This window comes from Silene latifolia, chromosome Y (genome assembly GCF_048544455.1).
Source record: "Silene latifolia isolate original U9 population chromosome Y, ASM4854445v1, whole genome shotgun sequence".
Lineage (NCBI taxonomy): Eukaryota > Viridiplantae > Streptophyta > Magnoliopsida > Caryophyllales > Caryophyllaceae > Silene > Silene latifolia.
This window is the reverse complement of record NC_133538.1, coordinates 256,655,147-256,727,235: the sequence shown is the minus strand read 5'-3', so window position 1 is coordinate 256,727,235 and position 72,089 is coordinate 256,655,147. Positions and strand designations below refer to the sequence as shown.

Genomic DNA, 72,089 nt, shown 5'->3' with positions numbered 1-72,089 from the left:
ATGATAAAGATAAAGGTTGATCTTTAATTTCCTCAGAGATAAAAAAAACTCAATTTTTATTTTCTTATAATATACTAATATAAGGTCATAATGTAAAACAGGAAATTACACCACAATCTACTATTTTAATATGTCGATGATCAACACTCAAAATAGCACATTTGTTATTTAAATAGTGTAAAAACTCTCAAAATGCTAAAAAAAATGTTCAATCTGTCGTTATCAAAGAAAACCTAAGTTTCTGCATTTTTTTGTCATGTTCAACTTGATCTTTACGGGATGTAAAATGATGAAGTTCAGAAAGTAGCGGTTAGTTTTCTGTTAGTTAGATGGACTTTTCAAGAGATAGATGAAAGTTTTGCATTTTAGACCATTTTATGTGTGAACTGAAGGGAGTAAGTAGTGGGCTAAAGGTTGTTTCAAGTGGGAATGAGGTTGATTGCGACGAGTTGGTTGACTAAAGTTTTTCCTTACTAAAATTTGAAGAAAAAAGAATAATAAAAATAAGATGGAGGTAGTAAGATTTATTTATGCAAAATGAAATAATAAACCGTGGAGACGAGGATACATATCATTTGGAGTAAAGATTGGTGTTTCATGGAGGTGAATGTGATTTATGACTTCTTAGATGTAAAACGTGGCAGAAAGGTAGTGATAGTGGCAGTGGATTGGAGGTTATTTCAAGTAGTAAGAACTAATCACAGTGGCCGATATTTTATTTTACGGGTAAATTAGTGGGGTGGAGGGAGGGTACATTTGTGGAGGGTGATGAGTTTAACGAGGATAGTGATAATAAATAAGGTTATTTATCCGCAAAATATCGCTTGCATTAAACATATAAGTATCATGAATAATAACAAGAAATCTCAAAAGATCATACTGATAAACTTAATCTTGACCCCATCAATCCAAATTAAAGTAAAATTTTAATTTTAATTCTAACAACATTGTCGAGAGCAAGGGTTAGTTTCCATTGGATTGTGGATTTTTCTAGAAGTAGGGTTTTAGTTTTTCACTTGCTTGGATAAATTTGAGAGAAGTTTCGAAGACAAGGATCGATCTTTGAAGGGTTGAGATTGTTTTAGATCATGTGTGTGAATAGGGGTCTGGGTTACAGATTTTGTTTCAAATGAGAAGATGGGGGAGGGGGGGGGTTAAGACTATTGTTATAAGGGGGTGTCATAAGCAGCCCCGTCCATTTGTATTGCGTTGGAATTTGGTTCACATTCAAAGGTACGTCTATAGTTTGACCGGGAGATATAACATTTAACTACCTGTAAATGTTTAACTACCATTTGACCCAACAATGATTAAATTATGATTGTTATTCTAAAGAAGAAGATTTTTTGCATCATTGAGTTGATTATGCAAAGTAGATAATATTATTTTCCTTGACCAATTGAAAAACAAATAGGTATTAATAAACAAAATCTAAAAACTCTCAGTCCCAAGTTGTTGGAGCTTGTGTCCTCCAGTTAGTGCGGATAACGTCATTGCACATACACTTGTACGGACAAGTGGGAGCTTGTTGGGGTTGGTGTCCTTAACAGTTAGTGCAAGGACTTATAAACCTCTAAAAGGATCAAAGGGCATACTTTGGTATTATTATCAGTTGATCCACGTTTATCAATAACGGTTGGCTTGCTAGATAAGTTTGACGTTATTGTCATACAGATGGCGGTGATCAACTGGTCCCTAAAAGTCACACCTATAGGATACGTTTGAGAGACGTGACAGTATGGAAATACAGTCATGTAGATGCCAAAATTGACTAACCAGTTAGTCCGAGTTATTTGACTAGTAATTAGTCAAATATGTGATGTTGAGATATTATATTTAATACGGATTAAATATCATGGGCTATGGCGAATTAACCAGTTAATTCGTAAAATTAAATATAAACGATTTATATTTAATTAAATGTATATTGAATATAATTATACAATCGTTTGCTTTGTCGGACACGAATTAATAATTCACTAACCCGTATTATTAGGCGATGCCTTAATTTCCGATAACCGATAACAATTTATAATATAAACCCGTCATATACATTTTAGCATTTGGCGAACTGGACCTCGAGCTAAAATTAAGAGGAAGTGGAAGCCCACTTCCCCATGCATGCACTCGGTCCTATTGGCCGAACCAAACAAAAGGAGAGACTCCTCTCCTTTTGACCTAGACAATTTCATTTGCGAAAAAACTAGGGTTTTGAAGAGCATTCTCCTCTGAAAAACCTGAGATCTCTCATCTCGACAAAACTCACATCAGTTCTCCCTATATTGCAAGGCAATCGGAGAACACTGTACTAGCACAAGGGCATATCTCGGACAAAGTCTTGGGTGTAACGATTAGGAGGAAATCTGTTTTGATTTCTGTTCTTTACGCCACAATTTAAAGGACCCGAGGTTATTTCTTGTTCCTTATCGTTTCTATTGTTTTTATGTTTTATGACAATATTCGCATGTCTAAATTTATGTTATAGTCCTGCAATTTAAGGGGTAGTATACGGATATTAACCCACAAGTGGTATCAGAGCGAGGCCACGTGAATTTTTCATGTGTTTTTCATAAAACGTTTTTGAAACGATGATTTTCTGCTTTGAAAACCGTGCCTAGTATACACGGCAGATTTTTTTTTAAACCGTGTCATGTATTACACGGTAATTTCATGATTTTTCGATTTGGTTTTTGCATATTGTTGTTTTATACAGAGATTATAACAATATGTCATGTTTTGTCAATTGTCAAATTTGTTTTAATGCTTTTTTGATCGAATTTGCAATTGATTTTGTCTTGAAATATGTTTTCACGAGGGTTTTGAATTTTCCAGAGACTTTTGCACTCGATCGACCAAGTTTTCAATCGATCGAGTGGCTTTTCTCAGATATTTTTGCTCGATCGAGTCCCCCGATGTACTCGATCGACCCTGTTCAAAACCTTTTTGCTCGATCGAGTCCTTGCTTTGTACTCGATCGACACCTTCAAAACCCTTACGCTCGATCGAGTTGTCCTCGTACTCGATCGAGCGATTTGTTGATATAGGTACTCGATCGACCTACGGGTTAGTCGATCGAGTACTCCTGATTAGCATACCCCTCGATCGACTTGCGATTCGATCGATCGAGCCCTTTGTTCCTCGATCGAGCACTTGTGTCCCTGGATCGAGGATTTCATCTTTAACGACTTTGAAAATTTGTTTCTTTTGATTTAAATTTTCTTTTGGCTTCTATATGTACTTTATACGGATATAGTACACTCGCTTAATAGTGAATCGGTTCACTCACGTACCATATAGTTGTTTTAAAGCGTCTTTAAAATGACGGATTGTAATGGATTAAAATTAAATGATAGAAGCGGTTTTATCACATGAATTTTAATCATTAAAAGGTGGTTTGGATAAATTTAACATAATTACGGAATTATGTCACGAATGAATTTGTTTTTAGTTGATGCATTTTATTTATCGTTAATTATGAATGCCGTGAATGCCTTTTTATTACGTATTTAATTTTTACAATTGATTGTAACTTAGTGTGGCCTTAGTAGAACGTGTTACCGTAATGATGGAACACGGTCTTGGTTGTATTTTGAGATCTCGCATCTCCGTTTTGGATTTTTCACTTGTAATTACAGTTTTAATTAGAATGTAAATAGGTTTATATTTGTAATTTTAAATTGTAATTTTTTGAGAAGACCAAAGATGGAGACCAGATGCTCACTCCCGCTACTTGGATCAAGATGGAACATCAAGACAAGCTTTTCGGGTCCAACGGTGGATTCCAAAGTTGTATTTTGTTCTTATACTAGGATAGGCCACACTAGGAAATTTTTATTTACGTATTGCATTCCTTTATTTATTTTTCGCAACGATTATTTGCATCATATTCCGCCTAAAAACCAAACCACCTATAATTTATTGCATGAAAACTGACACATATAGAGGTCACGAGTTAGTTTTCATTGACATTCTCATGTCACACGTTTTAAGCCATCATCCAAATAAATTCATTCACGACAGACGCTAGTTATTCGTTCACTTAAAATGAATTATAATTTAGTTGATGGGATCTTCCTCGTATAAACTAAAATTGAGAACGGTCTTTATAGGTCAAACTCCAATGAGTCCCTTCTTCGTCGGTAGGCATACTATGACCCCTTCTACGTCGGGTAAGTTGGAACCAATTGACCTATTTTATCTCAACACTATGGTCACTCGTACGATCCTGTGATCATGGTGGACTATAGATAGGATTTACAGAAATCTATCGACCAAGAGTTCTTCCTAAGAATTAGCTAAACATTGGCTTATCAATTTCTTCAAATTGAGTCTTGGGATCACTTGTATCATTCTTGAGGGAGATCAATTATGCAAGTGCAAGAGTCTACATGTTTAAAATGAATTTTAAAATAGACTTAAATCACCTCGATGAGTTGCTTATTTCGTTTTGTTTTTCCTTCTTTTCGGTGTAGATCACGTATTAAACTCGCTAAAACAACAAATGGTCGGTTCAAGTGATAACCCAATGCCAAGTGCCACATTGGACCGTGAGTCCTGGCTTAGGATCTTCATGAGTCGGATGAATCGGTCTACTCGATCAAGAATGACGGATCCAACTTCGCGGACCGGGAGGCGGCATTACGGAATGCTTGCGCCGCTGACGACGAAAGCTCGGATATCTGCTGAGCCCATGCCGTTAAACCCGGGCCCACGGCTGGAATAAACGAGATCGACAAGTATAACGATTTCGCTTTAGAAGCGGGTGCGGTAAAGAACGTACTTATTTTTGCAATGGAACCCAATTTGCCGAAACGCTTCATAGCCCATGGTGCAAACAAGATTTTCACCACGCTCACTAAGGAATTCTCGAAAGCACCGAGAATCGTGACCTATGAGCATACCACTCGCTTCTTTGATGCGAGACTCCGGAAGGGCCAACCGGTTAGCCCACACATTCTCGGCATGATTGAGAATGTCGAGAAACTGAGACCTTTAATCGTAACATCGGCGAGAATATTGTTATCGACCGTATTCTTCACTCACTCCACGATGGTTATTCGCAATTCAGAGCGAATTACTATATGAATGATTTGAAGAAAACTCCCCATGAATTGCACTCCTCCTCGTACAGACCGAGAAGGACATGAAGTTCAGTGGGAGTTCGAAACAGATGTTCTCGTTGTGTCAAACAAAGGAAAGGTAAGGGCAAAGCTCCGGCAAACCTAACGAGAGGTAAGGCGAAGTTCAAGAAGTCGGGTTCGGGAAGAGTGGTCCTGGTGAGGCGAGCAACTCATCGGGCATGACAAAGAGCAAGAGTGAAAACATGGAATGCCATCATTGCCACAAGACCGGGCATTGGAGACGCACATGTCCTGTTTATCATGAGGACTTAAAGGCAGGTCGTGTTAAACCCGTTGGTATGTCTTCTCTCTCTTCTACTTTTATTCATATGATTGAGATTAACCACGCAAGTTACGGAACTTGGGTACTTGATACCGGTTGTGGTTCTCATCTGTGTAATCATGTGCGGGGGCTCAAAACATCGAACCCCTCGTAAAGGGTGAGGTGGAACTGCGTGTTGGGAATGGAGCAAGAGTAGCTGCCATCTCAAAGGGGACATATGTGATCCAGCTTCCAAGCGGATTTGAGTTATCATTATATGATTGCTATTATGTTCCTAGTCTTTCCAAAAACATTATTTCGGTTTAAGCGCTTGATAAACTTGGTTTTTCATTTGTAATAGAAAACAATGCTTGCATTTTCTCATTACACGATATGATTTACTGCAAGGCGCTTTCCATGAACGGAATTTATGTTTTAGATCAGACCTCGGAAATATTACACGTAATGAATAAAAAGTTAAAGGTTGGTGACAAAGATCAAACGTATCTATGGCACTGCCGTATGGGACACATTAATGAGAAACGCGTAAAACACTCATCAAACATGGAGCTATCTCGGCCTTTGATTTTCAATCATTTGGCACGTGTGAATCATGTCTCATCGGTAAGATGACTCGGATTTCCTTCAAAGGTGTTGGAATGCGCGGCTGGCCGACCTATTAGGGCTCATACACACGGATGTATGTGGTCCTATGTCAATCACCGCACGAGAAGGCTATAGGTATTTCATCACTTTCACGGACGATTTGAGTAGATATGGCTATGTCTACTTAATGAAGCACAAAAGTGAATCCTTTGAGAAATTCAAGGAATACCAAAATAGGGTACAGAACCTATTAGGTAGAAAGATTAAAACACTGCGTTCGGATCGTGGTGGCGAGTATCTTTCTCACGAGTTTGATCAACACCTAAAGGACTGTGGGATTGCCCTACGATTAACTCCACCGGAACACCTCGGTTGAATGGTGTGTCCGAACGGAGAAATCGAACACTACTTGATATGGTTCGATCCATGATGAGTCACACGGTTTTACCCGATTCATTATGGGGTTATGCTCTATTGTCGGCCGCTCTAATACTTAAATCAAGTCCGTCTAAAGTCATTGACAAGACTCCATATGAACTATGGAAGGGAACGGTCCCTAACTTGTCCTTTATACGGGTTTGGGGCTGCGAGGCTTATGTCAAGTGGAGAACTGAAGATAAGCTCGGCCCGCGATCGGTCAAGACATACTTTATAGGTTATCCTAAAGGAACACGTGGTCATTACTTCTATTCGCCAACCGAACAACGTGTTTTTGTTGCGGCTAGTGCGACATTCTTAGAGAAGGAATTTCTCGAGAATGCAAAGAGTGATAGAACCTTCGACCTGTCGGAGATTCCATAACCAAACACCGAGCAACCATTGGAGGAACCTATTCCTTCAATCCCTACTGCGGTGAACATTCCTGAGGAACCTAGGAGGTCGGGAAGAGTCTCTTTTCCTCCGGACAGATACATCGGTATGGTCGAGGAACATGACATAGATGACGTTCTACTCTTAACGAGTAGTGAACCCGCAACCTATAAAGGTGCCATGACCGATTCGACTCAAAGTTATGGCTTGAGGCCATGCAATCCGAGATGGACTCCATGTATGAGAACAACGTGTGGGATCTTGTTGACTTACCTGCTAAGGTTCGTCCCCTTCAATGCAAATGGCTTTACAAGATAAAGCATTCTGTGGAAGGTCAGCAAGATATCTACAAAGCACGACTAGTTGCAAAAGGTTTCACCCAAGTGCCAGGTTTGCACTACGATGAGATTTTTGCACCCGTAGTTATGCTGCGTTCCATTCGGATTATCTTAGCGATTGCCGCTTTTCATGACTATGAAATTTGGCAAATGGACGTGAAAACCGCCTTCTTAAACGGCTTTTTGGAGGAAGAGTTGTACATGGTACAACCCGAAGGGTTCATCGATCCAGCACATCCTAAGAAAGTGTGCAAGCTTAAGCGTTCCATTTATGGACTTAAGCAAGCATCAAGGAGTTGGAATCATCGCTTCGACCAAGTGATAAAAGAAAATGGATTCACTCGATCAGTCGAGGAACCATGTCTATATATCAAGTCGAGTGGGAGCAAGATTGTCTTCCTAATATTGTATGTTGACGACATACTCCCGATTGGGAATGACATACCTCTCTTAACCTCGGTGAAAGTATGGTTGAAAAACCATTTCCGGATGAAAGATCCGGGAGAGGCACGAGAATTCTAGGCATCCGTATCTATCGAGATGGATCACGACGGATGTTATCTCTCGATCGGAGTCTTACATAGACAAAGTCCTAGAGAGATTCAAAGATGACTAACTCCAAGAAGGGGTTTCTTCCTATGGCTCCAGGGGTGCATTTGAGCAAGTCTCGGGCACCGGAGACACGGAAGAGAAAGAGCGCATGACACGGATTCCTTATGCTTCGGCTATAGGATCAATCATGTATGCCATGATATGCACACGTCCGGACGTGGCATATGCATTGAGTATGAAAAGTCGATTCCAACAAAGAACCAGGTGAACCACATTGGTGGTCATCAAGAACATTCTTAAGTACCTCCGGAGGACTAAAGATTGGGCATTGACTTATGGAGGCTCCCAAACGCTATGCGCAACCGGTTCTGTGCAGATGCTAGCTTCCAAACGGATCGTGATGACTCGAAATCTCGGTCGATTCGTTTTTACTCTTAATGGCGCTGCATCACCGAAGAGTTCGAAACAAATCTGTTACAGATTCTACGACGAGTCCGAGTACTATGCCGCGTCTGAAGCTACAAAGGAAGCGATATGGATGCGTCAATTCTTACATGGACTATCCGTAGTGCCTAGTTCGAATGACCCGATCACCATCTATTGCGACAATAGTGGTGCCATCTTCCAAGCTAAGGAGCCTAAGTCTAGCAACAAGTCTAGACATGTACAACGGAAAGCTCATCTAATCCGGGATTACGTGGAGCAAAAGACATGAGTGATAGAAAAGATTGCTACAGATGACAACATAGCAGATCCTCTCACTAAAGCATTACGACAAGATAAGCATGAAGGGCACGTTAATTCCATGGGAATCAAACGTGTTCCCAAGTTGTAGTACTCTTTTATGGATCAGATTCATTCTCCTTTGTACTCTATACGACATCATCGTTTTGATATTTTATATATATATTTTGTTTTTCATGTGGAATTGTACGACGATTTTGAACACCACAAAGTGAATCGAACAAACATCATATCTTGTTAGTCCTTAATTGCCCACATGAGCCGATAACTCTGGCAATTATTTTGTGACGTTGGTTGATGGTGGGTTCAACGAGCCATAAGTCAACCGGTTGACCGACCAATCACAGAGGCGATTTATACGGATATTTCGTAGGACACCATTGTGACATCGACGTGGAGTCCTAAATGTTTTATAACATTCGTTGCCTGGTCGTGGATAGGACTTCCATGGTGATCCTTAGAGTCGAATCTCTTGACTATCGACTGTCTCTTGAGACTACGGCAGATTTTGGGTGACTTTGGTTTCTTTCTCACGGTCATCCGTAACGGGGGGCCAAGTAGATTTTTTCTGGGTCATTTCATGTTGTGCTTAGATCGGAAGGAGTCGAGTTGAAGGAAATATTCACCTTTATCGGTACTCGATATTTCTCGGGGCCACTCGAGGAGTCAGAATCGAAATGCATGGCCATGCTCGGATACGGATTCGTTTTATCGGTTAAGTTACTCTCTAGTCGGGGAAACCACTCTAGATACAGATCGATTGTAAAATACGACCTTTGCGGATCCAGATCTTCAAATTGTTTTACATTGAGTGGGAGAAATTTTTAAATGAATATGAGAATCGGTTATCGCACATACACTTGTACGGACAAGTGGGAGTTTGTTGGAGCTTGTGTCCTCCGGTTAGTGCGGATAACGTCATTGCACATACACTTGTACGGACAAGTGGGAGCTTGTTGGGGTTGGTGTCCTTAACAGTTAGTGCAAGGACTTATAAACCTCTAAAAGGATCAAAGGGCATACTTTTGGTATTATTATCGGTTGATCCACGTTTATCAATAACGGTTGGCTTGCTAGATAAGTTTGACGTTATTGTCATACGGATGGCGGTGATCAACTGGTCCCTAAAAGTCACACCTATAGGATACGTTTGAGAGACGTGACGATGGAAATACAAATCATGTAGATGCCAAAATTGACTAACCAGTTAGTCCGAGTTATTTGACTAGTAATTAGTCAAATATGTGATGTTGAGATATTATATTTAATACGGATTAAATATCATGGGCTAAGGCGAATTAACCAATTAATTCGTAAAATTAAATATAAACGATTTATATTTAATTAAATGTATATTGAATATAATTATACAATCTTTTGCTTTGTCGGACACGAATTAATAATTCACTAACCCGTATTATTAGGCGATGCCTTAATTTCCGATAACCGATAATGATTTATAATATAAACCCGTCATATACATTTTAGCATTTGGCGAACTGGACCTCGAGCTAAAATTAAGAGGAAGTGGAAGCCCACTTCCCCATGCATGCACTCGGTCCGGCCGAACCAAACAAAAGGAGAGACTCCCTCTCCTTTTGACCTAGACAATTTCATTTGCAGAAAAACTAGGGTTTTGAAGAGCATTCTCCTCTGAAAAACCTGAGATCTCTCATCTCGACAAAACTCACATCAGTTCTCCCTATATTGCAAGGCAATCGGAGAACACTGTACTAGCACAAGGGCATATCTCGGACAAAGTCTTGGGTGTAACGATTAGGAGGAAATCTGTTTTGATTTACTTCTTTACGCCACAATTTAAAGGACCCGAGGTTATTTCTTGTTCCTTATCGTTTCTATTGTTTTTATGTTTTATGACAATATTCGCATGTCTAAATTTATGTTATAGTCCTGCAATTTAAGGGGTAGTATACGGATATTAACCCACACAAGTATCATTTATATATATATAGAATCAGGTTCTCGTGCGAACTATCTTACGGTACGAACCGTGCGAACCAATATTAAAACACTCATTTAATTACCTCCCAATTCTTACAACAGTACCACCAACACCCCCGACACATTTATTCACTCAATACCACCTGAGTTTCGTCCCTTTCCACCGCCACCGCCATTGCCACCGACCATCGGACCTTCCAGACGACCGTCGCATGTCGTGCTCTGACCAAGAGTATCATTTCATCTCCAACTTTCGTCTACTTACTCTTCGTCTCTTCCGCAATTCATCAACTTCCATAGTTACGGCTCCATTATAATTAAAGGTAAGCTTCAATTCACACTTTTATTTCTTATTTAGTTACCAATTTGTATTCGAAACACTACGGTTTACTAAACAATTCCAATTCTGAAAGTTAGGGTTTCGTACATTTTGATTTGAACTCGTTTTCCTGATTTTGATTTGATGATAGCTTAGTTTGTGCGTCCCGTGGTAGCTTTATTTGTCCTTTTCATGCTAGATACATTTATCTATGCTTATACATACTCAAATTTCGTTGCATTTGTGGATCCTCTAATTTCGTTACATACACAAATTCATTTGCATTTATGTATGCTTGTACTCAGATTTTGATTTCTGCTAGCTTAGTTTACGTCTTACAAGTTGTTTGCTAGAGTTTCCTCTAAATTGGTTTTCCCTGGTTCAACAGAAATGAAGAAAAAGGCGATAGGTGATCCTACTCCAAGTCCAAGCAAGACGAAGGGCTCTCCCCGCTAGGAAAAGAAAAAGAGATCATGCTTCCATTATGGTTCTACTGAAGGTCGGTTTCTTAGCATTCCCATTTTCTCGCTAGTCGGTCTTTACCATAACATGAAATCATTGTTGTGACATGTTCCTTTATATATGAACACTTGAAGCAATTACAAATAGAAGCGGTTCGAAAGCCCGTGCAAGTACAAGTAAGTCTACTCTAGTTCCAATATCATCCAAACGATCTCCTGCTCGGATTCTTTATTGCCATTGGGGAGGGAGACATAAATGATGTTCCCGATGTATTTTTGAGGACCGAAATGTCACCAAAATTGCTTTTACAATTTATCAAGCAACATATGAGTGATAAACAAAAGTCGGATATCCGATCAATGGGTTTTGGTGGCCTATTACTGCTTAACACTAACATGGTACCCGGGTATTTATCTTATTGGTTGGTTTCCAACTTCAACACGTGTTCAACATCTCTTATGGATGAAAAACTTGTGATTACCGAAGAAGATATTCACCTAGCTACTGGTATTCCCATGGGTCCTACTTGAAAGTAGAAATAGCCACCTTAAATGACCCGAATGAGGAGTTTTTGAAACTAAAACGTGCTTGGTTGAAGCAGTTTAGTGATAGACACGCAAAAGTAACGACATCAGAATTATTTGATTTGATGATTACCCAAAAAGAAGGTGGAGATGACTTTAAAAGGAACTTCATAGTTTTTATAGTCTCAACATTTTTAATGGGTGTTAAAGGCATTCATGCAAGCCTTCGAATTTTGAAGTGTCTTAAGGATCTTTCTTGTGTTCAATCTTTGAACTGGTGTGGGTTTACACTCAAGCACCTAATTAACAGTGTAGATTCTTGGAACCGCACCAATTGTGACACATCTAATTTTGGAGGTCCAGTCATGGTTCTGGTTTTTATCTATCTGGATAGAGTTAAATTCAAGTATGACACGATTCCACGAGTCTTCCCGACATTGTCTTCATGGTCCAAAAATGCTATTTCAAAACGGATGAAAGATGAGCAACAGGCAAGGTTTGGGAGGGGAGTTGTTCAACCTCGTATTGTCAAGCCTAATGTTGATGGAGAGAGCAATCCCAACCTATCACACACCACAGTTAGGCCTTCTGTCCAAGAGCCCATGGACCCACCCGCTTGGACCTTCCGATCAAGCACCCGAGACGATAGATAAGTTGAAGAAGGGAAGCTATATTGTTAAGAAGTTAGCGGAAGCGCAAACGGGTTTCTTTGTTGCTTATAATACATTCTTGGATGTCCTCTCTGAAGCTAAAATAGAGCGGCCCGATTGTGATCTTGTGCGTCGAGATGGCGTCCACGGCGAAGCATTGGGTCAAGGCTATCAATCGTCTTAGCCAAGCAAAGATGAAGTCAATCATGGAGCTAAACCGGCTTCTGTAAATGGAAAGGGGATTGAAAATGACAGTGATGAATGCAAAATGGCTGGAGGGATTGAAGATCTAGCTTCTGATCCACTTAGTGAATTTGCTAAACGCAAATTCTCCTCCAAAGACGAGTTATTGGCAGCGCTTGTGAAACTTGAAATTGCTTTGGGTAAACGCCCCGTTAATGAAACCAAGGAGCTTGTAAGTGAGGTAACAAAGGAGACTCTAAGTGAGGTACCAAAAGAGACTGTAAGTGAGGTAAGAAAGGAGCCTTTAAGTGTACCTGCCACCTCAAAGATGTCTCCTATCATTTTAGTGGACTCGGAGTCTCAGGAACTTGAGCCACTGAACTTTGAGAAGCAAGCATCTACATCCCGACGGTTTACACCACCTCCAAGGTTTACACCCCCTTCTTTTCCGTCACCTCCTATTATTACGCCACCTTCTTTTAAACTACTCAGTTCAGAGTCGCAACACGGTGACTCTCCACAATCACCTCCATGTGAAAGATCACCACAAGTGCCCCCTCTTGGATCACCTCTTTGTGTATCACCTGTCTCTTCGTTATCACCAGAGCGAGAGCCAGTTATTCCTTCGTTTCCTGCATCTCTACCAGCTGAAATTCTGCCACATAAGAGGAGTAGAGTGCCTGCTGAGGTGTTTAGATCACCTTTTCTACAGAGGAATGTTAGTGTCGTGGGGGACTTGAATCAGTCTGAAAAAGAAGTATTGGAGTATGTTTTTGGGGAGTCGTTTGATGACAGGTATGCGGCTTGTAACTAGTCAGGTTAGATACTTTATTTTGATCTTGTACATACACTTCTACTAAATTTTCTATTTACCCTTGCAGTGAAATTCTTTTCGAAAACGCCATCCATTCACTTACTCGGGCAGATTTGAAGACTATACTCTCCGGTGAGAGACTGCAGAGACGGTTTACATGTATGTGGTGTCACATGTTGAATCAGAGTGAAAAATCAAAATCACGTGAATCATTGTCAAGGTTTTATATGCCTCTCGACTGTGTACCGTAAGTGTCATTTCGAGTTTTACTTCTTATTCTTATTTCTTATGTTATTAAAATTATTCGTCTTGCATATAATTAGAGACTTCTCTAAATGTTTTCAGACTAGAAGAGATTTTGATGATTTTGCAGGAGCGGCTCTTGTGAGTCTTTATTAATGACTATGTTAATTATTGACAAGTGATATTTGTTGTAGCTAAATGTTATGCCTTTTTTCCTATCTTCAGATTTTTGTTCCATACAACTACACGCAGCAATTTGTGTTTTGTTTTAATTTCCCCAAACAAAAGTTAGAAGTCTTACACCATATGAAGAAGCATTCCCTGGACTATGCGGATCATATTGAATATGCAGTATGTGTTTCAATGTTATCAAATGCGTATGCAGTAATTAGTAATGTTAAGTGGCAATCAACACTGTTTTTCTAAATCTTGTTTGGCAGAGGAAGTACGTGACTAAGTACTTGAGAGAGAAAATGCCTACTATCGAGAATGTATATGGGCATACACTTGAGGAAGTTCCTAAATCAGTTATTGGTGTTGCTGATGAAGCTGATAGTGGGATTTACCTGCTCCGCTTATTAGAGACCTACAAAGGTGATAAAAAAGATAATTCCGAGTGATCTACATCTTTGTAAGTTCATTGCTAAAAGTGTTATATTAACTTTACTAGTAGATAAAGTGTTTACTACCAAATCCCAAGCTTGAATGCCAAATTATTGGATGTTCTGTTGTATTTTGTAGAAGAAGCAGCTCAAAATTTTCGGTGCAAGGGTTTGCTACCAAATAGTAACTTTCACTGAAAATCGCTTCAAAGACAAAATTCTATTTGATGCCCATGCTCTCTGTTCACGTCTCGGGTAATAATACATATTACCTATATACTTGTATTACCTATACTAATTTTATACTTGACAGGTTGTAATGTTTTTTTTTAATCTATGCTCATTTTATTCATTTGCATTTCGGTAAGAAAAAAAATTGAATAGAACACAACCTCCATTTCCATACACTGACGATGAGCTTCTCAATCTAGTTTTCAACAACCGCAGAAGTATACCGTAAGCTCTCAATTTACTATCATATTTTTATTTTTTTACTACTAATTTTATTAACATCAATAATTTTATACATACACCGACATTGAACTTGAACCCTGTCGGATACTTGTTTGAGATTCTAGTTAACACAGAGTGGATTAATGTCACTCGAAAAGAATTAAGAACTTTCGGTGCGGACAAATGGTTAATAGACACTGTAAGGACTCCTCATATTTATTCATAGTTTACTTTTGTTCAAGTCTTAAGGGACCTAGGTTCATTTATCTCGACATTTTGTGTAACCTAGACATTTTCAAACTATATATATTTGTAGGTTATTGATGCAGTTGGAGTGATGTGGACATTGAATAAGCCAAATATTCTTTACTTGCCCGCAATCAAGGTGATAAATCAGCGTGTCTTACAATGGTCTGGTGTTAAAGTTGATAGTAGTTAGTAGTATCTAACATAGCTTTTTCCCGCAAAAAATGGCGGGGTGTTAAGGTTGATTCGAAACAAAGAATTGTATTCACGCCCCTATCTTAAGATGCACTATATGCCTTCTAATGGAAGCACTATTGATAAGGTAATCGGGTTTGGACAATGGTTATGAATAGTATATATTCAGTGTCACATGTTATGTGACATCCATTAATTTATGTTGCAGGTGTTTTGGACAATTGGTAATAAAGATGGTGATCATTGGTATGCTTTACTCTCTGATATAAAGAAAAGGAAAAATTATATATTAGATTCACTTAAGCCAAGAGCAACTACAGAGCTTCGAGAGCGAAATGAATATGTGGAAGAGATTGTAAGTTTTTTCTTACTTAGCAGCTTTTTAAATTATTAGATTAACTTGCAGCGCTCTTGAGACCATTATCATGTCAGGTCTACAATGTTGCAAATGTTCTCACCAACCAACCTGGGTATGGACACCTTAGTCAGATGGTCTTGTTTACAACTACCAATTTCACTGTCCCTCAGCAAGACAATTTGTTAGTTTCCGACTACATTATTTTTTTTTCCATAGCAAAATTTATTCACATCACTATACGATCTAATTTTATATTTTTGCGCAGGCATGACTGTGGATTGTTTGTTATTAAGTTCTTAGAAGCTGTAACAACTGATGAGACTTTATTGAAAAACAAAAACCACTACAAGGTTTGAATTAAATTAATTCAATGTTACATCTTTTGTAACATTCTATATGAAATTGAAGCTAATCTATTTTTTTTCCCTAGGATATGGCTGCTTATCGACGGTATATTATGCTTGAACTTTTAAAATGGGACAAGAATACAGTAACGGTAACATTTTGATGAGTGTACATATTTAATAGTCCTCATTTTAATTGACCTAGCCTCATAACACTATGGCACCCATTTAGACACTTTTCTTATGATTTGATTTTTATGCAGGTCTTCAAGTTAGGTTGAATTTCAATGTTACGGTTGATGAATGTTAAAATAACAAATTCATGTCTTCATATGAGATGGCCATAAGAAATTTGTCAAAGCTTTGTTATAGTTTCTTTAATTTTTGATGTCTTTAATGTTGCCAAGTTTTCCTCCTCATTTATGACTCGTTCATATGTTTGATGTCAACGTTTTAAAACTATGACTTGGTTGAAATATGACTTGGTTTTGGCCTTCTAGATGTGTCATATATGACTTCATTCCCAAACTAGTATTATGATTCCTTTGTATGTCCAATTAGAATGGCGCGCTTTCGGCCTGTACGCTTTGTAAAAACTTGTCAAAGTTACGGTGACGGAATTCCTTGTTTGGTTATTCCTTGTTTGGTTGCGGTCTCATTTTTTTCTTTCTTCATGAACTTTGAGCTTCTCCGAAAAAAACCATAGATGAAATTTTATTTTACCCGTAGCGAGCGGCCTAAACAAAACCCTAAACCCTTTCTCGTTCCACTTTAAGGAGAATTTTATGCACTAGATACGTCTTTAGCTACTAGGTACGTTCCGAAATAGTCTTAGGTTCATTTTAAATATATTGTAGGTACGTCTTGTCTAAAAAACCATTTCCGATAACAAGGGAAAGGGATTAGGGATGGATTAGGCGGACCCGCGTTAGCGGTCTGCCTAATCTAACACTAAACCCTTTCCCGTCCCGTTTTAGGATACCCGCCCCCGTTTAATCCCTTTTACGTACTAGGTACGTTTCAAAATAGTCTTAGGTTCGTTTTACATATATTGTGGGTACGTTTCGTCTAAATAACCCATTCCCGATAACAAGGGAAAGGGTTTAGGGTTGGATTAGGCGGATAGCGGTCCGCCTAATCCAACCCTAAACCCTTTCCCGTCCCGTTTTAGGATACCCGCCTCCCGTTTAAACCCTTTTACGTACTAGGTACGTTTCGAAATAGTCTTGGGTTCGTTTTACATATATTGTGGGTACGTTTCGTCTAAATAACCCATTCCCGCTAACAAGGGAAAGGGTTTAGGGTTGGATTAGGTGGACCCGCGTTAGCGGTCCGCCTAATCCAACCCTAAACCCTTTCCCGTCCCGTTTTAGGATACCCGGTCCCCTCGGAAAGGGGTTCACCCTTCCCCTTTTAGGGTTCAGTTTACGGTTCCCGTTTCGATAACAAGGGAAAGGGTTTAGGGTTTGATTAGGCGGACCGCTAACCCGCGTTAGCGGTCCGCCTAATCCAACCCTAAACCCTTTCCCGTCCCGTTTTAGGATACCCGCCTCCCGTTTAAACCCTTTTACGTACTAGCTACATTTCGAAATAGTCTTGGGTTCGTTTTACATATATTGTGGGTACGTTTCGTCTAAATAACTCATTCCCGATAACAAGGGAAAGGGTTTAGGGTTGGATTAGGCGGACCCGCGTTAGCGGTCCGCCTAATCTAACCCTAAACCCTTTTCCGTCCCGTTTTAGGATACCCGGTCCCCTCGGAATGGGGTTCACCCTTCCCCTTTTAGGGTTCAGTTTACGGTTCCCGTTTCGATAACAAGGGAAAGGGTTTAGGGTTGGATTAGGCGGACCCGCGTTAGCGGTCCGTCTAATCCAACCCTAAACCCTTTCCCGTCCCGTTTTAGGATACCCGCCTCCCGTTTAAACCCTTTTACGTACTAGGTACGTTTCGAAATAGTCTTGGGTTCGTTTTACATATATTGTGGGTACGTTTCATCTAAATAACCCATTCTCGATAACAAGGGAAAGGGTTTAGGGATGGATTAGGCGGACCCGCGTTAGCGGTCCGCCTAATCCAACCCTAAGCCCTTTCCCGTCCCGTTTTAGGATACCCGGTCCCCTCGGAAAGGGTTCACCCTTCCCCTTTTAGGGTTCGATTCACGGTTCCGTTTCGATAACAAAGGAAAGGGTTTAGGGTTGGATTAGGCGGACCCGCGTTAGCGGTCCGCCTAATCCAACCCTAAACCCTTTCCCGTCCCGTTTTAGGATACCCGCCTCCCATTTAAACCCTTTTACGTACTAGGTACGTTTCGAAATAGTCTTGGGTTCGTTTTACATATATTGTGGGTACGTTTCGTCTAAATAACCCATTCCCGATAACAAGGGAAAGGGTTTAGGGTTGGATTAGGCGGACCCGCGTTAGCGGTCCGCCTAATCCAACCCTAAACCCTTTCCCGTCCCGTTTTAGGGTACCCGCCTCCCGTTTAAACCCTTTTCCGTACTAGGTACGTTTCGAAATAGTCTTGAATTCGTTTTACATATATTGTGGGTACGTTTCGTCTAAATAACCCATTCCCGATAACAAGGGAAAGGGTTTAGGGTTAGATTAGGCGGACCCGCGTTAGCGGTTCGCCTAATCCAACCCTAAACCCTTTCCCGTCCCGTTTTAGGATACCCGGTTCCCTCGGAAAGGGGTTCACCCTTACCCTTTTAGGGTTCAGTTACGGTTCCCATTTCGATAACAAGGGAAAGGGTTTAGGGTTGGATTAGGCAGACCCGCGTTAGCGGTCCGCCTAATCCAACCCTAAACCCTTTCCCGTCCCGTTTTAGGGTACCGCCTCTCGTTTAAACCCTTTTACGTACTAGGTACGTTTCGAAATAGTCCTGGGTTCGTTTTACATATATTGTGGGTACGTTTCGTCTAAATAACCCATTCCCGATAACAAGGGAAAGGGTTTAGGGTTGGATTGGGCGGACCCGCGTTAGCGGTTCGCCTAATCTAACCTTAAACCCTTTCCCGTCCCGTTTTAGGATACCCGCCTGCCGTTTAAACCCTTTTACGTACTAGGTACGTTTCGAAATAGTCTTGGGTTCGTTTTATATATATTGTGGGTACGTTTCGTCTAAATAACCCATTCCCGATAACAAGGGAAAGGGTTTAGGGTTGGATTAGGCGGACCCGCGTTAGCGGTCCGCCTAATCCAACCCTAAACCCTTTCCCGTCCCGTTTTAGGGTACCCGGTCCCCTCGGAAAAGGGTTCACCCTTCCCCTTTTAGGGTTCAGTTACGGTTCCCATTTCGATAACAAGGGAAAGGGTTTAGGGTTGGATTAGGAGGACCCGCGTTAGCGGTCCGCCTAATCAACCCCTAAACCCTTTCCCGTCCCGTTTTAGGGTACCCGCCTCTCGTTTAAACCCTTTTACGTACTAGGTACGTTTCAAAATAGTCTTGGGTTCGTTTTACATATATTGTGGGTACGTTTCGTCTAAATAACCCATTCCCTATAACAAGGGAAAAGGTTTAGGGTTGGATTAGGCGGACCCGCGTTAGCGGTTCGCCTAATCCAACCCTAAACCCTTTCCCGTCCCGTTTTAGGATACCCGGTCCCCTCGGAAAGGGGTTCACCCTTCCCCTTTTAGGGTTCAGTTACGGTTCCCGTTTCGATAACAAGGGAAAGGGTTTAGGGTTGGATTAGGCGGACCCGCGTTAGCGGGTCCGCCTAATCCAACCCTAAACCCTTTCCCGTCCCGTTTAGGTACCCGCGTCTCGTTTAAACCCTTTTACGTACTAGGTACGTTTCGAAATAGTCTTGGGTTCGTTTTACATATATTGTGGGTACGTTTCGTCTAAATAACCCATTCCCGATAACAAGGGAAAGGGTTTAGGGTTGGATTAGGCGGACCCGCGTTAGCGGTTCGCCTAATCCAACCCTAAACCCTTTCCCGTCCCGTTTTAGGATACCCGTCCCCTCGGAAAGGGGTTCACCCTTCGCCTTTTAGGGTTCGATTCACGGTTCCCGTTTCGATAACAAAGGAAAGGGTTTAGGGTTGGATTAGGCGGACCCGCGTTAGCGGTCCGCCTAATCCAACCCTAAACCCTTTCCCGTCCCGTTTAGGATACCCGGTCCCCTCGGAAAGGGGTTCACCCTTCCCCTTTTAGGGTTCGATTACGGTTCCGTTTGATAACAAGGAAAGGGTGTAGGGTTGGATTAGGCGGACCCGCGTTAGCGGTCCTCCTAATCCAACCCTAAACCCTTTCCCGTCCCGTTTTAGGGTACCCGCCTCTCGTTTAAACCCTTTTACGTACTAGGTACGTTTCAAAATAGTCTTGGGTTCGATTTACATATATTGTGGGTACGTTTCGTCTAAATAACCCATTTCCGATAACAAGGGAAAGGGTTTAGGGTTGGATTAGGCGGACCCGCGTTAGCGGTCCGCCTAATCCAACCCTAAACCCTTTCCCGTCCCGTTTTAGGATACCCGCCTCCCGTTTAAACCCTTTTACGTACTAGGTACGTTTCGAAATAGTCTTGGGTTCGTTTTACATATATTGTGGGTACGTTTCGTCTAAATAACCCATTCCCGATAACAAGGGAAAGGGTTTAGGGTTGGATTAGGCGGACCCGCGTTAACGGTCCGCCTAATCCAACCCTAAACCCTTTCCCGTCCCGTTTTAGGATACCCGCCTCCCGTTTAAACCCTTTTACGTACTAGGTACGTTTCGAAATAGTCTTGGGTTCGTTTTACATATATGGTGGGTACGTTTCGTCTAAATAACCCATTCCCGATAACAAGGGAAAGGGTTTAGGGTTGGATTAGGCGGACCCGCGTTAGCGGTCCGCCTAATCCAACCCTAAACCCTTTCCCGTCCCGTTTTAGGATACCCGATCCCCTCGGAAAGGGGTTCACCCTTCCCCTTTTAGGTTTCAGTTACGGTTCCCATTTCGATAACAAGGGAAAGGGTTTAGGGTTGGATAAGGCGGACCCGCGTTAGCGGTCCGCCTAATCCCACCCTAAACCCTTTCCCGTCCCGTTTTAGGGTACCCGCCTCTCGTTTAAACCCTTTTACGTACTAGGTACGTTTCGAAATAGTCTTGGGTTCGTTTTAAATATATTGTGGGTACGTTTCGTCTAAATAGCCCATTCCCGATAACAAGGGAAAGGGTTTAGGGTTGGATTAGGCGGACCCGCGTTAGCGGTCCGCCTAATCCAACCCTAAACCCTTTCCCGTCCCGTTTTAGGATATCCGCCTCCCGTTTAAACCCTTTTACGTACTAGGTACGTTTCGAAATAGTCTTGGGTTCATTTTACATATATTGTGGGTACGTTTCGTCTAAATAACCCATTCCCGATAACAAGGGTAAGGGTTTAGGGTTGGATTAGGCGGACCCGCGTTAGCGGTCCGCCTAATCCAACCCTAAACCCTTTCCCGTCCCGTTTTAGGGTGCCCGCCTCTCGTTTAAACCCTTTTACGTACTAGGTACGTTTCGAAATAGTCTTGGGTTCGTTTTACATATATTGTGGGTACGTTTCGTCTAAATAACCCATTCCCGATAACAAGGGAAAGGGTTTAGGGTTGGATTAGGCGGACCCGCGTTAGCGGTCCGCCTAATCCAACCCTAAACCCTTTCCCGTCCCGTTTTAGGATACCCGGTCCCCTCGGAAAGGGGTTCACCCTTCCCCTTTTAGGGTTCAGTTACGGTTCCCATTTCGATAACAAGGGAAAGGGTTTAGGGTTGGATTAGGCGGACCCGCGTTCCCGTTTAAACCTTTTTACGTACTAGGTACGTTTCGAAATATTCTTGGGTTCGTTTTAATATATTGTGGGTACGTTTCGTCTAAATAACCCATTCCCGATAACAAGGGAAAGGGTTTAGGGTTGGATTAGGCGGACCCGCGCGGACCCGCGTTAGCAGTTCGCCTAATCCAACCCTAAACCCTTTCCCGTCCCGTTTTAGGATACCCGGTCCCCTCGGAAAGGGGTTCACCCTTCCCCTTTTAGGGTTCAGTTACGATTCCCATTTCAATAACAAGGGAAAGGGTTTAGGGTTGGATTAGGCGGACCCGCGTTAGCGGTCCGCCTAATCCAACCCTAAACCCTTTCCCGTCCCGTTTTAGGGTACCCGCCTCTCGTTTAAACCCTTTTACGTACTAGGTACGTTTCGAAATAGTCTTGGGTTCGTTTTACATATATTGTGGGTACGTTTCGTCTAAATAACCCATTCCCGATAACAAGGGAAAGGGTTTAGGGTTGGATTAGGCGGACCCGCGTTAGCGGTCCGCCTAATACAACCCTAAACCCTTTCCCGTCCCGGTTTAGGATACCCGGTCCCCTCGGAAAGGGGTTCACCCTTCCCCTTTTAGGTTTCAGTTACGGTTCCCGTTTCGATAACAAGGGAAAGGGTTTAGGGTTGGATTAGGCGGACCCGCGTTAGCGGTCCGCCTAATCCAACCCTAAACCCTTTCCCGTCCCGTTTTAGGATACCCGGTCCCCTCGGAAAGGGGTTCACCCTTCCCCTTTTAGGGTTCAGTTACGGTTCCCATTTCGATAACAAGGGAAAGGGTTTAGGGTTGGATTAGGCGGACCCGCGTTAGCGGTCCGCCTAATCCAACCCAAAACCCTTTCCCGTCCCGTTTTAGGATACCCGGTCCCCTCGGAAAGGGGTTCACCCTTCCCCTTTTAGGGTTCAATTACGGTTCCCGTTTCGATAACAAGGGAAAGGGTTTAGGGTTGGATTAGGCGGACCCGCGTTAGCGTTCCGCCTAATCCAACCCTAAACCCTTTCCCGTCCCGTTTTAGGGTACCCGCCTCTCGTTTAAACCCTTTTACGTACTAGGTACGTTTCGAAATAGTCTTGGGTTCGTTTTACATATATTGTGGGTACGTTTCGTCTAAATAACCCTTTCCCGTCCCGTTTTAGGGTACCCGCCTCCCGTTTAAACCCTTTTACGTACTTGGTACGTTTCGAAATAGTCTTGGGTTCGTTTTACATATATTGTGGGTACGTTTCGTCTAAATAACCCATTCCCGATAACAAGGGAAAGGGTTTAAGGTTGGATTAGGCGGACCCACGTTAGCGGTCCGCGTTGTAGGAGTGTGAAAATATCATTACCTAAAAATGAAATGAACGAAGCAAAGATTGAAATACTATACTAACTAATATTAACTGTTCAAAAGCACAAATCAGAATTATACGATGTTTGGTACGCTATTCACTGTTACGGTCTTTCGATTTCACCAATAATTCAGTCCGGACAAAACCCTATAATAGGACGCTTAAACAATCGAAAACAATGTCGAGGAAAACGGTAGTTCTAAATTAATCCCCAAATGACATCCCGTCACAAAAACTGGGCATCAACTAATACGACTTAAAAAGAAGAAAATAAATTACCTAAGCAGATACTTCCAAAACACACTTCCAAACGGCAGTTTGTCGTCCAGGTGAATACATCAATTTCAACTTCCAAAACACACTTCTAACATAAGCAGATACTTCTAAACTAAAGCCAAAAAGAGGCAATATCTCCAAAACCCTTTTACATATTAGTTACGCTTCGAAATAGTCTTGGGTTCGTTTTACATATATTGTGGGTACGTTTCGTCTAAATAACCCAGGTACGTTAAGTAACGACTTTAAATTAACAACTCAAAAGCTGGCATCTTAGGCAATGGAACAATTTATCCACCGAAAATGAGAATAATGATTCAAATTGAAACGTAACTAATAGACGTGACAACACACGCCAACAGCTAACATTTACAAAATACAATATCCATTCAAATTAAAGCTTCCTCCTACATTTGGACAGTAACAAAATATAATATCAAGGTCCCTAAACAAGACAAACTAACTCAGAAGCTGGCATCGTAGGCAATGGAACAATTTATCCACCGAAAATGAGAATACTAATTCAAATTCAAACATAACTAATAGAGGTCAAAACATACGCCAACAGCTAACATCAACAAAATACAATATCCATTGTAGTCGTCGGCTGTTACACCCTTCTAGCTACAATTGCTGCGCATCCCAATCCACAACTGTTTCATTGACAATACCTACATCATCAAATCATGTAAAATATCATTAATACTTTGTATATATGCCCTCTTCCACTAATATGTAAATTTAAAAAAAAACAAGCAAATAAAGTACATGATTATGATTATGAGATTACTTGTTTGGAAGTTGACTCGGGCAATTTCTACTATCATGGCGTGCCATTTCTCCACAAGCACGACATTTTCTAAGAGGCTTAGCGTGCTCCTCCATTGCCTTTTCTTTTTCAGAAGTCATCCTTCTACCAGATCCCTTATTTTTTGCTTGATTTGGAGGAAGAATATGAGCTTTAGTAGGGATTTTAGACCCAAGAAGCGTCTCGATTTGAGTTTTCTTGCTTTTTGACTTCCCACCACTACTTGAAATCAACAACTTCTCATTGAAACTCTGAAGCAATTCGAGTAACTCTTTCTCCTTCTCCTCATAATCCTCCACAAGTGACACTGCAGTGAACACCCCTGACCATAATTCACTGATAGTGTTTTGTCTTGTGTCAATTGACGCACAATCAGCTTCTAAGGACGTCCCTACAACATTAAAGATAGGACGAAATGTTGCATAATTGCTCCACCTCGGCAATAGATATTCAGAAGGTATTTCATCAAACCCCTTATTATGCAACACCCATACACAATGTCTACAAAGTATCCCAAATCTCTGAAACCTCTTGCATGAACACACTAAAGTTTTCCCATCGACATCGACTTCATAGACTTTCTTGCTCTCACGATCCATAACAAATAAACGCTCCACGTCCCTTTCTTTCGTGCTTTTGTTGGCCTCATTACAAGAGTAGCATGCACCTTTCAACTCTTCTTGAAAATCATAAAACACCGGTGGTGTGTAAAATTCAGCACATTTCTTTTCTATAGAAAGGGGAGTTGATAATATAGGAGAGGAGTTTTTAGAATCAGCAGTTAATTTAGAATGCTTCCAGCGTTGAGCATCCATTGCTGACTGAAAGCGCATCCAAAACTGAACAAGTGATAGGTTGGGGTTGGTGAAGTTGCCGAAGAAACTATTCTCTGATTCTGACCTTGAAGTTGTCCTTAGAAGCCCACCCATATAAGTGTCCCGAAAATATGCAGGAATCCATAATTTGCGGTCCTCAAACATGGATTTCAGCCACTCATTTCCAGACAAATCATGTTTTTCCATAATTGAACACCAGCTCGACTCAAATTCAGTTGGCTCAATATCTTCATTCCAAACAATAGAACTTATTTCTTTTAGAAAGTCTGTGTCTTTGTAAATGGTTGAACCAACTTTGTCAGGCAATTTTTTCATGATATGCCACATACAGAATCTGTGTGTTGTGTTGCCTGAAAACACATTTTTAACCCCCGCTTTAATACCCAGACATTGGTCAGTAATCAGAGTAGTAGGATAACACCCACCCATTGCCTTCATAAAATTGTCAAAAGGCCAGGTAAAAGACTCTTCATTCTCCCGCATTATCAAACCAGCCGCAAAAGTGACACATTTTATATGGTTGTCAACCCCCGTAAAAGAACAAAACACCATACGGTATTCATTAAAATCGAATGTGGTGTCAAAAGACACAGAATCACCAAAGAGTGCGTAGTTCTTAATTGCAACTGGATCAGCCCAGAAAACCTTAGTGAGTCTTTTGTTGTCATCAACATCAAAATCAAAGTAAAATGAGGGACACCTAGCTCTTTTTTGCATGAAGCCCTCTATCAGCATTTCCGCATCATATTCTTTGATGTATTTCTTTACATCCCTTGAAAAATTCTTAAAATATTCTAAGGAAGCCCCTACGTTTTTATATCCCCTAACGTACTCTTTAAACATTCGAAATGTCTTCACAGGCCCCTGGTTAACACGTGAGTTATCCATTATCATTTTCTTATGCACAAGGTTGAGCTTCCTAAATGACTTTAAGTGAATCATTGTGGCTGGAGTTACCATTGCATGTGAGTGCACCTCGATAAATTCATACACCTCATACTCACCAGCAGGAAGTCTCTTAAACTTAATCTTGGCAGGACACCCAACTCTTGTTATTGCCCTCCTCCTTTTTTGCCCACCATGCTGCCTATTACATTCTTTGTTACACACACAGCTCTTATGTGTAGTAACTCCTTGAATGATTTTACTTGAATCCAATCTCGGACTAAAGCCACAAGCTTTGGCATATGCTTTGTAGAAATCCAACCCTTGCTCCAAATTCTCAAATTTCATTCCAACAAATGGTTTAAGCTCTTCTGAACAATGAGGCACTCCGTGAATCTCACTAGTAGAAACAACTTCCGGGCTATCTGGAAGACTCAAATTAACAACAATTACTTATAAACTGCCGTCTTGCTTCACACTAACAAAATGCAATAAATAAAACTAAATGATTTACCTGGCACATCATTCACTAATGGCACATCAATCACTAATAATTGATCTGGACAATTAGTAAGCAATAATATATCTTCTTCTGGATTTGTTGAAATATCCATGTCATTAGTATCACCAACTATAGCTGCAGAAACAACGATTGGCCAAATGAGCACTTATTCGCTAATAATTTTGAAAAATGATGATTGTCCTAGCTCGAACTAATGTAATTCAACAGCTAAAATTGTCACAAGGGAAAGGGTATTAGGAAAAGTAACGAGGGAAAGTGTACGAAACAACAAAATTGCCAACATTGTCATACAAACAGTAAACACCTAACTTTAACAATCAATCAAATAATCAATTGTTCAATTAACACAAAAAAAAAATTAAAATTGTTCAATTATCCCTCCCCCCCCCCTTAAACCCTTTTACGTACTAGGTACGTTTCGAAATAGTCTTAGGTTCATTTTACATATATTGTGGGTACGTTTCGTCTAAATAACCCATAACTCATTCCCGCTCAAAATAGCTCAAAATATTTCATACACCGGCCCAATACAAAGCACAGGTTAAACAAGACCAAAGTAAACAAACAAGGCCCAACAAGCATTAATCCAGAGAATGTAAATCGTTGCAAAGAAAATGGGAAGATAACAGCCAACGGCCACAGAATTCAGGGGTATTCAATCATACTGAACTGAAATCGGATACCAAACGAAATCGAATGGATACTAATGCAATGGAAAACAGTAGGATACACATGCCATTTAAGAAGATCTCTTTTTCAGATTTATCATGAGGATTATTTTACGCTCACGTATTAATTGTCATTAATCTTTCGGACATAAGAGCCGCACTGAGTTGTAATCAGCTTAAAGAGGCTACTAATGGTACGCTTCTGTCTGTAATTCAGACGCTCTTGGCTGCACTGAGTTGTAATCAGCTTAAAGAGGCTTGGTCCATCTGGGGCTACAAGTCCCATCTTGATGAACTCAGCAGTGTTGTTGCTACCGTTAAGAAAGTGCTCCTTGACGCGGAGGCCAAGTATGATGAGTTGTCCCACAAAACACGGCTCTATGTCCAGGAGCTCGGGGATGCTCTATATGATGCTGATGATTTGCTTGACAAGTTTATCACTCTTGCTAAGCAAAAACAGCTCATGGAGGATGATAAGTTTACTAAGAAGGTGCGACTTTTCTTTTCCCATTATAATCAGATTGGTGTTGCATATAATATGTCTCAAGGGGTTAAAAAAATCATGCATAAGCTAGATGGTATAACGAGTAAGCATAGCAAGTTTGGCTTGAATCTTGACCATAAGCCTATTAGGAAGAAGTGGATGGAGGAGACCTGTTCATATCCGGATACTGAAATTATTGGGAGGGCCGAGGATGTTGAGAACATTCTAGGAATATTGTTGGACTCCGAGATTCGGAGAGATGTGTCGTTTCTTACTATTGTGGGGATGGGTGGGTTAGGGAAGACGGCTCTTGCCCAACTTGTATACAATCATGAAAAGATCACCCAAGCATTTCCCCTGAGGTTATGGGTTTCTGTCTCTCGACCATGATCATCCAAAATTAGATGTGAAAACAATCCTTACACACAACCAAACAAAAAAGAAGATCTCTTTTTCGATTTTATGAACCAAATTTGCAGCCATCTCTTTTTAATATAAAATGCAGAATCAATGCAAAAAGAGTGAAAGAATTCGTACCATCTACCATTTGGGAATCATCTTCATCATTTACGGTTTCAGTTATTGAGGCATGTTCTTGAGTACAAACATCTGCAATTAAAATCACAATAGTATCTTAGTAAGTGCATCTAAAAATCTGCAATTAAAATGTTAATCGCACAACAAAATGAAGAATTTGTACATGAAGTTGAAGAACAATTGGTTGAGACTGTTACCATCTTTAAAGAATTTAACCCAATTGAAACCCTAAAAAAACGATTTGAATTTTTCGGTTATTACAAACCCTAATTTATCAAACAATTTGAAATTTCTTCATAAAATTAACCTCATAAACTACTCTACAATCCATATATGTGCATTGATCTAAAATACCAAATCAATTAAATGTAAAATTTTCGATTAAATTATTTTATGAAAAAATAACACTAATTGAAGCTAACCTTGTTTGATGAATTAATGATGAGCTGAATGTTGTAAATCTAGAAGCTTGTTTCGTAGAGGATAGTGATGGTAGAAACTAGTTTACCAAGAAGAGAATCGCGAGAGGTTGAAGAAGAGAACCATGGAAGCTGTTTCTTGTTTTGTGGAAGAAGATAGAAGCGCGTAAGAAAAGATAACATGTATAATGGGTTGGTTCGTACGGTTCGTACCGTAAAGTTAGTTCGCACGGGATCACCCCCTATATATATATATATATATATATATATATATATATATATATATATATATATATATATACATATATATAAACTTCAAATTTGTTTTATTTTCCTAAAAAACAACATTGTCGAGTGTAAGAGTTAGTTTCCATTGGATGATGGATTTTTCTAGAAGTAGGAGTTTAGTTTTTCACTTGGTTGGATAAATTTGAGATAAGTTTTGGAGACAAGGATCGATCTTTCAATGGATGAGATTGTTTTAGATCATGTGTGTGTAATAGGGAAGAAAAATAGGGGTATGCGTGAAAGATTTTGTTACAAATGTGAAGATGGGGGCCAAGACTATTGCTATAGAGGGAGGGGGGGGCATAAGCAGCCCTAACCATTATGGTTGTTATTCGAAAGAAGGAGATTTGTTGCATCATTGAGTTGACTATGCACAGTAGATATTATTGTTTTCATTGACCAATTGAAAACAAACAGGTATTAATGAACAAATTCTAAAAATTATCAGTCCAAGTATCATGTTAACGGGAATTATTTGTTATGTCAATATTATGTTAACGGGAATTATTTGTTGGTCATGCGGCATACATAAAATCTTAGACATGAACGATGTACTATATGTCTATATTCCATTTTATTGTGAAATTTATCACAAATTATTTTAATATGCAAGAAAACTAGTAAATCAAGAATATCTTCCGAAATATTATCGATCAGTAAAGTATAATTATGATGTGCATCCTCTCAAATTTCTGCTAACAGGTATTAGGTAGAATGGCTGTTCTAGACGTCTAGATGCATCTTAGGAACTCTAGAAAGCAACAGCTTTATTTATGGGCATTATGTGTAATATGTTTTGGTTACACTGGTAATTGCAGAACTTGCAGTGTGTTTATCAGAGCTCATGAAAGATATCTAATGTCTGCTGCCTTTTTCCTTATAGACACACAATCAAGCAGAAAGAAACATAATGGAGAGAAAGAGGGATGCTCTTTTGAGGGTGGCTTCTGAAAACAATTGGAAAGACTCCACTTTACAAGAAAAGTTGGCCGAACTCGAATCAATGAAACCAAAGCCATATGGAACGTTTCAAGCGGTCGGTGTCATCTTTCTTCCAATTGGTTATATTAAGGCCTTCGTCGTGTCATATGGCTTAGTGATGGATGGCAAACAAATGCTCTGCTCATATTATTTTTTCAGTCGCCGAGACCTCTGTAGTGTAAAAATATGAAAATAGACTTGTTAGAGTTTCTGTTGACGGCTATGGTGCGAAATTCAATAATGTCTAGAACATGACATTGGGGGTGATGACAGTTCGCTTGAATTTTACCCCCTTTTACTTTGATTCATTTCATTTGCTTTGGGCCAAAAATTTTTAGGAGTTGAAACATATGTGAAAGAAGTTGTGTCCATACTCAACATGAGAGTGTTTTTTTGAGTTATTTCTTAATGTAGAAATGTTAGTAAATTGATTTGAATGTCTCAAAAAACAATTTGGTCCTTTTAAAAAGAGGGGATTTAACGTCATGTATAAGTTGGAGTTTCATGGATAAGCATCAAACTAACTAATGCAAGGTTGTACAAGGTTCACAACCTTGATTGATGGAAACTTGACCAACATGAACGAAACTTAATGTCATGGTATTTATTTTTGGTTAATGCCCGTATAGTGGGTGTTTTCATATCTTGCTCGATGTTTTTAATTTTGTTAAACCATGAATATTGCCTTTTGGAATACTAGGGGTACTAAAAGAAAGAACTTTTGTGAAGAAATTAATTTCTTTTGTTCTTCAAATGGAATTAAAATCTTAGCTATTTGTGATACTAAATCAGTTAATAAACCCGAACCACATTTGATAACCAATTTGGGATTTAATCAATGTGATTTTATGCCAAGTGTAGTTTATCGGGTGGTATTTGGTTACTTTGGAAACAAACTATCTCCATGAATTTTTCAATATCTGTCATCTTTAAATCAATAAGATTCATTGCTTGTAAAGTGTGCGACTTAACAAAACATGTGAATTTTTGCCTTATTTTTGTATATGCTCCCGCAGAACCCGCCGATAAGCCAGAATTTTGGAGTGAATTCCAAAATGTTGTCGTCGAGCTCGATATGCCTTTCTTATTATTAGGAGATCTGAACGAAATTAAGAGTCCTAGTGAAAAACAAGGGGGTGCAGAGGTCACTAATGCACGTTGTTTAAGATTAATTAATTTTTTAAGCAACACAGATTCCGTAGATCTCCCTTTCTCTGGTGATTTTTTTACATGGCGAAAAAAGAAAAGTGGACCTGAAAATGTTTTTGAAATCCTTGATAGGGCATTAGCCTCTCTTACTTGGATTAATATCTATCCAAATATGCAGTTTGTGCATCATGCTTTCACTAGCTCGAGCCATTGTCTTATCTCTGTGAAATTTCACGACCAAACTGTAATACTCCGTATTTATAGTCTTGGGGGTACTCTATCGAGTAGCCCTTACTCTGTCGAGTAAGGGCAAGTTGCGCAGATAAATAGTTTCTGACTGTTGGGCACTCGATCGAGTAGTTGGGGCACTCGATCGAGTAGGGGGTACTCGATCGAGTGTCCTAGGTTTATCGGGGAGTTTTCTCGGGTTTTGTTAATTACGCGATTAAGGTATATAAACATATTCGGCATTGTTCTAAATCACTTTTTACAAAACCTAAAACCTGTTTAAGAGAGAAAGCAATTTGTCTTCTTCCTAATCGCGTTCTTGACAATTCCCGGAGTTCAGACGGTCGGTTTGCATCGTAGTTCGTGTCGTTGGATTCCTTGCGTCGAGGGTAAGCTTTTAATGTAATTTATATAATGTTTTGTTAAGATTAGTGAAACCCTAATTTAGGATTTGGGGGTTTTTATGAATAGTAATTGAATAGTAGTATCTATGTGTTGTATGGTAGGAGGAGAGTTCATAGAAGAGGCGTTTTGAGACAAACAGATACCGTCTGCGTGTTGTGCTTTCCAGGTAGGATTTCCTACTCGGTATTAGTCCCATAATGGGATATTGGTGATGTCTTTGTAATTAGTTGTTTGATATGATGATTGTGATTGTAATTGTGATTGTGGTTGTGGTTGTTGATGGTTCTCGAGATGCGTTCTCGGCTGAGTGGGGTCACTTGCGGGAGTGATCTCACGCCCTAGTTTCGCCTTCGTGGAACCCGCCACGAAAGGGGATGTGCACATTAATGAACAGGGTTATCGCTCGTACGATGAGCGGGGCTTAGGTGGGAACGGCTGCGGTCCCCCACCGGGCGGTAGGTCCAAAGGTGGACGATCGATTGAGACGGTTGGTTGGATGTGTGTGTGTGTGGCGTTCAAATTATCTGTTTGTCTTGTTGTTGTTATCTATATTGATTGTGTGATTAGTAATGCGACCCGGTGTTGTTTTGTAAACTGCGGTGATCCATTCGGGGATGGTGAGCAGATATTGAACAGGTATAGAGATGATATTGGGATAGCTGGGATGGCCACGACATGACGATAGAGTCTTCCGCTGTAGTTTAGTTTTATTTATATTTCGATTGAGAACAGATTAGTTTGGAATAATGTATTGTACTTTCAGTTTGGTTTCAAGGATTGTATTCATTCATTAAACTATTATAATAAATGTTGTTTCCGTTTTGTCTATTTGATTATCATACCTCGGGCGACCGAGATGGTGATGTCTTCATACCTGAGTGGTCCTGGTAAGGCACTCGGAGTATGGGGGTGTTACAAATGGTATCAGAGCGACGATCCTGAAACCTGTAACCAATGAACTTAATGAACATAGAGGGTCAATTAAAAAGAACCCGGGGTAAAAGTTGTAGGAGCTAGTGCAAAGGCTTGGGAGACGTCCTAAAGTCGCAAGGGGTCGCCCTACAACTTTGAACCGGTCACGGGGGAAAGTGTTTGTCGAATATATGTGTGCTTGTTTAACTTGTGCAACAAAGTGATGAAGTGTGTTGGTTGTTTGGTGTTGAAGTAGGAGGTTGAGCATGTGAAAGAAAAGTAATGTATGGTTGGAATAACATGTTGAGTGTTTACAATGTGGCTTTCATAGCATGATGAATTGATTTTTGTTGATAAGTAGAATAGATGCGTAGCATATAATTTATGATATCATGCGGTTTTATAAAGTTTAACATGTTAGTATATGACGTAACATGCGGGTAGCCTTTACGTATTAGTGATACTTGATCGAGTGAGACTAACTCGATCGGGTGGGTTTCTGGCGATTTTGAGTCCGAATCGCGTTTTTGGGCACTCGATCGAGTAGCTAGGGGTACTCGATCGAGTAGGGGGTCACTCGATCGAGTAGCCTAGACACTCGATCGAGTGGGTGAGAGATCGAAGGTCTGTTTGGTTCTCGGTTTGGGTACTCGATCGAGTACATGGGGCACTCGATCGAGTAGCCCGTTACTCGATCGAGTGGGTTTGGATACTCGATCGAGTAGGTCCTATGCAGCGCGTTTTCGTGTTTTGAGGTTTAGTACGCGTGTTTATGTTTATCCCTTTCTTCTATAGCTTCAAGATGCCGCCCAAGAGAAATGCTTTGTACGCGAGAGCTGAGGTTATGACTACGGATGACATCGTTAAGATGTTGGAACACCGGACGCTCTTACGAGACCCCGAAGAGAGTGAATGAGGACAAGGATAAGAGTAAGGAGAAGGAGGTTGATCATGCTAAAGTCAGCCTCTATATTGCGAGGTTTAACCCGAAGGAGTACAAGGGAGTTGAGGAGCCTAACCATCTTGATAGTTGGCTGAGGGAGATGGAGAATATACTAGATTTAGTTCGCTGTCCTGATGAGATGAGAGTGGATCAGGCTGCATTTTATCTGAGGGAGGCAGCTGGCAAGTGGTGGGATTCGGTGAAGGTGAGTGCTAAGGAATTGTATACCAACCAAGGGTTACCTGCTATACCTTGGGAGGAGTTTCGTAGGGCTGTGAGGAAGGAGTTTGTGCCGGAACATGTGAGGAGTAAGTTGAGGGAGGAGTTTGATAAGTTTAAGATGACTGCTGAGATGTCTGTGGCTGAGTACTACAGGCAGTTCAATGAGAAATCTAGATATGCTGAGGACATGGGTTTGAGTGATGAGAATCTGGCTTTGAGATTTGAGAGCGGGCTAACCACGAAAATTATGGATAAGTTACCCGTGGGAGTCCTTACTGATGTAAAGGAAGCGTATGAGAGGGCGGGGAGAGCTGAGAGACTAGTGGAGATGGCGCAGGAGAGGTCTGGTGGTGAGAAGAGGAAGTCGGAGAGCGAGGGTGGTGGCCAATCTAATTACAAGAAAGGCAACCACAATCAGTCTAAGGGGTTTTCTTCTGGATCAGGGTTTAGTGCTGGGGCTTCCTTTGGGCGAGGCCGAGGGAGTGTGAGTAACAGCTGGGGAGTGACCTGCTTTGGATGTGGTGGCGTAGGCCACAAGAGACATGAGTGCACGAGTGCACCGGGATCTTTCCAGAGACCTGCACAGAGCTTCGCGAGCAACAGACCAGCTGGATCATGGCCAAACCGGGGAGGTCAGAGCTACCAGAGTGGAGGCAACCGCAACGGCGGTAATTCTTATCAGAAGACACCGATGAACAACAACAACAACAATCAAGGGTCGGGTGCTAAGCCGACCGCATCAGCCAGTACTGTCCAGGGAGGTGGGCAAAAGACCAGTGGCAAGTTATTCATGATGGACAAGAAGGCAGCTGAGGAAGATGCGCATGTTATCACCGGTACATTCCTTGTTAATGGTATTCCTACGTTTGTTTTGTTTGATTCGGGGGCTTCTCAGTCGTTTGTGTCTTCGAGTCATGTAAAACAGTTGGGTTTGAGAGTTTATGAGTCCGTTAATGAGCAAGTTTTCATACCTTCGGGTGAGTCTGTACCATGTGGGAGGTTGTTTAGAGATGTATCCTTGATAGTTGGGCAAGTTGATTTCCCTGTAGACTTGCTAGAGTTTCCTTTTAACGGTTTTGAGATGATAGTTGGGATGGATTGGTTAGGAAAGTATAAAGCTAAGATAGACTGTCATCAAAAGAGAGTGTCCCTTAGAGGTCCAAAGGGTGTAAGTGTGTCTTATCGTGGGTTTCTAGTCAAACCCAAAGTTAAGTTGATTGCAGCTGTCAACTTGAAGTCTTATCTGAGGAAGGGATGTCCTTTGATCTTATGCCATGTGAGAGATGACCGGATAGAGAGTCCGACGATTGATGAGATACCAAAGTGGTGGGAGAGTTTGCGACGTTTTTCCCGATGAGATTCCGGGTTACCACCGAGGAGAGAGATAGATTTCACAAACTTGAGTTGAAGCCGGGGTGGACGGGGCCAATCTCTAAGGCACCGTGCCGTATGGGTCCTAAGGAGATGGAGGAGCTTAGGAAGCAGTTGGATGATCTGATAGAGAAGGGATACATTAGACCAAGTGTATCGCCGTGGGGAGCACCAGTTCTATTTGTGAAGAAGAAAGATGGAACTTTGAGGTTATGCATAGATTACAGAGAGTTGAACCGAGTGACGATAAAGAACAAGTATCCTTTGCCAAGGATAGATGATCTGTTTGATCGCCTGAGTGGTGCAACAGTCTTTTCTAAGATTGATTTGAGGTCGGGGTACCATCAGGTGAAGATTAGAGATGTGGACATACCGAAGACAGCTTTCACGTCGAGGTATGGCCATTATGAGTATGTGGTGATGCCGTTTGGGTTGTCTAATGCGCCGGCAGTGTTTATGGATTTGATGAATAGGATCTTTAGACAGTTCTTGGACCAGTTTGTAGTGGTGTTTATTGATGATATCTTAGTCTATTCTAAGACTAAGGAGGAGCATGAGGAGCATTTGAGGATCGTGTTGCAGACATTGAGGGAGCATGAGTTGTATGCTAAGCTGTCCAAATGTGAGTTCTGGTTAGAGAAAGTGGCTTTTCTGGGGCATGTGATATCTAAAGATGGGGTAGTCAGAGATCCGGCGAAGATAGAAGCAGTGACAAAGTGGGAGGCACCAAAGAATGTTGCTGAGGTTAGGAGTTTCTTGGGTTTAGCTGGATACTACAGACGGTTCGTGAAAGATTTCTCCAAGATAGCTAGACCGATGACAGCGCTGATGAGGAAAGAGAACAGGTTTCGTTGGGATGAGAGTTGTGAGACGGCATTCCAAACATTAAAGGAGCGTCTGACCACAGCTCCTGTCTTAGCATTGCCTGAAGGGAGCGAGAATTTTGAGGTTTATACCGATGCTTCGAAGAATGGGCTAGGTTGTGTGTTGATGCAGAATGGTAAAGTGATTGCCTATGCTTCTAGGCAGTTGAAGCCCTATGAGGAGAATTACCCTACTCATGATCTGGAGTTGGGTGCGGTGGTGTTTGCTCTCAAGATTTGGAGACATTACCTTTATGGGGCGACCTTTAAGGTATTTTTCGATCACAAGAGTCTCAAGTACATCTTCACTCAAAAGGAGTTGAACATGAGACAGAGGAGGTGGATGGAGTTGATTGGCGATTATGACATGGAAATCATCTACCATGAAGGGAAGGCCAATGTTGTTGCTGATGCTTTGAGTAGGAAGAGTGTACATTCCTTGTGTACAGCTCTATCTTTGATGAGGTTGAGGGATGAGGTAGCGAGCTTTGGGATTCATATGATGCAGAAAGGAGATACCATGGGTGATATGACAGTACATATGGAGTTTTATGATGACATTCGAGGTAAACAGGCTTTGGATCCTAAGATAGTTGAGTGGAGAGCTGGAGTAGAGAAAGGGACAGTGTCCCGGTTTTCCATTCATACAGATGGTAGTTTGAGGTTTGATGGTAGGTGGTGTGTTCCTAATGATGAGGAGTTGAAAAAGACAATCATGACAGAGGCGCATTGCACACCATATTCAGTTCATCCGGGTGGAGACAAGTTATACAAAGATTTGAAGAAAACGTTTTGGTGGCCTGGGATGAAGAAAGAGACAGCTGAGTTTGTGTCCCGTTGTTTGACATGCCAGAGAGTTAAAGGAGAACAAAGAAGACCACAAGGTAAGATTCAGTCTTTAGAGGTGCCTGAGTGGAAGTGGGAATCCATTTCCATGGATTTTATTGTGGGTTTGCCAAGGAGTCAGCAAGGTAACAATATGATTTGGGTGATAGTGGATCGCTTGACCAAGTCAGCTCACTTTGTTCCAATGAAAGATACATGGACTAAGGCACAATTGGCTATGGCCTATCGAAAGAACGTGCTTAAGTTACATGGAGTCCCTAAGGACATAGTGTCTGACAGAGATGCGAGGTTTATATCGAGGTTTTGGAAGGAGTTGCAGGAATCGTTGGGAACGGCTTTGAAGATGAGTACAGCATTTCATCCTGCGACAGATGGGCAGACCGAGAGAACAATCAAGACTCTTGAGGATATGTTGCGAGCTTGTGTGATGGATTTTGGTGGTAGCTGGGAGCAGAGGTTGGACTTGATAGAGTTTTCTTACAATAACAGCTATCACACCAGTATTGGTATGGCACCGTTTGAGGCTTTGTATGGGAGGAGATGTAGGAGTCCAATCTGTTGGGACGATAGTGCTGAGGCAGTGGTTTTAGGACCAGAGATGGTACATGAGATGGTGGAACAGATTAAGATGATCAGGGAAAGGATGAGAGCAGCTCAGGATCGACAAAAGAGTTATGCAGATTTACATCGTCGGGACATAGAGTTTCAAGTTGGGGACAAGGTTCTTCTGAAAGTGTCTCCTATGCGCGGAGTTATGAGATTTGGGAAGAAAGGCAAGCTAAGTCAGAAGTTTATAGGGCCGTATGAGATCTTAGAGCGAGTTGGAGAGGTTGCTTATCGTTTGGCTTTACCGGCTGCTTTGGAGAGAGTGCATAATGTGTTTCATGTATCGCAGCAAGCGAAGTATGTGAGTGACCCGTCACATGTGTTAGAGGCAGAGAGCTTGGAGCTAGATGAGTCTTTATCATATCTTGAGGTACCTAAGCAGATCCTAGACCGAAAAGTTAGAAAGACTAGGAGTGGTGAGACAGTTTTGCTTAAGATCCTGTGGTCTAACCACGAGACCGAGGAAGCTACATGGGAGGCCGAGGACATCATGAAAGAGCGTTACCCTTCCCTTTTTGATCAGGTATGTATGGTTACGGGGACGTAACCTTGTTTCTTTTAGGGGGGTAGGAGATGATCGCGAGACTTTTTAAGGGTTTTATACACCTTTTGTATGTTGTGTCGGGATGTTTGTCTTGGGTTTGTATCATGTTTTGGTTGGCTTTTGAGTCGGGAAGGTTGAGGGAGTACCTTTGTTTTTGTAGTGGTTTGAACTTTGGGGACGAAGTTCTTTTTAAGGAGGGAAGACTGTAATACTCCGTATTTATAGTCTTGGGGGTACTCTATCGAGTAGCCCTTACTCTGTCGAGTAAGGGCAAGTTGCGCAGATAAATAGTTTCTGACCTGTTGGGCACTCGATCGAGTAGTCAGGCACTCGATCGAGTAGGGGGGTACTCGATCGAGTACCTTGGGTACTCGATCGAGTGTCCTGTTTATCGGGGAGTTTTCTCGGGTTTTGTTAATTACGCGATTAAGGTATATAAACATATTCGGCATTGTTCTAAATCACTTTTTACAAAACCTAAAACCTGTTTAAGAGAGAAAGCAATTTGTCTTCTTCCTAATCGCGTTCTTGACAATTCCGAGTTCGACGGTCGGTTTGCATCGTAGTTCGTGTCGTTGGATTCCTTGCGTCGAGGGTAAGCTTTTAATGTAATTTATATAATGTTTTGTTAAGATTAGTGAAACCCTAATTTAGGATTTGGGGGTTTTTATGAATAGTAATTGAATAGTAGTATCTATGTGTTGTATGGTAGGAGGAGAGTTCATAGAAGAGGCGTTTTGAGACAGCTGTAGATACCGTCTGCGTGTTGTGCTTTCCGGTAGGATTTCCTACTCGCATTAGTCCCATAATGGGATATTGGTGATGTCTTTGTAATTAGTTGTTTGATATGATGATTGTGATTGTAATTGTGATTGTGGTTGTGGTTGTTGATGGTTCTCGAGATGCGTTCTACCGAGTGGGGTCACTTGCGGGAGTGATCTCACGCCCTAGTTTCGCCTTTTGTGGAACCCGCCACCGAAGGGATGTGCACATTAATGATACAGGGTTATCGCTCGTACGATGAGCGGGGCTTAGGTGGGAACGGCCGCGGTCCCCCATCGGCGGTAATGGTCCAAAGGACGATCGAATTGAGACGGTTGGTTGGATGTGTGTGTGTGTGGCAGTTCAGCTGTCTGTTTGTCTTGTTGTTGTTATCTATATTGATTGTGTGATTAGTACTGACCCCGGTGTTGTTTTGTAAACCTGCGGTGATCCATTCGGGGATGGTGAGCAGATATTGAGCAGGTATAGAGATGATACTGGGATAGCTGGGATGGCCACGACATGACGATAGAGTCTTCCGCTGTAGTTTAGTTTTATTTATATTTCAGTTGAGAACAGTTAGTTTGGAATAATGTATTGTACTTTCAGTTTGGTTTCAAGGATTGTATTCATTCATTAAACTATTATAATAAATGTTGTTTCCGTTTTGTCTATTTGATTATCATACCTCGGGCGACCGAGATGGTGATGTCTTCATACCTGAGTGGTCCTGGTAAGGCGCTCGGAGTATGGGGGTGTTACACAAACTTTCGAAAAAGCTCCTCCGTTTCGATTTGAACTCATGTGGACTCTTCGGAATGATTTCAGTAAAATGGTCAAAAGTTGTTGGCAATACCAGTTTAAGGGATCTTATATGTTCTGTCTTTCCCAAAAGTGTAAATTTTTATAACAAAAGGCTAAAAAATGGAATCAGTCAACTTCTGGCAATATCTTTAGACAACTTTCAATTGTTGAAAAAAAGTTAGAAAATATACAACACAATTGAGATGGTTGAAAAAACGTGATGCCCTCCTTGAATATAAACGTGTTTATTGGCAACAAAAAGCTCATATAAACAAAGCTAATTTTGGAGATAATAATACCAAGTTTTTTCAAACGCATGCCGCGATTAGACTAGTAGAAATGGCATTAAACAGTTTATAAATAAGAATGGTGCTTGTATTACTGATCAAAACCTTACTAAGAAAGAAATATCCGAGGAGTTTAAACTTAGGTTTGCGAAAAATCATCTTTGTAATTTCGACAAGAATGAGGATTTTAAGTCTATTTGTGGATTAATTACAGACGAAGATAACAGATTTCTTACAGGTAATATTAGTATGGAAGACGTTAAACAAACTGTGTTTAGTTTAGCCGCAGATAAATGTCCATAACCCGATGGATTTCCTACCGAGTTTTTTCAAAAGTATTGGGATATTGTAGGAAACTCTGTCAGTAAAGCAGTTTTAGCATTTTCCATTCTGGGAATATATTAAAAGAAATAAATCATACTTTCATAGCATTGATTCCTAAAATTGAAAATCCTCAAACAGCAAACCATTTTCGCCCGATTAGTCTTTGTTCAACAATTTATAAAATTATTTCAAAAATCATGGCTAATCGTCTTCGAAGTGTCTTGCATAAGATTATACACCCGTTTCAAGGTGCTTTTACACCTAATCGGTTCATTCAAGATAATATTCTTTTAGCACACGAGATTTTCAACTCGTTTAAACGTAAAAAAGGCAAAGGAGGTTGGATTGCAATCAAACTTGATATGGAGAAAGCATACGGCAGATTAGAATGAAATTTTATCGAAGAAACTTTTAAGCAAATGGGTTTTAATGCTAAGTGGATTTCATGGATTATGGCATGTATAAATATTGTTTCTTACTCAGTGTTAGTAAATGGAACACCGGGAGACGTTTTTAGACCCACTCGAGGTACTCGACAAGGAGACCCACTTTCGCCATATATTTTTATTATGTGCGCCGAGATTTTAGCAAGATCTCTACAAAAAAATAGTGATGTTAGCTCTAGTGATATTGGTATTAGAATTGGATCCGGGGTGAAGAAAATTCATTTTCTCACTTTTTCGGATGACACTATCATTTTCGCTAAAGCCTCTAACCAGAGTTGTAGAACTGTTACGTCTATTTTAGATAAATTTTGCCTGATTTCCGGACAATTTGTTAATTTTGACAAATCTACTTTTCAATGCACTAGGAATATTGAGCGTTCTCTTCGTGAATCCTTTAGAGGCATTCTTCATGTGAACGAGGAAACTCATCTGGGTAAGTATTTAGGATGTCCTATAATTGATAGTAGAGTGACTAAAAGTACATTCGAGAGCATTATTCAATTATCTTGCACTCAATTATCGAAATGGAAAGCGAATTCTTTATCCCAAGCAGGTAGACTAGTTCTTGTCAATGTTAATTTAGCCGCGAAGGGAACTTTTCAGATGCAAAGCTTCCTCCTTCCTTCATCGATCCATAATAGATTAGTTAAAATTAATAGAGATTTTCTTTGGAATAAGAATCTTTCCCAACGTTCTCCTAATTTGATTGGTTGACATAAAGTTTGTTTACCAAAGTCGGTTGGTGGTTTAGGAATTAAATCTCCTGAAGCAGCTAATAACGCTCTTCAAATGAAACTTTTATGGAAAATTCTTATGGATAAGGAAAGTATATGATGTAGGGTTAGATCCGTATAAAACCCTCTCTTTATAGGATTATAACGCAAAATTCATATGTATTTTATGGTCATAAACGAAATTAACAAAATGAAACGATAGAGATTAGAAATAACCTTCGGTCCTAGTGCAAAAGGCAATGAGAGATTAAAGCAAATCTCCTCCTAAACGATGCACCCAAGATAGTCCGAGTTATGCCCTTGTGCTAGATCAATTCCTCTAATTGCCTTTGCAATATTGAGAGGATAGTTTTTGTGAGTTGTGTTGGATGTGAGATCCGAGTCCTGAGAGGCACAATTCCCAAAACCCTAATTTTGTTTAGCAAATGAACAATTAGGTTAGACAAGAGGAGATGCTCTCCTTTTGTCTATGAAAGGCTCTCGGCCAAACCGTGTGAGAGGGAGCTCGCGGGCTTTTAATTTTCTCTTCACTTAAACTTGCGGTCCGGTCCATAGCTTACTAAATGTATACGACGCGGTTTCATTATAAACTGTTATCGGTTATCGGAAATTAAGGCATCAACTAATAATACGGGTTAGTTGAATTATTAATACATGTCCGACAAAACAGTATTGTATAATTATATTCAATATACATTTAATTTAAATATAAAACGCTTATATTTAAATTTACGAATTAACTGGTTAATTCGCCTTTAGCTCATGATATTTAATCCGTATTAAATATAATATCTCACCATCACATTTTGACTAATTATTAGTCAAATAACTCAGACTAACTGGTTAGTCAAATTTGGCATCTATATGACTGTATTTTCATACCGTCACATCACTCAAGACGTATCCTATAGGTGTGACTTTTAGGGACCAGTTGATCACCGCCATCTGTATGACAATAACGTCAAACTTATCTAGCAAGCCAACCGTTATTGATAAACGTGGATCAACTGATTATAATACAAAGTATACCCTTTGATCCTTTTAGAGGTTTATAAGTCCTTGCACTAACTGTTAAGGACACCAACCCCAACAAGCTCCCACTTGTCCGTACAAGTGTATGTGCAATGACGTTATCCGCACTAACTGGAGGACACTACCTCCAACAAACTCCCACTTGTCCGAACAAGTGTATGTGCGATAACCGATTCTCATATTCATTTAAAATTTCTCCCACTCAATGTAAAACAATTTGCAGATCTGGATCCGCAAAGGTCGTATTTTACAATCGATCTGTATCTAGAGTGGTTTCCCCGACTAGAGAGTAACTCAACTGATAAAACGAATCCGTATCCGAGCATGGCCATGCATTTCAGTTACAGCTCCTCGAGTGGCCCTGAGAAATATCGAGTACCTGATAAAGGCTGAATATTTCCTTCAACTCGAACTCCTTCCGATCTAAGCACAGCATGAAATGACCCGAAAACAATCTACTTGGCCCCCTGTTACGGATGACCGTGAGAAAGAAACCAAAGTCACCCAAAATCTGCCTTAGTCTCAAGAGACAGTCGATAGTCAAAAGATTCGACTCTTAGGATCATTATGGAGGTCCTATCCACGACCGGGCACCGAATGTTGTAAAACATTTAGGACTCCATGTCGATGTCACAATTGTGTCCTACGAAATATCCGTATAAAACGCCTCTGTGATTGGTCAGTCAACCTGTTGACTTATGGCTAGTTGAACCCACCATCAACCAACGTCACAAAATAATTGCCAGAGTTATCAGCTCATGTGGGCAATTAAGGACTAAAAAATATAATGTTTTTGCAGTTCACTTTGTGGTGTTCAAAATTTGTCGTACAAATCCACATGAAAAACAAAATATATATATAAAATATCAAAACGATGATGTTGTATAGAGTACAAAAACGAATGAATCTAATCCATAAAAGAGTACTACAACTTAGGAACACGTTTAATTCCCATGGAATTAACGTGCCCTTCATGCTTATCTTGTCGTAATGCTTTAGTGAGAGGATCTGCTATGTTATCATCTGTAGCAATCTTTTCTATCACTACTGTCTTTTGCTCCACGTAATCCCGGATTAGATGAGCTTTCCGTTGTACATGTCTAGACTTGTTGCTAGACTTTGGCTCCTTAGCTTGGAAGATGGCACCACTATTGTCGCAATAGATGGTGATCGGGTCATTCGAACTAGGCACTACGATAGCCCATGTAAGAATTGACGCATCCATATCGCTTCCTTTGTAGCTTCGTACGCGGCATAGTACTCGGACTCGGTCGTAGAATCTCTTGTAACAGTTTGTTTCGAACTCTTCCACTGATCATGCAGCGCCATTAAGAGTAAAAACGAATCCCGACCGAGATTTCGAGTCATCACGATCCGTTTGGAAGCTAGCATCTCACAGAATCGGTTGCGCATAGCTTTTGTTCGCCTCCATAAGTCAATGCCCAATCTTTAGTCCTCCGTAGGTACTTAAGAATGTTCTTGACAGCCAACCAATGTGATTCACCTGGATGCTGTTGGAATCGACTTGTCATACTCAATGCATATGCCACGTCGGGACGTGTGCATATCATGGCATACATGATAGATCCTATTGCCGAGGCATAAGGTATCCGTGCCATGCGCTCTTTCTCTTCCGGTGTCTCTGGTGCCTGAGACTTGCTCAAATGCACCCCTGGAGACATAGGAAGGAACCCCTTCTTGGAGTTAGTCATGCTGAATCTCTCTAGGACTTTGTCTATGTAAGACTCCCGAGAGAGATAGCATCCGTCGTGATCTATCTCGATAGATACGGATGCCTAGAATTCTTTGTGCCTCTCCCAGATCTTTCATCCGGAAATGGTTTTTCAACCATACTTTCACCGAAGTTAAGAGAGGTATGTCATTCCCAATCGGGAGTATGTCGTCAACATACAATATTAGGAAGACAATCTTGCTCCCACTCGACTTGATATATAGACATGGTTCCTCGATCGATCGAGTAAATCCATTTTCTTTTATCACTTGGTCGAAGCGATGATTCCAACTCCTTGATGCTTGCTTAAGTCCATAAATGGAACGCTTAAGCTTGCACACTTTCTTAGGATGTCTTTGGATCGATAAAACCTTCGGGTTGTACCATGTACAACTCTTCCTCCAAAAAGCCGTTTAAGAAGGCGGTTTTTACGTCCATTTGCCAAATTTCATAGTCATGAAAAGCGGCAATCGCTAAGATAATCCGGATGGAACGCAACATGACTACGGGTGCAAAAATCTCATCGTAGTGCAAACCTGGCACTTGGGTGAAACCTTTAGCAACTAGTCGTGCTTTGTAGATATCTTGTTGACCTTCCACAGAATGCTTTATCTTGTAAAGCCATTTGCATTGAAGGGGACGAACCTTAGAGGTAAGTCAACAAGATCCCATACGTTGTTCTCATACATAGAGTCCATCTCGGATTTCATGGCCTCAAGCCATAGTTTCGAGTCGAATCGGTCACGGCACCTTTATAGGTTGCGGGTTCACTACTCGTTAAGAGTAGAACGTCATCTATGTCATGTTCCTCGACCATACCAATGTATCTGTCCGGAGGAATAGAGACTCTTCCCGACCTCCTAGGTTCCTCGGAATATTTACATGCAGCCGGGATTGAAGGAATAGGTTCCTCCAATGGTTGCTCGGTGTTTGGTTCTGGAATCTCCGACAGGTCGAAGGTTCTATCACTCTTTGCATTCTCGAGAAATTCCTTCTCTAAGAATGTCGCACTCGCCAAAAAAACGCGTTGTTCGGTTGGCGAATAGAAGTAATGACCACGTGATCCTTTAGGATAACCTATAAAGTATGTCTTGACCGATCGCGGGCCGAGCTTATCTTCAGGTCTCCACTTGACATAAGCCTCGCAGCCCCAAACCCGTATAAAGGACAAGTTAGGGACCGTTCCCTTCCATAGTTCATATGGAGTCTTGTCAACAGCTTTAGACGGACTTCGGTTAAGTATTAGAGCGGCTGACAAAAGAGCATAACCCCATAATGAATCAGGTAAAACCGTGTGACTCATCATGGATCGAACCATATCAAGTAGTGTTCGATTTCTCCGTTCGGACACACCATTCAAATTGAGGTGTTCCAGGTGGAGTTAACGTAGGGCGATCCCACGTCTTTAAGGTGTTGATCAAACTCGTGAGAAAGATACTCGCCACCACGATCTGAACGTAATGTTTTTATCTTTCTACCAAGTAGGTTCTGTACCCTATTTTGGTATTCTTTGAATTTCTCAAAGGATTCACTTTTGTGCTTCATTAAGTAGACATAGCCATATCTACTTAAATCATCCGTGAAAGTGATGAAATACCTGTAGCCTTCTCGTGCGGTGATTGACATAGGACCACATACATCCGTGTGTATGAGCCCTAATAGGTCAGCAGCGCGCATTCCAACACCTTTGAAGGAAATACGAGTCATCTTACCGATGAGACATGATTCACACGTGCCAAATGATTGAAAATCAAAAGCCGAGATAGCTCCATTTTTAATGAGTCTTTTTTACGCGTTTCTCATTAATGTGTCCCATGCGGCAGTGCCATAGATATGTTTGATCTTTATCACCTACCTTTAACTTTTTATTCATTACGTGTAATATTTCGGTCGTCTGATCTAAAACATAAATTCCGTTCAAGGAGACTGCCTTGCCATAAATCATATTGTGTAAAGAGAAAATGCAAGCATTATTTTCTATTACAAATGAAAAACCAAGTTTGTCAAGTGCAGAAACTGAAATAATGTTTTTGGAAAGACTAGGAACATAATAGCAGTCATATAATGACAACTCAAATCCGCTAGGAAGCTGGATCACATATGTCCCCTTTGAGATGGCAGCCACTCTTGCTCCATTCCCAACACGCAGGTCAACCTCACCCTTTACGAGAGGCTCGAGATTTCGGAGGCCCTGCACATGATTACACAGATGAGAACCACAACCAGTATCTAGTACCCAAGTTCCGTAACTTGCATGGTTAATCTCAATCATATGAATAAAAGTAGTAGAAGAAGACATACCAACAGGTTTAACGCGACCCGCTTTTATGTCCTCATGATAAACAGGACATGTCCGCCTCCAATGCCCAGTCTTGTGGCAGTGATGGCATTCCATGTTTTCGGTTTTGCTCTTTGTCGCGCCTGATGAGTTACTCGACTCACCAGGACCACTCTTACCTGAGCCTGACTTCTTGAACTTCGCCTTACCTACTGCTAGGTTTGCCTGAGCTTTGCCCTTACCCTTTCCTTTATTTGACACAACGAGAACATCCTGTTTCATGCTCCCACTGAACTTCATGTCCTTCTCGGTCTGTACGAGGAGGGAGTGCAGTTCATGGGGAGTCTTCTTCAAATCATTCATATAGTAATTCGCTCTAAATTGCGAATAACCATCGTGGAGTGAGTGAAGAATACGGTCGATAACAATATTCTCGCTGATGTTGCAGTTAAAGGTCTCCAGTTTCTCGACATTCTCAATCATGCTGAGAATGTGTGGGCTAACCGGTTGGCCCTTCTGGAGTCTCGCATCAAAGAAGCGAGTGGTATGCTCATAGGTCACGATTCTCGGTGCTTTCGAGAATTCCTTGGTGAGCGTGGTGAAAATCTTGTTTGCACCATGGGCTATGAAGCGTTTCTGCAAATTGGGTTCCATTGCAAAAATGAGTACGTTTTTAATCGCACCCGCTTCCATACGTGAAGTCATTAAACTTGGTGACTTCTGCAGCTCTAGCCGTGGGACCTGGGTTTGCCGGGATGGGCTCCAAGAGATATTTGAGCTTCCCGTCGCCAGCGGCAAGATTCCGTAATGCCGCCTCCCGGTCCGCGAAGTTGGATCCATCATTCTTCGATCGAGTAGACGATTCATCCGATTCATGAAGATCCTAAGCCAGGACTCACGGTCCAATGTGGCACTTGGCATTGGGTTATCAAGCAGAACCACCATTTGTAGTTTAGCGGTTTAAAAACGTGATCTACACCGAAAAAGAAAGAAAAACAAAACGAAATAAGCAACTCATCGAGGTGATTTAAGTCTATTTTAAAATTCATTTTAAACATGTAGACTCTCCCACTTGCATAATTGATCTCCCTCAAGAATGATACAAGTGATCCCAAGACTCAATTTCGAAACCGATAAGCCAACTGTTTAGCTAATTCTTCCGTAAGAACTCTTGGTCGATAGATTTTCGTAAATCCTATCTATAGTCCACCATAGTCACAGGATCGTACGAGTGACCATAGTGTTGAGATAAAATAAGTCAATCGGTTCCAATTTACCCAACGTAGAAGGGGTCATAGTATGCCTACCGACGAAGAAGGGAGTCCTTGGAGTTTGACCCATAAAGACCGTTCTCAATTTTGGTTTATACGAGGAAGATCCCATCAACTTAATTATAATTCATTTTAAGTGAACGAAAAACTAGCGTCTGCGTGAATGAATCAATTTAGGTGATGGCTTAGCATGATCGTGTGACATACGAATGTCAATGAAAACTAACTCGTGACCTCTATATGTGTCAGTTTTCATGCAATAATTAGGTGGTTTGGTTTTTAGGCGGAATATGATGCATACTATCGTTACATGAAAATAAATAAATGAATGCGATACGTAAATAAAAATCCTAGTGTGGCCTATCCTAGTAAAAAGAACAATATACAACTTTGGAATCCACCGTTGGACCCGAAAAGCCTGTCTTGGTGTTCCATCTTGATCCATGTAGCGGGAGTGAGCATCCGGTCTCCATCTTTAGTCTTCTCAAGAATTACAATTTAAAATTTACAAATATAAACCTATTTACATTCTAAATAAAAAACTGTAATTAAAAGAAATAAAATGGAGATACGAGATCTCAAAATACAACCAAGACCGTGTTCCATCATTACGGTAACACGTTCTACTAAGGCCACACTAAGTTACAACTGTTTGCAAAATAATTAAATACGTAATTAAAAGGCATTCAAAACATTCAAAATATAAAAAGAACGATAAATAAAATGCATCAACTAAAATAAATTAATTCGTGACATAATTCCGTAATTATGTTTAATTTATCCAAACCACCAAAGATAATTAAAATTATGTGACAAAACCGCTTCATCAACTTAATTTTAATTCGATATAATCCGTTACAATAAATCATGTTAGTGTAACTTTATTTTTCGTGGGTGAACCGTTTCACTAATCAAGCGAGAGCATAAAAAAAAACGTTTTATGCATTAAAAAGGCCGAAAGAAAAAAAAACCAGAAAAATTTTTCTTCTGTACTGTTCACGTGAACAGTACCAGGGGCCAAAAAAAATTTTTTTTTTTTTAAAACCGGCAGAAATGCCGAGAGGTTCTAAAAGCCAAAAAAAAAAAAATTTTACACGGCTAAAACGTGATCAAACAAGTGATCAAACAACAAAACGATTTGTAAAACCTCAATTGCAATTTATTCTAATCCGGATCAAAACAAAAATACAATTGACATGTTCTTCACATCTTGTTGTAATTATCGATTAAAACAACAATTCGCTAAGAACAACACAAAACAAGAGATCGAACGATCTAACAAAATTGTGTGGCACGCAAAATAATGTAAAAATCGAAAAACAGGCCGTGAACATTACAAGCCTCACGGTTTTCAAGAACAAAATGCCGAGACAAAAATTATTTTGTGCAACACGAAATTTTATGCAATGATTTTAACCGATCTTTAACATATAGCGATGAATATCGATTACATAGACAATATGCAAAGATCAAAAATTAAAACAAGGCAATCAACACCGTGTAAACTAGACACGGTTTCCAACAATCAAAAAAAAAAACGCAAAAAAACGCAAAATTTTTTTTTCAAAATTGCCGTGACAAAAAAACTGGCAGCCGAGACCAATTTTTGAACAAAATTCATCGTTTTCAAAATCGTTTAATGAAAAACACATATAAAAATATACGTGGCCTCGCTCTGATACCACTTGTAGGGTTAGATCCGTATAAAACCCTCTCTTTATAGGATTATAACGCAAAATTCATATGTATTTTATGGTCATAAACGAAATTAACAAAATGAAACGATAGAGATTAGAAATAACCTTCGGTCCTAGTGCAAAAGGCAATGAGAGATTAAAGCAAATCTCCTCCTAAACGATGCACCCAAGATAGTCCGAGTTATGCCCTTGTGCTAGATCAATTCCTCTAATTGCCTTTGCAATATTGAGAGGATAGTTTTTGTGAGTTGTGTTGGATGTGAGATCCGAGTCCTGAGAGGCACAATTCCCAAAACCCTAATTTTGTTTAGCAAATGAACAATTAGGTTAGACAAGAGGAGATGCTCTCCTTTTGTCTATGAAAGGCTCTCGGCCAAACCGTGTGAGAGGGAGCTCGCGGGCTTTTAATTTTCTCTTCACTTAAACTTGCGGTCCGGTCCATAGCTTACTAAATGTATACGACGCGTTTCATTATAAATCTGTTATCGGTTATCGGAAATTAAGGCATCAACTAATAATACGGGTTAGTTGAATTATTAATACATGTCCGACAAAACAGTATTGTATAATTATATTCAATATACATTTAATTTAAATATAAAACGCTTATATTTAAATTTACGAATTAACTGGTTAATTCGCCTTTAGCTCATGATATTTAATCCGTATTAAATATAATATCTCACCATCACATTTTGACTAATTATTAGTCAAATAACTCAGACTAACTGGTTAGTCAAATTTGGCATCTATATGACTGTATTTTCATACCGTCACGTCACTCAAGACGTATCCTATAGGTGTGACTTTTAGGGACCAGTTGATCACCGCCATCTGTATGACAATAACGTCAAACTTATCTAGCAAGCCAACCGTTATTGATAAACGTGGATCAACTGATTATAATACAAAGTATACCCTTTGATCCTTTTAGAGGTTTATAAGTCCTTGCACTAACTGTTAAGGACACCAACCCCAACATATGAGTCAAAGTGGTAACTAAAAAATACTTGAGAAATTGTTCACTCTTTGATCATAAGCCTAATTCAATCTCTTCTTGGCAATGACGTAAACTTATGAGTTTTCGGACTTTATTTAGAAAAGGACTGAGATGATAGGTAGGTAATGGTAGCAAAATTAAGTTTTGGTCTGATAATTGGGTTTTTTCACACCCACTTACAAGCAGTATGGTTGATGATGATAGTAACCGTGATCTTAATCTTTTGGTTAAAGAATTCATAACCTCAGACAAGCAATGTGATGTTTGTAAATTATCCAGTTTAGTGAATAACGATATTGTTAATCAGATTACTAACATTACACTACCACATAATGATATTCCAGATACCCTCATTTGGGGGTTGTCCGTAGATGGAAATTTCTCTACCAAAACAGCAACTTGGTTAGCGCAAAGTTTGTTCGATCAAGCTCTTGACAAATGTGAATTTCAATGGATTTGGAAATTGAATATTCCTCCAAAATTGAAATTTTTTCTTTGGAAAACATGTGTTGACGGCCTTCCAACGAAAAGTAGACTTCTCAAGAGTCATATTGATGTCCCACCTCATTGTGTTCTGTTCAACAATCCTGTTGAAAACAAAGATCATTTCTTTTACGAATGTCCCTTAATTGGGTCTGTCATCCAAGACCTGAAAATTATTAGTTTCAACGAGTTTTTGTCAAATTATGATAATATTACAAGTCAAAGTTTTCTAACGAAACTTAATCATCTCAAAAATTTAATTCTAAAAGATGATTTCATTAAGATTATTTTTATTTGGTGGAATGCATGGTTTCATAGAAATGATATTATATTTAATAATGTTAATTTAAGTATCAGCAAACTTATTACTTTATGTAATAATAGCACTAAGACCTGGAATGTGACTAGATTTAAGGATCTCGACAATCCCAAGATAGAAGAGTCAGCTAGAAAAAACTCTAGTAAGGAAGAAATTTGGTGGGAAAAACCTAGAAACGGTTTCCTAAAGCTAAATTTTGACGGATCAAGAATAGAAGGTAATAAAGCTGTTTTAGGATATTCTATAAGAGATTACAATGGTAAAGTCATTTTTTTGGGAGCAAAAAAGTGCGGATCCAATAATATCCTTGTTGCGGAAGCTCTCGCTTTAAAAGAAGGTATTTTAGCAGCTAAATACTTAGGAATCTCAAAGTTAATTGTGGAGGGTGATAATTTATGTGTAATTCGAGGTACTTGGCAAATTCCTTGGGAAATTTCTGATATTATCAAGGATGTAAAATTAGACATTCATTTTTTCGATGAAGTGATAATTAAACATTGTTTTCGTGAAGCCAACAAGGTTGCTGCCTTCATGGCTACTATTGGACATTCATGTCCAACTCTTTCGAGGTGGTTTGATAGCCGGTGGATTCAACTTACCTCCCTCATTCGAAAGGATTAGATAAGTTGGTCCTACCCTAGAGGATCAACCTAGTTTTCTTACCTAATCAAAAAAAAAAAAAAATGAACGAACTTATTTGAACTAGCATCTCATAGCTATTGTTACTTTGGAAAAGCATGTTTCGCATGTAGTCTAACTACTAACGTGACTAGACCTGGCAAAATCAACCCGACCCGATTGACCCGACCCGAAAATGATGACCCAAGACCCGAAATCGACCCGAATTGCTAAACCCGAATGACACCTGAAGCCCGAAGTGACCTGACCCGACCCGAAAATGACCCGAGCTTTCATGGACCCGTAACAGACCCGACCCGGAATGACCAATCCGAAACCACTCAACCCGAAAATGACTCGACAAAATATAACTTTAATTGACCCTAATAGACTTGAAATGCCTCTCTTCTCTTAATCTTTGACCTGAAAATGGCTTGACCCGAATTAACCCGACCCGCTTGACGCGAAACACACACGACCAACAAACCCGAAATAGACCAACTGGCCTAAACTAATATAGTTAGGGAAGTCGGGATCGTATCCACAGGGAGGCTGAATGGGTTCTACTTATCAATTATAGTTTGTCTAGGTAACAAAATGGGGGTTTTGATTTTGTTTTACTAAACTAAAAGTTGTAGAGAAAAAGGATTAAAAAGCGAGGAGCTGAGTTTAAATATAATAAGAGGAAAAGCTAGGATTTCGGTTCACCATGGAAAATGCACAGTCAAGTCTAAGGTCAGGGTTCAGTCATAAGACGGTCTGCAGTGTAATGAAAAGGTCCTCTCGGTCTGTTTTTCGCCCTAGAATGCTTCTAACGGTCTCTCGCAATTTATTAGGGCACTCTATTGTTTGTAGCAGGTCTAATTCTCACCAGGCTTTCGATCTTAGGTCGGAGTTTACCGGCTCAATTAACTAGTTACGTGCACTTAACCAACTAATCGCAATTATATGCTACAATTAACAATACAGAAACGATAATTATGCCTGACCTATAACCTAATATAAGACCGTCACAAATCCATGGCTTCCCTAATCCTAGCAAGGGCGAAATTAGCTACTCATAATGAATTTAACAAATTCAATAACAATTGATGAAATTAAAAGAGAATTCATGTAGAGAAAGGGGCAAAAAGGAGTTAAACATAAAACTACTACTAATAAGGGAGAAAATAGAGAATAAGCATAGTAGAGGGAAATAAATAAAGGTTGAATTCAATTACCAATAATCCAAATATGAGCAATAAAGAAGGAGATTTATTCCAGACTTAAAAGTTTGTAGAGAAGAAAGTGTAATCTTCGTTTTAGCAATAAAAAGTGATAACCTAATTAAAAGTTTTTCAAGAGGCTTTTGTACTAAAGCCCAAAATAAGAAAACAAACTAAGCGAACATTTCGTCTATCCGCCTTCACTTGGTCGATCGACATGATTCCTTGGCCGATCGACAAGGTTAAAGCTCTCCATAACATACACCCTGTCGATTGAAGATGTCTAACGACACTTAGCACTGGTGGTCGATTGACATTGAGTACATGGTCGATCAACAATGAGCAAACAACTTCAATATACCATGGATCTGTGTCTAATGGTCATGTCTAAGGACATATAGCACTCTGTCTATCGACATAGAGGGGCAAGTCGATCGACATAGGAGACTTGGTCAATTGACAACGCCAAAATCTTCCAACATTCAAGGAGTCTGTGTCGTTTGGACAATATCTAACGACATATGTAACTAATGGTCGATAGGCAGCCTATATAAAACTTCAATCCTTCTCTTCCAAGTTCATCTACGCTTCTATCTTGTTCCATTACCGAACAAATTTGGCTTCTAAATGCATAAATGAGTCTCAAAACCGGCAAGAGACATGAAATACATCCAAAGTAGCAAATACGAGAGGAAATAGAATGAAATAATCATATAAGCTTATAGAAATGCTTGCCAAACATGTGAATAGACACATACAAAAGGCACGCATCAATGAGATTTCTCGGGCTCGATGAGGGAATGGTGACGGAGAGGGCACAATGGAGGGTAATGATACATGTGGATTTTTAGTATTTGATGTTATTTGATATATTTGATGTTTTTAATTAATTTTTAAAATTTAGCTGCTCTTTTCGGATTTATTACACCTTTTTACCAACAACTTTCTTATATATTACTCCCCCCGTCCCGGTCATTTGTTGTCCTTTTTCTTTTTCAGGTGTCTCAGTCATTTGTTGTCCTTTCTATTTTAAGATGTTTTTAAAAGGTTAAATGTCTATATTACCCCTTGCCAATACTTTGGAGGGAGTTGAATATTTCGTTAATCCTCATTACTGATTTCAAAATGAAAGCTGGTTCCAACTTTTTAAATCTGGCCCCACGAGTGAAAGGGTAAATTAGTATTTTTAGTGGTTTTATTGGTCTTTATGCCAAAATGAAAGGACAACAAATGACCGGGATGGAGGGAATACTTGTTTCACTTTTAAGGTATTCCGGACCCTTAACTCCTTAAGCTTTACTTCGGCTTACAAAATCGTTTTAATATTTATTCTCGATTTAAATTCTAAGTTTTTATAAAAGAAACCAGGACTTCAATTTTAAAATCTATAAGTTTACCTGGCTTTTGTATTATGTTTGTTTTTCACCTTTTTCTTTTCACTTTTTCGCATTTTTAAGGTGTGCGTTCACCCATGAAAGGTAACGGTTCTAAAGGATGATTCATGTCAGACAACCCCAAATCATTTTGGGATTAAGGCTCTGATGTTGTTGTTGTTTATGTGATTTATGTGACCATCCTTGTATCTCTAGATTTCATAAGAGTGATTGTCATAATTGTATGAGCTGATTGAGTGTGTCTTATTATCTTCTGCTCTATTTTTATGTGTAATGGTGACAGGCATCTGAGGTTTACAACGAAGCAGGCATTAGAGGATTTTGGAAGGGCATTATTCCAACTCTGATAACGGTTAGTCTCCCTCGAGTCAGCAATCTATCTTATTAGAAGAAAAACATCTTAGACCTTTCAATCTTTGATCCGATGAAATTTATTTTTATCAGGTCTGCAATCCATCTATTCAATTCATGATTTATGAGACCTCACTGAGGTCTCTCAAAGAGAAGCGGGCTACTAATAAGCTTGGTGTAAAGCAAGTGACAGCATTGGAGGTAGGTCATAAGTGGTATTACTGCTTGTCTGTTTAAGAATCTCACTGAAAATGTAAAAGAAAAAAAATCGCTGAAATTTCACTTCATTGTATTTTACATAGATTTTCTTGCTTGAAGCTGTGGCAAAACTTGGTGCAACAATCGTAACATATCCTTTACTAGTAGTCAAGGTATTTGGATTGCTATCTTCCTTAGTCCTGCAATTACCTTAACGTTCAATGCGTCGTTGAAAAGATTGCCAATTATCTAGCATAACTATCAGTTAGTACATAGTAGTACGTTGTTTCTATATCATTAGTCAAGTTGAGGGCGGGGATTCAGAGGGTGATGAAGATTTAAAGGGCGGTGGGTCGGTGGGGTAGTTGGGTCACAGCCCACGGGGCCTGATGAGTTGGTGAGGTCTGGTGGTAGTTTCGGTGCTGCCTGATGGTGGTCTGTGGGGATAGCAAGGAGGATAGACATATTCAGTGAAATTTGTTGGGTTCCTTATGTTGATGATAACATGCCCATTTGATTTGTATTATCTTAGTTTACCTTTTCAGGATTAATGATGTAATCAAGCTTGGATTAAGAAGTGTTGAAGTTGTTATTAATCCCATTGTAATTAGTCGTGTGTCATCTAATGTACAAGTGAGAAAGTTAAGTATAGCAGAGTAATAGAAACAGTCCAGATGACTGTTGCTTTAACAAGTAAACAGCTGAGTGGACTGAGCCACAACTCGTAAAAACTTGAAGCTTCTTTTCTCTTTCAAATGCTTTCACGTGACTTATATTTTCAAAGAGAAATTCAGATTTTTATTTAAGGAGGTAGTATCCAATAAAGAATGGTTTGAATTATTCAAAATATTTCCTCTTTGTGCAAATTCTATCCCTTGGTTTTTAAGAAAACAAAAGTTGCTTTTTGCCATTTTGGTGATAACTTGTCTCTTGTGACTTGTCTTTCATTCTTTGTTTTCTGATTTTACATGAGCATTTAAGGGTATTCTTCTATCCTTCTTTCTCTATTCTTACCCATGCAAAAGACTCCCTTTTGGTGCAAGCTTTTGAATGGCTACCATTGCTCCTCACATGCAAAACCTTTGACCCTTCAAAACCCTTCAAAACCCTAGCAACCTCCTTCACTACCTCCTCTATAAATACCGTGTCCTATCTTCATAAATCCTTAAGACTTTCTGAATTAATTCTTTCATGTTTTGCAAAGTGTTTTTAATAGCTTAAAACCGTGTTCTTTTGCAAAATACTTTTAAAAGTCTTCAAGTGTCTTTCAGTTTCTACAGTCGTGGCCACTGTTGCTTTTATATACTAAACTCTCTTGCTTAAAAGTGTTGATCTTGTAAAAGTTGTCCACCTCTATTCTTTGTTAAGAATGTGTTAGTGGAAACTTGATCCTTTACATTTTAAGTGTGTTAGAAGAGTTTAGGACGGAGTAGTCTTTTACTCTTGACAACCGGAGTAGGTTGTGAGTTGGCAATCGGAGTAGATTGCGAGTTAGCTTGTCATAGAACGGAGTAGTTCTTGTACTAGCTTTGCAACCGGAGTAGGTTGGCGTCTTTTATTACAAGGGTCTTTTAGTTGTCGGAGTAGATCACTAAAGGAAAGTAATAAAAAGGTAGATTGGACGTAGGCACTTTAGTATTTGCCGAACCAATTCAAAAATCTCGTGTTCATTGCTTATCACTTTAATTCCGCTGCTTTCTTACTTTGTTTGTTTGTTTTGTTTAGCTTAAACTTAGAAGTAATAGTTCATCATACTTGTCGTATTTGGTCTGCAGAATACTCCACAAACCGAGACAAATAGATACAAATAACGATTGTTGCTTTCATACTTCAAAAAACATTCATTGTAACTTTGTTTGTTTTGTTTCGCTTAAACTTAGAAGTAACAGATTAATCATACTTGTCGTATTTGGTCTCAGGTAATACTCCACAAACCGAGACAAATAGATACAAATCGAACGATTGTTGCTTTCATACTTCAGCAAACATTCATCGTGATACTTGTTCAATCTTTCAATATTGCTCAAAGTATCCTTTAAATCTCTTTTGTTCACTTAACTTACTTTAATCCAATAAAGTTGAAGTTAAAATTTTTAAAAGAGTACCTAATTCACCCCCTCCCCCTCTTAGGTACTTGAATCCATAAACTCAACAATTGGTATCAGAGCCTCGTGCTCTTGATCGAGGCTAACCGCCTTAGAGTTTGATTCGTGGGTAATGGATTCCGAGAAACACTCCAAGATCCCGGTCTTTACCGGTTCGAATTTTGGATGGTGGAAACTCAAAATGGAACATTACATCAAAAGTATCGATTATCAATGTTGGAACATCATCCAAAATGGACCTCTTGCCATTGAGGAAACCGATATTCTTAACGGTTTCACCAAGACAAAAGAGGAAAGAAATTACAATGAGAACGACTTCAAGCTTGCCGAAAAGAATTCCAAAGCAATGTCGATTCTTCAACGTTGTGTTGGTGAGGGGGGAAGTTAGTCGAATCTCCGGGTGTCCTACGGCAAAATCTATTTGGGATTCCCTTGTACTTGCATATGAAGGGACGTCCCAAGTAAGAAAACACCGTATTGATCTTCTCATGCAACAATATGAAATGTTTAGAATGTCAAAGGACGAGTCTTTAAATAATTTTTCTTCTCGTTTTTCTTGTATTATTAATGAGCTTCAAAGTCTAGGAAGGAATTTCGAGTCCGAGGACATCATTCGAAAAATCCTTCGTAGTCTAACCCCTAAATGGCAACCTAAAGTCACCGCCATAGAGGAAGCTAAAGACTTGTCAACCCTATCTCTTCATGAACTAATGGGATCACTAATGGCTCACGAGTTCAATCTCGATAAGCATTCTAGTGAGTCATCAAAGGGAAAGAGTCTCGCCCTCACATCTTCTCCAAGTGATGAAGAAGATGAGGAGGAAGACGAGTTTGCTATGTTCACAAGAAACTTAGCCGGGTTGGTCAATGGCCAAGGTAACAAAAAGTTCACTAATAATTACTCTAAAAAACGCTTTCCTAAGAAACGACCTACTTCCACCATGGGATGCTTTAAATGTGGTGATAAAACTCATCAAATTAAAGAATGTCCCAAGTGGGAGGAAATCAAATCTAAGGAAAGAAGAGAAAAGGTTAAAAAAGACTATAAACATAGAGTCATGAGTGCTATATGGGGTATGTCCGACTCCGAGGAAGATGAGGAACTCATCGAGGAGGAACTTGAGGCTAAAATGTGTCTTGCAAATCATGGTAAAGAAAAAGTCTCAAAAACCTCAAAACTTGAACACTTAAGATGCCTCATGGCTAACCCCGACGATTCCGACTCCGATTCCGACAACGAGGTAAACAATCTAAAGGCCAAGGCTAGAACTTACTCCAAAGAGAAAGTATGTAAGCTTCTTGATCAACTTCTTGATAAGTGTCGGTCTCAAACTAATAAGCTTGATATAATGCAAAATGAGATTGAGGAAATTGCTCAAGAGAATTTTAATCAAAAATGAACTAAAAGCAACAGATCACATTCTTGTCACACTTCGAGGCATATAATGAAGTCAAAAGAGTCAACAAGTTAAACAAGCATTTGACTAAAGAACTAGAGCGTCTTAGGTCGACACCCACGGACGTCTCTGACCTTGAAAATGTCAACACTACCTTGGTGATGCAAGTTTCCTCTCTAACCAAGGAACGTGATGATCTTTTGAAGGACAAAGACGATCTTGAAAATGAGATCTATGACCTTGTTGTTGAAGTTGTAGACTTAAGAGAAACAGTCTCTAAGACCGTTGCTTCCCGACCACGATTTAGACAAGTTTAAAAGAAAAGGTGAATGGTTGGAAAATGAAAATGAGTGTCTTAAGAGTGAGGTTGTTTGTCTCAAGAATGAAATAGAAGACCTCCATGAAAGGCTTACCTTCCTTCAAAAAGGTATGCCCGAATGTAGCTCTTCTAGCTCTTCTCTTCATCTTAGATCCGATGAAATCGTTGATCTAAACCAAAGACTCGACAAGATGACATCTAAATATGAAGAGTCCAAAGAAAGAATCATTTATCTCGTGTCTAAACTCAACAATCACACCCATGACTTCATTGTTGAGAAAAGATTGTCCATTGAAAGTGTCAACAATGATGAACTCAAAAGAGAAAAAGAAAAGAATTTGCATCTTCTTTCACGTGTCCATGACTTGACCAATGAGCTTGTTAATGCTAAGAACATCACTGAAAAATGGGAAGGAAGTCAAACCGTGTTAAACTTCCTCACGAATCAAACCGAGAAATGCGATAAAACTGCTTTGGTTTGGGGTTCAAATGGAACAATCGGGATGATCGTTGCATCCGAGAAGCCTAAAAACGATTTTAGAGGAAGGAAGTATGTAGGTCTTCCCGAATACATCATTTGCAATTATTGTGGTGACAATGGTCATGTTTTTAATGGATGTACAAAACGTTTTGATGACATTGAAAAGAACACCAAAGCATTAAATGAAATGAACATTAAGAAAGACACCACAAGTTATGTTGATCACAAAAAGGGACCCAAATTCATTTGGGTTCCTAAACTCAAAAACTAATCTTGTGTAGGGCTTGGTGAGAGGCGGCCGCAATTGGTACTTGGATAGTGGATGCTCTCGTCACATGACGGGTGATAGAAGCCAATTCCTCTCACTTAAAGCGTATGATGGTGGCACGGTAAGGTTTGGTGACAACAAGAAAGGTGAAGTAATTGGTATTGGAAAAGTTGGTAAGTCATCCTTACTTTGTGTCGACAATGTGCGGCTTGTCAAAGGTTTGAAACATAATCTCCTTAGTATTTCTCAACTTTGTGATAAGGGTAATGTTGTTGAATTTCATGCTAATATGTGTCGAATTTTTGATGCCTCTACTAATGAACTAATACTCGAAGGAAGACGTGTCAAAGATGTTTACTTAACTAATTTGAACTCTCTATCCGGTCACACCATGTCTTGCATGAGTGTAATGAACAATGATCCTTGGTTATGGCATAAAAGGTTTGGTCATGTTAGCACAAAAACTCTTAATACCCTTAAAAGACTTGATTTGGTTGAAGGCATTCCTAATATAAAATTTGAAATTGATAAAGTATGTGATGAATGTGCTAGGAGTAAACATGTTAAAAGTTCCTTCAAATCCAAAAGAATTATGAGTACATCTCAACCTTTGCAACTTTTACATATCGACTTGTGTGGACCAATGAGAACTAGAAGTAGAGGTGGTAGTCGTTATGTGTGTGTCATTGTTGATGATTACTCTAGGTTTGTTTGGGCACTCTTCCTAAGCTCTAAGGATGAGACATTTGATGAGTTTCTAATTTGGTTAAAGAAGATTCAAAATAAACTTGGTTTAAAACTTGTTTCAATGAGAACCGATCATGGAACCGAATTCGAAAACTCATCATTTGGTGCTTATTGTGATGACAATGGTGTAGACCATAACTTCTCGGCTCCTAGAACCCCACAACAAAATGGTGTGGTTGAAAGGATGAATAGAACCCTTGAAGGAATGGCTAGAACAATGTTATTAACTAGTAAGTTGCCTAAGAACTTTTGGGCCGAAGCGGTAAATACCGCTTGCTACATTTATAATCGTGTCATGATAAGGAGTACTTTAAATAAAACCCTTTATGAATCATTGCGTGGAAGAAAACCCAACATTTCTTATTTTAGATGTTTTGGAAGCAAATGTTTTGTTCACAACAATGGTAAAAACAATTTGGGCAAGTTCGATCCACGTAGTGATGAAGGAGTATTTATTGGGTACTCCGATCATAGCAAGGCCTATAAAGTTTACAATAAACGAACCTTGTTAATTGAAGAAAGCATCCATGTCATTTTTGATGAATCTAGTGTGCTTGGACAGGTACAAAACATGGATAATGATGATGAGGACGATGACGATGAGTTTGAGATTGGTCTTGTTCGAAAAGACTTCGTGTTCACGGATGAAGAAGCTCCCAGCACTGAATTGCAACAGACACAGAGACTGTCACCTTCAAAGGAGAGCAGCAACTCAGGGGGAACACGTAGTACTTCTGATTCCTCTCTGGAAGCAACAGACCCAACGACTGTTGCTTCTACCTCCAGAACTGAAGAAAACCAAAACAGTGAGGATGAAGAACCTTCCAGGCCAATAGCAACAGTCACTGTGACTGATGATGTTGAGGGGGAACAAGAAACTATTGTTCCAAAGAAGTGGAAACATCAAAGCTCTCATCCACTCACTAATCTCACAAGTGATCTCAACTCGGGAATTCGAACAAGATCATCCGTCAACCATCTCGCTCACCTCAATGAGTATTGTGCCCACAATGCGTTCCTTTCTCAAATTGAACCTTCAAATGTAACAAACGCCTTGATGGATGCGGATTGGGTGCTTGCCATGCAAGATGAGCTCAATCAATTCAAAAGAAATGAGGTATGGCACTTAGTCCCTAGACCGCCTAATCGCACATCATTGGTACTAGGTGGGTCTTTCGCAACAAGCTTGATGACTCGGGTGAAATCGTAAGGAACAAGGCTAGACTAGTGGTGCAAGGTTATAACCAACAAGAGGGTATTGATTACGATGAAACCTATGCACCGGTAGCTAGACTTGAGGCCATACGATTGCTTATAGCTTTTGCGGCTCACAAAGGCATTAAACTCTTCCAAATGGATGTCAAAACCGCTTTCTTAAATGGATATTTGGAAGAAGATGTCTTTGTAGAGCAACCACCGGGTTTTGAGAACAATGATTTGCCTAACCATGTTTTCAAATTAGACAAAGCTCTTTATGGTTTAAAACAAGCACCAAGATGTTGGTATGATAGATTGTCTAAATTTCTTATTGAAAATGGTTTTAAAAGAGGCTCCGTTGACAAAACATTGTTCTTGAAGCAACAGTCAGACGAACTGTTGGTTGTACAAGTATATGTTGATGACATTATATTTGGTGCAACAAATGAACTCCTTTACTTATATTTTTCGGAACTAATGAAATCGGAGTTTGAAATGAGCATGATGGGTGAGCTAGGATTTTTCCTTGGGCTCCAAATTAAGCAATCAAAGGATGGAATCATGATCCATCAACAAAAGTACATCAAAGAAATGCTTAAGAAATTTGGGATGACTAATGGTAAGCCTCATGATACTCCTATGGTAGCCGGGTCCAAATTGGACAAGGATGAACTCGGTAAGAATGTTAGTGATAAGGTGTATAGAGGTATGATAGGCTCACTTCTTTACTTGACCGCAAGTCGTCCCGACATTCTCTTTAGCGTTTGTTTATGTGCTAGGTTCCAAGCAAATCCGAAAGAATCACATTTCAAAGCCGTTAAACGAATTCTTCGGTATTTGATTGGAACACAAAATCTTTACCTATGGTACCCCTTATATTGTCCCTTTGATCTTATAGGCTTTTCGGATGCGGACTATGCGGGGTGCACGGTGGATAGAAAGAGTACCTCCGGAATTGCAACGTTCTTGGGTCCTTGCTTGACCTCTTGGGCCTCAAAGAAACAAAACACGGTAGCTCTTTCTACGGCCGAAAGTGAGTATGTTAGTGCGGCACATTGTTGTTCTCAACTCCTTTGGGTAAAACAACAACTCTTGGATTTTGGTATTATTTTTGACTCCATTCCTTTAATGTGTGATAATACGAGTGCAATAAATATCTCCAAAAATCCTATTCAACACTCTAAAACCAAGCATATTGATATTCGTCACCATTTTATTCGTGATCATGTGGAAAAAGGACATATTAAACTTATCTTTTGCAAGACCGAAAATCAAATTGCCGATATTTTTACTAAACCACTTGCAAGAGAACATTTTGAGAAATTTAGACTAGAAATTGGGTTAATTAATAGCTTGTGATTTTTAGTATGAGTTTTACACAATTTCCTAATTGATTAAGTTAAATTTGGATATATGTTATTAAGTGTTCTAAGTGCATTGACATCATGTTTGGACCAAAATTGACACCGTATTTGTGAGTCGGTAATCACTCAACCTCATATCTAAATTTACGTTTATTATATGCTACTTCGTGTTTTTATTTCGAGCGATTGAATGTGTCTAGACGGGCCAACTACTTTGCTTACCACATTAAATGGGCCATTAACTACCCTAACTTTCCTACCTATCTCTACCCGTCCAAACCACCAAAACCCATTAACCCTTCATCTCCCAAATCCACAACTTCCTAATATCACCTACCCTAACCCACCATGGTAAAAACTTCATTTAACACACTCATCAAACCCACAAAATTTACCCCTCTACCTGTCACATCCAACCCGCCTACATCACCAACTCCAACCATGCCTCCAGTCAAAACGTCCTACGCCTTTCCTCCACAAACCTCAAACACAACCCCTTCAACAAACCCAGATCCACCTAACCCACAACCATCACCGAACCCTACTGACCCTCCATCATCCGACGAGCTACCCATCTCCACAATGGTAGGACGACGAACTCGTGGTGGTCGAAAGAAAAGCTCTACGGTTCCTAGCTCCTCATCTGACCCTGCTACTGTATTAGTTGAATATGTCGAGGATGAAACGGAATTTGATCTGAATGAAAATCCTTCAAAATCCGGCGAGTCTGACCCGACTCCGGCAAAGAAAAACAACAAAAGGAAAGAAAAAGCCCCATCATCCCAATTACCCCCAATCTCTGAAAATGTTGAACAAAGTAACATTGATAATCCCAGTGATGATATTCCAATTGAAAATCCAAATGAACCTACCCAGAAAAAATCGAAAACTTCAAAGAAAAAACTTGTCTACCTTGCTCCCTCTGATCCAGTCTCCCTAACCTCGAAATGGGATCTAGTCACTGTTTGGGCGCACCTTGAGAGTCTCGACCTTCCTACCTCCATTTACAAAAATTGTGAAAGGTTGATGAACATTAAAGCAATTCACTCTCCTCGGGTGTATAATCAAAACTGGTTCGAGCCGCCGGCTTTCCACTCTGTCCGTGATATGGTTTTAGCTCAAGGTTGGGAGAAATTACTGGAAATGCGTGAGCCGGTATTTGTGAGTGAAGTGATTCAATTCTTTGCAACGGTACGGGTTGATAAATCTGGTGATTTTGTTACAGCTAAGGTGAACGGTAAGCCTCTAAAACTGACTCAATCTGATTTCGCTCATCGCTCTTAATATTCCAGTCGGAGGCTATGACAACCTCCCCTCCGAAACTTGGGTAGCCTTACCATATGCCTCACCTCTTAGCATCGCTCAAACCGTTTGTCCCAAAACTGTCTCCCCCGGACCCGTGAGCAACACCCAAATCCCACCTCCTCTTCGAATCATTTTTAACATGTTGTGTCGCTCCATTTATCCTTCGGGTGATAGAGGAAAACTCACCATTGCCTTACAATATTTAATCTATCACATTGCTACCCACAAAAAGGTGAACCTAGTTGGGCTTATGTTTAAACGTTTCCATCTTATCTCGACTAAGCTTCGTCGACCTTCTTCTAGCTTGATTCATTTACCCTATGGAATGTGGCTATCGGTTGTGCTCAAGGCACATGGGGTTTTAGTGAATACTAGCTTGGGTTCGTTGGATATGTGTGATACCATGAGTGATGGGCAAATGGGGAAGATGTTGATCAAAATTGAGAATGATGAACTAATTGCTGTGAAAATCAAGAAGGACCCGGAAGTTGGGTCATCAAGTCAAGGTAACTCGGGTAATATGCGGGACGTGCTTAATGCTGTAGCTGAGTTGGGTGCGTGGATTAGGGAAGATGCTCGCCAAAAGGACTTGGCTATTTCGGCCCTTGCCTCTACTTTGGACCTCATTCGTGGAGAGGTGGATATTATTTCCACTCTTGTGTCCACAAAAGAGGTTGGTGAAGATGTTAATGTGGATGATGATCCGTTGGGTAGTGGCTCGGATGGTGAACAAGCCTCCTCTCCTTAGCCTTTCCAGTCCCTCTCGGCCCTTTAACCTCTTACCCGTATCCCTTCATTTTGTTCCACCCTTGGTTGTGCCTTTCTAAGACTATGTTTTATTACTTGTTATTTTGAACACTTGGTGGTGTACTTTAAACTCTATTTAGCTTTGTTGAACTTTGATTAACTTATGCTTAATCCTTGTTGATGTTGACCTTGTTACCTTGTCACAATTATATGTGTCTTTTTGTGTTTTCTTATGAAAAATCTGCACTCTAATGCTTGTGACATCCCTATCCTTTTGATGATGTCAAGAGGGGGAAAAGGTAAACTCATGCTTAATCTCTTTGCTATTGATTAAACTAATGGCTTGTCTAACCTTCTTAGCTTGATTCTTGTTTGGGGCAATGTAAAATTGTCATGATAGTTTGATTCTAGCTTTTGCCCTTGGTAAGGTAATATTGTCCCTTCTCTATCATTTGATCTTGCTTGCTAAAATCTTGAATTAAGGTGTTTACATTGCTCTTACATTCGTTTAGGGCTTGTCATCATCAAAGGGGGAATTTGTTGGGTTCCTTATGTTGATGATAACATGCCCATTTGATTTGTATTATCTTAGTTTACCTTTTCAGGATTAATGATGTAATCAAGCTTGGATTAAGAAGTGTTGAAGTTGTTATTAATCCCATTGTAATTAGTCGTGTGTCATCTAATGTACAAGTGAGAAAGTTAAGTATAGCAGAGTAATAGAAAGTCCAGGATGATTTATTGCTTTAACAAGTAAACAGCTGAGTGGACTGAGCCACAACTCGTAAAAACTTGAAGCTTCTTTTCTCTTTCAAATGCTTTCACGTGACTTATATTTTCAAAGAGAAATTCAGATTTTTATTTAAGGAGGTAGTATCCAATAAAGAATGGTTTGAATTATTCAAAATATTTCCTCTTTGTGCAAATTCTATCCCTTGGTTTTTAAGAAAACAAAAGTTGCTTTTTGCCATTTTGGTGATAACTTGTCTCTTGTGACTTGTCTTTCATTCTTTGTTTTCTGATTTTACATGAGCATTTAAGGGTATTCTTCTATCCTTCTTTCTCTATTCTTACCCATGCAAAAGACTCCCTTTTGGTGCAAGCTTTTGAATGGCTACCATTGCTCCTCACATGCAAAACCTTTGACCCTTCAAAACCCTTCAAAACCCTAGCAACCTCCTTCACTACCTCCTCTATAAATACCGTGTCCTATCTTCATAAATCCTTAAGACTTTCTGAATTAATTCTTTCATGTTTTGCAAAGTGTTTTTAATAGCTTAAAACCGTGTTCTTTTGCAAAATACTTTTAAAAGTCTTCAAGTGTCTTTCAGTTTCTACAGTCGTGGCCACTGTTGCTTTTATATACTAAACTCTCTTGCTTAAAAGTGTTGATCTTGTAAAAGTTGTCCACCTCTATTCTTTGTTAAGAATGTGTTAGTGGAAACTTGATCCTTTACATTTTAAGTGTGTTAGAAGAGTTTAGGACGGAGTAGTCTTTTACTCTTGACAACCGGAGTAGGTTGTGAGTTGGCAATCGGAGTAGATTGCGAGTTAGCTTGTCATAGAACGGAGTAGTTCTTGTACTAGCTTTGCAACCGGAGTAGGTTGGCGTCTTTTATTACAAGGGTCTTTTAGTTGTCGGAGTAGATCACTAAAGGAAAGTAATAAAAAGGTAGATTGGACGTAGGCACTTTAGTATTTGCCGAACCAATTCAAAAATCTCGTGTTCATTGCTTATCACTTTAATTCCGCTGCTTTCTTACTTTGTTTGTTTGTTTTGTTTAGCTTAAACTTAGAAGTAATAGTTCATCATACTGTCGTATTTGGTCTGCAGTAATACTCCACAAACTGAGACAAATAGATACAGTCAGAACGATTGTTGCTTTCATACTTCAGCAAACATTCATTGTAACTTTGTTTGTTTTGTTTCGCTTAAACTTAGAAGTAACAGTTCATCATACTGTCGTATTTGGTCTGCAGTAATACTCCACAAACTGAGACAAATAGATACAGTCAGAACGATTGTTGCTTTCATACTTCAGCAAACATTCATCGTGATACTTGTTCAATCTTTCAATATTATTCAAAGTATCCTTTAAATCTCTTTTGTTCACTTAACTTACTTTAATCCAATAAAGTTGAAGTTAAAATTTTTAAAAGAGTACCTAATTCACCCCCTCCCCCTCTTAGGTACTTGAATCCATAAACTCAACAAAATTAGTGCCTCGGTAATTAGAAATTGCCAGTTAGTTGATCCGTCAATTGTATTTGTAAACTGGCCTTCTGTATATGATTCAAAAATTCCCGTCACTGTGCCTAGGTAAGTATCCCTCAAAACGACCATCCTCTAAGTCTGAGAGTGTGTATATATGATCTTTATTTCAACATTTAAAATGCCTTTGTTTGGATTTAGGGAAACCCGAGTGAAAAATTTACAAGTACATTTATGTGAATTTGATTGCGTTTGCAGTCAAAGGCTTCAGGCAAAGCAAGACATAGGCAAAAATATCTCGTTGAGATACTCGGTATGTCATCTGACCTTAATAATTCTTTGGGATATTTGGTAAGAGAGAATACTAAGTGTCGTAAAAGCTAGAATTAACTTACCAAATTAACAATTTATAACCTAGACTTGACTCTACTAACTTTAAATTAAAACAATAGTAAAATGGAAGTAAATGGTCGAACCCAAGAGAAGGATGTTGAACGAAAACTTGAATTGTAAACTATGTAACAACTAGGGTACCCTAACAACTAATTAGGACTCTATGAACTAACTAAGAAACTAACCACAATTAAGACTTACTAACTAAGTTTATCAACAAACAATGATTATGAACAATGGTAAACAAGTGATGACATAAATGGAGAAAGACATTTGATTGGAAACAAGCATAACAAAATGAAAGATGTAAACTTTCCTAAGAATCAAATCAACAAACACTTGATATGCAAAGATCAATATAAGGGAGAAACTTGGTGTAATAAGGCTCAACAACTACCTCCTAAGCACAAAGATCCTCTTTTTTTTTTCCCACAACAATTACTCAACTACTTATGTAAGATAGTGACTACTTACTCCTAAGCTAGAGTAGTTGGTCCTATTAATATGGTCACCTAATTGAAAACCACAACAAGGTTTGCATATGAGAGTATTATGAACAAAAGCCAAATAAAAGTGTCAAGATTAATCCTTTAGGAGGCTTAATCCAACTATTCCAAGGATTAACATACAAGTTCCACTCACAAAGATACAAACTTTAATCCAACTTCATAAAGATGCAAGCTTGCTACAAGGATTGCAATAGTAAGATGATTAACATGCAAGGTTAGCTACTCCTAATACAATAACATCCAACATAAACAATAAAACCAAGGAAACATGTAATAATTATTGAGGAAAGATTAAGAGGTTCTTACAAACTTAAGGAGAGTAGTGTCTCACCAAATTACACCAAGAAAAAGGTCTAGCCTTCCATAACCATGGATGAAACCAAGAATTGTGGAAAGATTGACATAAAAATCCAACAAAAGCTTACAACTTTCACCCAAATACTAAGTGTTCTTCTCATACAAGTCTTTTTAGATTATTCAATAATTAGATAGTAAACTAGGTCTTCAAAAGTATGGGGTTTATATAGGGATGCACTCATTTCTAGGTTAAGTTCTCAAGTAGGCCCAAAACACGGACTTATTAAGCTAAGCCCGTGTTCAGAACAGAGATGCGCAGGCTCCTGGAGCCGGCGCAGCCTGCGTTTTGCACTGGACTCCGTGATCAAAATCTCATATTTTGACTTGGTCCTTTGCTTTCCCACTTTCACTTGTTGTTGCTTGGTTGACGCAGCTTTCTGTCTTGGTGAATGCACAATGAAAACTTCACCTCGGCTCTTGGAATTGGATGCTTGACTTTGTCATAAGAGATGAACAATCTAACATTGAGCTCATTGTGACCAAACTACAAGGAAATAGAGTAAGCCGGTGCATGTCCAAGATTAGAGCATAACTTGGCCTCAAAACTTGAATAAACTACCTAAATAGTCACACTAGACACGACATATTTGACTCCATCAATATTCTACATGGTGCCCCTACACTTTTTAAAACATACATGGTACCCCTAATTGTTGTCATTATCATTAAGTATACCCCTAAACTTTATTTTCCGTCAATTAAACTCAGTTTTAAGCGTTAAGTGATGACTTGGACGGGTAACCAAGCTTGTCAGTTATTATCCCATGACATAAGGACTCTATTAGGCTCAATATCCATCTCGATCATAATATTTATTGATATATATGGGCTAAAACATTTTTGACGGAAAATTTATTGATCCCCTGCCAAATTATCACGTCCAAAGATGGATATTGAGCCTAATAGAGTCCTTATGTCCTGGGATGATAAATGACAAACTTAATTACGCGTCCAAGTAATTACTTAACGCCTAAAACTGATTTTAATTGACAAAAAATAAAGTTTAGGGGTACACTTAGCGATAATGACAACAACTAGGGGTACCATGTATATTTTAAAAAGTGTAGGGGTACCATGTAGAAAGTGGAAAAATTGAGAGATACCATGTAGAATATCCCATTTAAAGTTACGAGCATACAAACTTTTGTGATAGATACTCCCTCCTAATTTTTGAAAATGCCTCTTTTTTTGTCTTTTTCAATGGAATTCATCTGTTACTAAAGGGCAGCCCGGAGCACGATGGCGTCCTCGCTAGACAAGGCTCTGGGGAAGGGTCCCACCACAAGGTTGTAATAGAGGCAAGCCTTCCCTTGCCATTTTGGCATGAGGCCGCTCCAAGGACTTGAACCAGTGATCTCACGGTCACAAAGCAATACCTTAACCGATGCGCCAAGGTGTTACTAAAATCATAAAATGTTTAGCTGTAGTGTGAATACTATTTAATACTTAGTACTCCGTATATATTTTATTGAATTATTTGCAATAGGAACTCTGCACGCGATATTCAAGATGATTCAATATGAAAGATTGCGGGGATTTTACAAAGGGATGAGAACGAAAATAGTTCAGAGTGTATTTGCGGCTTCTGTGCTTTTCATGATGGAGGAGGAGCATGTGAAGGCTTTTTTGGTTCTAGGAGATAAGAGCCGCAGGCTTAGACTTAATGACCTGAAATGAACATAAGATAATATTGTACATATTTAAGTTGACAAAATGTGAAAATTGGTCCATTGTTGAAAGTGCAATATTACACGCTATTATTGGAAGAGGAATTTGATGTTAAGAAACCATTTCAACCAAAAGCTTAAGCTAATGGTTGGAGTCCTAAGATCGGTTTTATACTCTAACACGCCCCCTTACACGAATGCCCCTTGAGCTTAAAGTGTGGATGTAACTTGTAACGAGCCAATAAAACACCGCACAATCCCTAAAAATTGCGCGCGTGGTCCGTTCACTTCGAGCCCTTAGATTTTATGTTTCTACTTATGTATTTTCGTTTCTGTTTTTTATAGTCATGTAGTACTTCAAGATTACTTCCTGCGTATCGAATCTGAGAGCTAGCTTTTTAGTTTAAGATACGTTTTTAGGCGTTTAGAAAACATATCGGTATTCTGCACATTCAATGTTTCCTGCTACCAGGCATGTAAAATCAAATTTCCCTCTTTGGGAGTACTAGTCAATGAATCTGCTTCCCACCCAATTGCCTTCTTATTGCTTGTTACTTGCATTCTTATGAACGACTCTTTCCTTCATAACTCACTAACAAGCATGTGTGTGTCGACCGTTGATGATCGAGACTAGGATCCCGACTCACGCAAACCGAGACCGATTACGAATGCCCTAGTGCTTGAAGCTCTCGCTAACATTCTTGTTGTGATTTTAGACAAGGGTGCGCTCCACGCCCCGGCTCAAAGTTCGGACCATGACATTTGGTATCAGAGCCCGGTCTTTACGACGGGCTGTTGCATACGATGGCAGGAAGGACCATAGACCCGAGTGGGAACAAAAGCGAAACTAAGGCTAGATTAGTGGCCTTAGAGAAATTGATGGACGCGAAAATTTCATCTTTGGAGGCTCTCCATGTGAGTTTGGGGAATACTCACCACACCTTGGACGAGACGTTAAAGGGGCATGAGGCCCGCTTTGAAACCGCAGACGAGACCATAAAGAGGCAAGAGGCCCGCTTTGTGACTGTTGAAACGGCGATTTCGAAAGAATATAAGGAGGAGGGGGGCTACCTCCACGAAAAACTCGCTCAACTTTAGAACATGTGTAATACCTTGATGAAATTGGCCGCAGACGGGACTCTTGGTGGAACTCCCAAGGTCGATAAATTCCTCTTCGACATAGAACAGTACTTTCGAGTGAGCGTGTTCGACGAGAGTTTGAAAGTCAGCACTGCGAGTATGTACTTATGATGTCAAACAATGGTGGCGCTCGAAATACGTCGATATTGAGGTAGGGATCGTTGTGCTAGAGTCATGGGATGACTTTAAACGACTCTTCAAGGAGCAATTCTACCCGGAGAACACCGATATCCTAGCTCGAAGGAAATTAAAGAACTTGAAACATACATGCTCGATCCGTGGTTACGTGAAAGCTTACTCGGCGTGTATGTTGGAGATTTCGGACATGACCGAGAAGGATCGGGTATTCCTTTTTATGGATGGCTTGAAGGAGAGATCATACGACAGAGGGCAGAGTCCCTCTCGGCTGCGATGACAGCGGCCGAAAGACTGGTTGATTACTACACAGAGCGTGAAGCCGCCCAAAAGAAGGGATTCTCTGTAACGGGCGGAAATAACCCAAAATTTGGAGGAACGATTCCACAAGCGAGACCTCCCTCTACGGGAAACAGTCGATTTCGTCCACGGGGAGACAATAGAAGGTGGGGCATGACCAATTCTACTCCAACCTCTTCTAAAGGCAGCACTTCAGAAGCGTCCACTGCTAGAAAGCCGTTTGCCTGTTTCCTTTGTAAAGGGCCACACCGAATGTCGTAGTGCCCACACCGAGGAGAGTTCAACACTCTCAAGAAGAATTTGTCTGAGATGTCGGTGGAATCAAACCCCGTGGGGATAGACAACGACGCAGAGGGGTGTGACGATGAGGAGGCCAGTGAGCAAGGGGAAATGGCTCGGATGGGCTCGCTGCATATGATGTGTTCAATGAGCAAAGGTGTTGAGCGCTCTGAGATAAAGTCCACAGAACTGATGTACGTGGAACTAAGCATCAATGAGAAGTCCACTAGAGCCATGATAGATACGGGGGCCTCCCATAACTTCGTCACCCCGACGAGGCGAAGAGACTTGGGATGAATTTGAACCGAGAAGGAGGTAGCATGAAAGCCGTCAATTCCAATGCCAAGCCGATTCAGGGTGTGGCCAGAGAGGTATCGATCAAGATGGGCTATTGGTCTGGAAAGCTCGATTTCACCAGCGTCCCGATGGATGACTTCAAGATCGTCCTCGGAATGAATTTTTTGAAGCGAACCCCGACCTTCTTGGTGCCCCACAATGGGTCTCTAATGATGGTCGGATCAAAATCATGTCTTGTGA

General features: G+C 40.0%; 2 protein-coding genes across 2 annotated transcripts; one reads left to right on the top strand and one right to left on the bottom strand.

Moving 5' to 3' along the window:
* Window positions 1–23,963: 23,963 nt before the first annotated feature.
* Window positions 23,964–26,320, bottom strand: LOC141630498 (protein FAR1-RELATED SEQUENCE 5-like). The gene is made up of 2 exons (XM_074443306.1): window positions 26,221–26,320; window positions 23,964–26,131 (listed from the first exon to the last, which is right to left on the bottom strand). The coding sequence occupies exons 1-2, from the start codon at window positions 26,318–26,320 to the stop codon at window positions 23,964–23,966; spliced, it is 2,268 nt and encodes a 755-aa protein (XP_074299407.1).
* A 3,132-nt stretch (window positions 26,321–29,452) lies between these two features.
* LOC141629354 (peroxisomal nicotinamide adenine dinucleotide carrier-like) lies at window positions 29,453–67,522 on the top strand. Its single transcript, XM_074442372.1, has 4 exons — window positions 29,453–29,661; window positions 54,365–54,433; window positions 54,526–54,633; window positions 67,031–67,522. The coding sequence occupies exons 1-4, from the start codon at window positions 29,536–29,538 to the stop codon at window positions 67,154–67,156; spliced, it is 429 nt and encodes a 142-aa protein (XP_074298473.1). The 5' UTR covers window positions 29,453–29,535; the 3' UTR covers window positions 67,157–67,522.
* Window positions 67,523–72,089: the final 4,567 nt, after the last annotated feature.

Bases quoted from the DNA above. Each gene is read 5' to 3' on its own strand.
- LOC141630498 (XM_074443306.1), bottom strand. From the start codon at position 26,320: ATGGATATTTCAACAAATCCAGAAGAAGATATATTATTGCTTACTAAT. The intron at 26,132-26,220 runs GTAAATCATTTA...TGAGTCTTCCAG, and splicing joins ATTAGTGAATGATGTGCCAG to ATAGCCCGGAAGTTGTTTCT.
- LOC141629354 (XM_074442372.1), top strand. From the start codon at position 29,536: ATGGAGAGAAAGAGGGATGCTCTTTTGAGGGTGGCTTCTGAAAACAAT. The intron at 29,662-54,364 runs GTCGGTGTCATC...TAATGGTGACAG, and splicing joins CATATGGAACGTTTCAAGCG to GCATCTGAGGTTTACAACGA. The intron at 54,434-54,525 runs GTTAGTCTCCCT...TATTTTTATCAG, and splicing joins TTATTCCAACTCTGATAACG to GTCTGCAATCCATCTATTCA.